This window comes from Netta rufina, assembly GCF_964035555.1.
Source record: "Netta rufina genome assembly, chromosome: 30".
Classification (NCBI taxonomy): domain Eukaryota; kingdom Metazoa; phylum Chordata; class Aves; order Anseriformes; family Anatidae; genus Netta; species Netta rufina.
Window position 1 is genome coordinate 631,200 of NC_140154.1, and position 63,446 is coordinate 694,645.

The 63,446-nt window shown below is 66.2% G+C and overlaps 7 protein-coding genes across 13 annotated transcripts in view; 4 read left to right on the forward strand and 3 right to left on the reverse strand.

Annotated features, from left to right (window-relative positions):
• The window catches only part of CCNT1 (cyclin T1), a 10,239-nt gene extending 678 nt beyond the window's left edge, over nt 1–9,561 (forward strand). Inside the window, 9 exon segments of the mRNA XM_084303627.1 lie at nt 543–624; nt 928–1,056; nt 1,682–1,742; nt 2,912–2,974; nt 3,269–3,314; nt 6,164–6,327; nt 6,673–6,743; nt 7,091–8,500; nt 8,502–9,561. Coding sequence (XP_084159753.1) covers nt 543–624; nt 928–1,056; nt 1,682–1,742; nt 2,912–2,974; nt 3,269–3,314; nt 6,164–6,327; nt 6,673–6,743; nt 7,091–8,500; nt 8,502–8,555 — 2,080 coding nt within the window. The 3' untranslated portion in view covers nt 8,556–9,561.
• Nucleotides 9,562–10,328: 767 nt separating this feature from the next.
• Nucleotides 10,329–20,679, forward strand: KANSL2 (KAT8 regulatory NSL complex subunit 2). Its single transcript, XM_084303520.1, has 10 exons — nt 10,329–10,356; nt 11,412–11,670; nt 12,524–12,702; nt 13,165–13,279; nt 13,680–13,847; nt 14,891–15,053; nt 15,724–15,820; nt 17,972–18,225; nt 19,545–19,739; nt 20,415–20,679. Exons 2-10 carry the CDS (start codon nt 11,420–11,422, stop codon nt 20,487–20,489), a joined length of 1,497 nt encoding a protein of 498 aa, XP_084159646.1. The 5' UTR covers nt 10,329–10,356; nt 11,412–11,419; the 3' UTR covers nt 20,490–20,679.
• Nucleotides 20,680–21,251: 572 nt separating this feature from the next.
• NCKAP5L (NCK associated protein 5 like) lies at nt 21,252–29,570 on the forward strand. The gene is given in 20 exon segments (XM_084303501.1): nt 21,252–21,328; nt 24,068–24,287; nt 24,601–24,669; nt 24,780–24,818; nt 24,923–25,042; nt 25,154–25,162; nt 25,165–25,215; nt 25,217–25,275; nt 25,652–25,851; nt 25,854–25,961; nt 25,964–26,013; nt 26,015–26,055; nt 26,057–26,197; nt 26,199–26,487; nt 26,489–27,525; nt 28,068–28,230; nt 28,318–28,396; nt 28,482–28,778; nt 28,942–29,075; nt 29,223–29,570. Coding segments are annotated over 19 exon segments (3,225 nt in total). The 5' UTR covers nt 21,252–21,328; nt 24,068–24,185; the 3' UTR covers nt 29,460–29,570.
• A 350-nt stretch (nt 29,571–29,920) lies between these two features.
• TMBIM6 (transmembrane BAX inhibitor motif containing 6) lies at nt 29,921–33,747 on the reverse strand. Its single transcript, XM_084303632.1, has 10 exons — nt 33,686–33,747; nt 32,252–32,350; nt 32,027–32,135; nt 31,806–31,926; nt 31,593–31,641; nt 31,411–31,508; nt 31,248–31,327; nt 31,032–31,132; nt 30,881–30,953; nt 29,921–30,738 (listed from the first exon to the last, which is right to left on the reverse strand). The coding sequence occupies exons 2-10, from the start codon at nt 32,305–32,307 to the stop codon at nt 30,715–30,717; spliced, it is 711 nt and encodes a 236-aa protein (XP_084159758.1). The 5' UTR covers nt 32,308–32,350; nt 33,686–33,747; the 3' UTR covers nt 29,921–30,714.
• Nucleotides 33,748–34,604: 857 nt separating this feature from the next.
• Nucleotides 34,605–47,663, forward strand: FMNL3 (formin like 3). 5 transcript variants are annotated; one of them, XM_084303516.1, is made up of 28 exons: nt 34,605–34,861; nt 37,647–37,730; nt 37,818–37,898; nt 37,983–38,059; nt 39,159–39,242; nt 39,526–39,678; nt 40,333–40,441; nt 40,519–40,595; nt 40,677–40,770; nt 40,967–41,041; nt 41,145–41,255; nt 41,347–41,496; nt 41,612–41,713; nt 41,814–42,060; nt 42,182–42,250; nt 42,699–42,823; nt 42,919–43,121; nt 43,249–43,483; nt 43,575–43,643; nt 43,763–43,843; nt 43,929–44,058; nt 44,143–44,303; nt 45,164–45,265; nt 45,348–45,437; nt 45,538–45,649; nt 45,760–45,858; nt 47,150–47,184; nt 47,277–47,663. In XM_084303516.1, the coding sequence occupies exons 1-26, from the start codon at nt 34,703–34,705 to the stop codon at nt 45,849–45,851; spliced, it is 3,072 nt and encodes a 1,023-aa protein (XP_084159642.1). In that variant the 5' UTR covers nt 34,605–34,702; the 3' UTR covers nt 45,852–45,858; nt 47,150–47,184; nt 47,277–47,663. The 5 variants fall into 5 exon arrangements, with proteins under 5 accessions (XP_084159642.1, XP_084159640.1, XP_084159641.1 ...); XM_084303514.1 differs by having other exon boundaries at nt 37,818–38,059; XM_084303515.1 differs by having other exon boundaries at nt 37,818–38,059; nt 41,350–41,496.
• A 1,323-nt stretch (nt 47,664–48,986) lies between these two features.
• On the reverse strand, nt 48,987–51,974 carry ATG101 (autophagy related 101). Of its 2 annotated transcripts, none has more exons than XM_084303500.1 (3): nt 51,861–51,974; nt 50,615–50,882; nt 48,987–49,703 (listed from the first exon to the last, which is right to left on the reverse strand). In XM_084303500.1, the coding sequence occupies exons 2-3, from the start codon at nt 50,864–50,866 to the stop codon at nt 49,299–49,301; spliced, it is 657 nt and encodes a 218-aa protein (XP_084159626.1). In that variant the 5' UTR covers nt 50,867–50,882; nt 51,861–51,974; the 3' UTR covers nt 48,987–49,298. The 2 variants fall into 2 exon arrangements, with proteins under 2 accessions (XP_084159626.1, XP_084159625.1); XM_084303499.1 differs by having other exon boundaries at nt 50,615–50,885; nt 51,861–51,969.
• Nucleotides 51,975–54,614: 2,640 nt separating this feature from the next.
• NR4A1 (nuclear receptor subfamily 4 group A member 1) lies at nt 54,615–59,789 on the reverse strand. Of its 2 annotated transcripts, XM_084303776.1 has the most exons (7): nt 59,674–59,789; nt 56,436–57,202; nt 56,048–56,177; nt 55,799–55,950; nt 55,500–55,702; nt 55,237–55,415; nt 54,615–55,143 (listed from the first exon to the last, which is right to left on the reverse strand). In XM_084303776.1, exons 2-7 carry the CDS (start codon nt 57,198–57,200, stop codon nt 54,893–54,895), a joined length of 1,680 nt encoding a protein of 559 aa, XP_084159902.1. In that variant the 5' UTR covers nt 57,201–57,202; nt 59,674–59,789; the 3' UTR covers nt 54,615–54,892. The 2 variants fall into 2 exon arrangements, with proteins under 2 accessions (XP_084159902.1, XP_084159901.1); XM_084303775.1 differs by having other exon boundaries at nt 54,615–55,415.
• Between the last annotated feature and the right edge of the window lie 3,657 nt (nt 59,790–63,446).

Sequence of the window (63,446 nt, forward strand, 5' to 3'; positions counted from 1 at the left end):
ATGGAGTGGGGAGGGTTGGGGGGAGCTGGGAGAGTCTGGGCCCAAAGGGAAAGGAGATGGGTTTGGAGTAGGGAGAGCCCGGCCACGGAGCAGGGAGAGGCTGAGGGGTGCAGGACCTGGAGTGGGGGGCGCTGGGGGGAGATGAAACCAGAGAGGGGAGAGCCGGGAGGAGAGAGCCAGGGGGAAGCTGGGTCCGGAGCAGGGAGAGCCAGGAGGGTCTGGGGGGAGCCGGTCCAGGAGTGGGGAGAGCTGGGGGGCACTGGGGAGAGACAGCAGCAGAGAGGGGAGAGCTGGGGGAAGCTGGGGAGAGCCTGGCCCCGGAGTGGGGGGAGCAAGGCCTGGTTCTGGGGTCAGCAGGAGCTTGGGAAGCCGGTTCCAGGCACGGGGGAACCAGGCTTGAGTTTGGGGGAACCAGACTTGGTTTTGGGGGCCCGGGTCCATCTTAGAGACAAGGCATGGGGGAGGGAGGTGGGCCCAGCCTGGCGTTTTGGGGCTGGAGGTGTTCCCCGCGGGGTCGTGCCTTTCCTTAGCCCCGCCACCAGCTCGCAGCTCACCATCAACACGGCCATCGTGTACATGCACCGCTTCTACATGGTGCAGTCCTTCACCCAGTTCCACAGGAACGTAAGTGCTGGGGGGGGGGGGGGGCTCCGGGAGTCCCTGGCTCTGCTCCTGCTGCCAGGAGGGGCTGGGGGGGGGTCACGGTGACGTGGTGGGACCTGCCCCAGGGAGGGGGCTTTGCAGCTGCTGTGAGACACCAGAGATCCTTCATCTTCCTGGTGGCGTTTAGCCTTGTGCAGGCTTTATTTACCAAAATTAAATCATTAATATTTATTTTTTAATTAAGATAAATATTCGTCTGATTTCATTTGCTCTGATTTAAGACTTTAGAACTTAAAAAGAGTCAATTTTTTTTTTCCCCCGCAGTCGGTGGCACCGGCGGCTCTGTTCCTGGCAGCCAAGGTGGAGGAGCAGCCCCATAAGCTGGAGCACGTCATCAAGGTGGCTCACGCCTGCCTGCACCCCCAGGAGCCTCCTCCGGACACCAGGAGCGAGGTGAGCGTTGGGGTCGGGGAAATACGCCCCGATGTGAGGAGCTGGGGCACGGGGAATGGGAACGGGCTGCCCCCCGAGCAGCTCCTCCTTAAATTTTGTTCCAAAGGAGCCGCTCTAGAAGCACGTGGCTTCATCCTGGGGTGGGCACTGAGGGCTTTCAGGTTCTCCTCTGAGCTGCTGAGAGCTTTTGGGCTGCTGCTGGGGCTGCGCCGTGCCTGGCAGGGCAGAGGATGGTGTGGGGCAGCTGGGGCTGCTCCATCCCCACACCTTCAGCAGTGGGTTTAGTAGAAATGTTGCCAAATTTCTTGAGACTTAACCCAAAACTGAGCAGCCAGCCCTGTGGGAAAGGGGAAGCTTTATCCGGGGAAGCTTTAGGACAAAAGCTGCCTCCTCTCCTGTGAGGGGCTGGGACTGAGAGGGTCTGGATCCTGTAGCTCGAGCTCTGGCAGTGCAGCGGGTCTGCCCTGCTCTGCTTTTTTCCCCTCTGGCAGGGAATCTGTGCCAGGTGGGCATAAAGATTTCCCCTGGCTGTTTTCACCTCCCTGAGAGAGAAGGGTTTTAGAAACGGGCAGGCTTCATGGGGAGTGCCTCGTGGCGAGTAACTTGCCTGTCCTCTCAACCCCAGGCTTACCTGCAACAAGCCCAGGACCTGGTCATCCTGGAGAGCATAATCCTGCAGACCCTGGGTAAGTTTTTCAAAGCGGGCGGGCTGCCACACGAATCCCAGAGCCAGGAGTGCTCCACGCAGCTCGGGGGCAGATGCCCAGCTGGCAGGACAAGAGCCCGAGCAACAAACTCTGCTCTCACCCCACCCTGCTCCTGTTTTCCTTTCTAACCTCAGCATTTCCAGGTGTAACTCGCATCTATTTCAATCCTCAGAGAAACCGAAGCGTGGAAGTGTGGCTCCTCTCTTTTTTTTCCCCCCACAGCAGGTTTTGTTCTGCTCAGACACTGGTTGGAGGTTAACGTGATCAGATTGCTCTTTTATTCCCCTCCCAGCCACTTCTTGGTTTTGAAAGCAGAAGCTGGGGCCTGAGCTCAGGGCTGTGGCTCCTGGATCCAGCATCCTGCTCCTTCCGAAAACGTTATTTTTTCCTAACATCTCTTCTGCTGCAGATGCAGTTTGTGTGTAGCCCCCCAAAATGCTCAGCTCTCTTATTTCTGACTCGGTTCGGAGTAAATCCCTGCTCATCCCCACCTTAGGAGGGGTTTGGAGGAGCCAGGGGTGTACAGGGTGCACGTGTTGGCCTCCTGAGCCGGGGGTGAAGCGTGATCCGAGCTATTCTCACTTCTCCCTGTCCCTTTTCGAACTTCCCAGCTCATCTGGAATATTCTGGGCTATTCTGCCTGGAAGGAACCGAGTCTGTTGCACAGATGGACCGACGGGATTTTTGTCTTTTCTTTAAAACCATAATGCACCAAGCGAATAGGAAACTGAAGCGGGGATTAAGTTCCATTGACTCTTAGGGCTGCAGCCTCCTTCAAAGGGAAAACGTCTGCTTCCTCTTAGCTCTTTGGGTGACAGAAATTCCTTTGAGCAGATGCCATTGTCTTCTCCTTCCTCCCAGCTGCTGGAAGAGGCTTTGTCTTGCTATTTTTAAATTGCTTCGTGGTTGTTTTGTTTCCAGCGAGGCCTTTCAAGGCGCAGGAGTCGTTGAGCTGCTTGGATGGAGGCCTGGCAGCAGCGGTGACCTTCGGGTTTTGTGGCTGGAGGTCCCGAGCCTTCGGGATAAAGGACAAGGGGTTCCTCTATCCCTGCCCTTGTCCCCCGGGAGCAGGAGACACGAGGTTCGTAGATCCGTTGGGCTCTGCTGCTCGTTACCTGACGGCCCTCTCTCTCTCTGTCTCCTTCCAGGCTTTGAGATCACCATCGACCACCCCCACACCCACGTGGTGAAGTGCACTCAGCTCGTGCGAGGTAAGAGGCGGCTCCTGCTCGCGACCCCCTGCTGCAGGAGAGCTTGCCCGCGGCCAAAAACCGTAGCCAGCATCAAAACAGAGCCATTTATGAGCACCTCTGGCTCTGCTGAGCCCCCCAGAGCTCTCTGTCTGCTTCTAAACGCCTTCCCTAGACGTGGCGTGAGCTGATCCAGCTGCTGGGGGCTCTTATTTTGCACGGGGTGGCCAAAAGCTGGTGGTTTTGGAAGTAAAACGTAGCAGTGTTTTGTCAGAAGGGCTAACTCCCTGCTTTTTTTTTCCTTTTCTCTTTCAGCCAGCAAGGACTTGGCGCAAACTTCCTATTTCATGGCTACCAACAGGTTATTATTTTCTGATTTAATTAATTCCTATTTGGCAAAGGGTCTTACCTGGAGGAGAGAAGCCCCCGGTGACCCCTGGGGCATTGCTTAGCCAGTGAGCAACCGGGGGCTGCTGGGTTTGGTTCGGAGACGGCAGGAAACCTTCCCCTTGCTGGCTTCTGACCCAAACCAGCTGCAAAATCAGCCGTGTAAGCGAGGCAGACGGGCTGCTGTAGAACCTCACTGCTTTATTTTCCCAGGGTTAGGCAGCTGTTGACAGTTCCAAAAAGAAAAACCAGGCGTAGGGTGGATTTGAAGCACGGTTTTGCTTGCTTAGTACCTAGGTGTCAGAGAGGGAGCTCTCGCTGCACCGGGTGCTGTGCAGATTCTGAAAACATGCAGTCTGTGTCCCCAAAGAAAGCTGATTTGGAGTGTAAAGGGAGAGAAACAGGAGCTGGACACCGGCAGGAGGGATTTCAGGAGAAAAGCACAGCCTTGCCTGGCCTGAATGGCTGCGCTGGCAGGCCAGGAAGCGCTGCCTGCAGGTGGAGTTTGGGAAATTAAATAAAAGTCTTATTTTTTTTCTCACCTTGAGAGGTCCGGGTAGTTCTGTCAGGTGCCACCTGGATTTTCTTGGTGAGGCCTGGAGTTGGGACGTCCATCTTTATTTTTTTGTAATTTTTGTGTTCTGGATTACCAGTTTCAGGCAAATTCCGAGTTGTGGCGACAGAAAACGTTGTGTTTCTGGGAGAGAGGTGGCAGAAATGAAAAGATGGGAGGAAAAAGCTGGGTTAGGAGTCGGGTCTGCCCCACGTGCTGCCTAGAGAGGGATGGAGCTTTGTTGTTCGTAAAACACCAAACGAGGAGGCTAAAACAGCAGAAATCTTTGCCTAACCCCAGAAAATAGTTTGGGGGAGGGTGGCAAAGCGTCGCCACATCCCCGTCGTGGTGGAGCAGCCCCCAGCAGCACGCCGCTAGCACAGGGAGGCAGCAGGACAGAGAACAACTCGGTGGCACGGCTCCAGAGGGCACCCTGTGGGTTTCCTTCCTACACTGGCGTGAAGTGTTAGTACTGCGTGGGGAAATAACCTCCCTGGGACGGGTTTTATCCCTGCAGCGGTAATTGCAGAACCAAGAAACGAGGAGGTCAGGTTAGACTTGAAAGGAATCCAAGCAGAAGGTGAGAAACGCGGCCAGGCAGCCCCGCTTTTGCCCTAACGTGATGCCTCGAAACGCCCGATTGAGGTGCTTGAGCAGTAAAGCCGACAAATTCAGGAGTAGCTACAAATATTTAACATTTTTATGCTTCCTGGCATCGTCGTAGGGCAGAGTTGAGGCTCTTGGGGCACCAGGACTTCACTTCTTAGCCATGCTGGATAAGGGGATAAGGTTTTTTTTTTTTTTTTTTTCTCGCTCTGAATTTCCCAGGTTTGACTTCTTGGTGTGTGGATAAATCCGATACCCACGAAATGATTTCGTGCCTTTTTTGCCCGTTGATGCCCAGCTCTGTGTCTCCACAGAGATAGAAAAATATGAAATATTTTATGAAATATGAAAAATATGAAATATTCTATCTCCACAGAGATAGAAAAATGCGTGGATAGGAAAAGGTTTTGAGTAACCCCCGCGTGGTGAAGAGATGGGGCTGCTGTTACCCCGGAGGGGCTCAGCAGCGTGCTTTGGAAGGGGCTTGTCCACAAGTGTGGCAGCTCTGCCGTGGCTTTTAGGGCCTGGTGGGGTGTTCCTGCAGCTGGAGAGGAAGCTTGTGGGGTGCTGCTGCATCCCAGTTCTCGAACGCGCTGTTGGCTCGAGCTCCCCGTTGGGATTTCCGAGGTTTTGGTGCTCCGTAGCCCTCCCGTCCCAGCTCTGCCATCTGAGCAAATCTCATTTACTGCTGGAAACGCTTGGCGTGTGGCCGGGGCTGCCTTTTAGACGCTCCTGAGTCGCTGCAGGAGGGGAGGGAGAGCAGGGCCTGGCGGTGGCAGGAGCTCCGTGAGCCCGTTCCCTTACGGCAGGCTTCGTGGCTGCAGCATCAGTGCTTTTTCTAAAGCTCCCTGGGGGAAGAACAAACCCTTCCTAAAAGCCCACGGTGGCCAGTTGGAGACGGCGCACGTCCAACGAGCAGGGAGGTGACTTTTAGCACTTTTAATAATTTTTTTTAATTATTATTTTTAATGGAGGAACGTCAGGTTGGGTCTGTGCAGAGCGCTGCAGTTCTCGTAGCCAACGGGCCCAATCCTGCTGTGGCTCAGATTCGGGGTAAAAGGGGCTCAGGGTGAGGTTTAATTTGAAACGCAACCGGTGCAGATCTCTGCAAATTCGGCTCCTAACTGCAAAACCAGGCGTGGGCCTTCAGGAATTCGGTGCTTCTGCTGTAAACTTCCCTGACACGAAGGCGAGAGCGCTCCCCTCGGAGAGACAGGAGGGGATGAGCGCAGATCCTAGGAGCTTCCTGCTCGACCTGTAGGTTCTCAGAGCGGTAACGACGCCCTTTGCCCGTGGTGTTGCCTTCCCAGGAGCTGCACTAGGACTTTTTTTTTTGTTTGTTTTGTTTTGTTGTTGTTTTTCTCAGGCTGAGCAGAGCCAGCAGCAGAGGTGGGGGCTGGCAGGTACCCCAGCTGCTCCCTCAGAGGAGGGCTTGAGCCTTGAGCTGCCAGAGGTGCCCGGAGCGCAGCGGGGAAGGCAGGAGCAGCCTGGCAGAGTGGGACGGAGACGCCTGTAGGGTTGTGCTGGGGGAGGAACGGCAGGGAACTTCCCCCCCCACCTCCACCTCTTCCGCAGCGTCTCTCCAGTTGGGCGATTGTGTGTGCTGAGGTTCAGGCTTGGGAGTTCATGGCTTTCTGTTTCTCTCTCCCTGCTGGTGACGTCAGCCTGCACCTGACCACCTTCAGCCTGCAGTACACCCCTCCCGTTGTGGCCTGCGTCTGTATCCACCTGGCTTGTAAATGGTCCAACTGGGAGATCCCAGTCTCCACGGACGGGAAGCACTGGTGGGAATACGTTGATGGCACTGTAACTCTGGAGCTCTTAGATGGTAAGTTTTGGAGCAAGGTCCCCCAAAAGGCTCTTGTATTATCTTGGCATCTCTGTTCCTGCCATTCCAACACGGCCACCGGCCGGTTCACGGACTCAAAGGGCTTCTGGTTTTGCCAAAGTTTCCAGTGCAGCAGCTGCTATGGTACAACAGAGATGGCAAAAGGCGCACAGTGAGATGAGTTAACCTGTGGTCAGTGGTTCTAGCTGTCAGTATTTCCCCTCCTGGAGTAGCTCCATCTCATCAGTAGCTCCATTCATCAGTAAGTAGGGGGTTGCCCTGATGGATTTAGGGCCGGCCTGCCCGCCTCTGACCATCCTGCCTGGCTTTGTGTCTCCTCTGCAGAACTGACTCACGAATTCCTGCAGATCCTCGAGAAAACTCCCAACCGGCTCAAACGCATCCGGAACTGGCGGGTAAGAGTCTGCTTCGTGGCTGCTTGCAGGAGAACGTGGGCCCTGAGGTTTTTTGTGTGGTGTCTCCAAGCATTACGAGGCCAGGCGGTGCCCGGAGGGCACGCGTGGGGCGGGAGCCGAACACCGTGGGTCTGCAAAATGTTCCCTTGGCACTCGAGTGCCTCGTTTTTGAATTAATTCTGTAGAAACTTTGGTCCTTAAACTGCTTTAGCAGCTCCGTGCCTGGTTGTTTGGCATGAGGAGAGAGAGAAAGGGGCAGTGGGTGTCCCGTCAGCCAGCAGGGAGGCTGCTCCCGCGTCCTTTCTGCGACAGCCCCAGGTCAGTAACCGCTCCCTGCTTTCCTTCAGGCCTCGCAGGCGGCCAGGAAGTCGAAGGCCGACGAGCACAGCGAAGACAAGAGCCTGTCGGAGCAGACCATCCTCAACATGATCTCCAGGAACAACAGCTCGGACATGAACATCGCCGGCCTGATGAGCATGTCCACGTCCTCCACCGCCGCCGGCGCGGGGCCGGCCCTGCCGCCTTCCACCGAATCCCCCCGCGAGCAGAGCGGCGCGGAAGGGGCGGCGGCGGCGGGGGCACAGCCGGAGCACTGGCTGGCCCAGCATCCTCCCCCCAAACTGGAAAGCTCCCAGGGCCACAGGACTAGCGACGGCTCGGCGGCCGAGCACCCTCTGCAGCAAGATGGCGCTGCTTATCAGAAGCAGGGCGGCAAGAACGCGCCGGCGGCCAAGGTGTCGCTGAAGGAATACCGAGCCAAGCACGCCGAGGAGCTGGCGGCGCAGAAAAGGCAGCTGGAGAACATGGAGGCCAACGTCAGGTCCCAGTACGCCTACGCCGCGCAGAATTTGCTGGTCCAGCAGCAGCGGGAGAGGGAAGTCCAGCAGGAGAGCAACCCCTCGCCCATCATCTTGAAAATCCCCATCGGTTCGGAGAACCCCGAGCGGCCTCCCGGCCCCGAAAAAGGTGACAAAGCCTCGGCTCTCAAGCTGAGGATCCCGGTGACGGGCGGAGGAGGAGGAGGAGGAGGAGGCGAGAGGCCTCTCCCCTCCAAGCAGGAGGAGATCAAAATGCGCATCAAGGTGCCGAGCGCCGCCGACAGGCCCGGCTCCCTGGACGAGAGCGGCGCCAAGAGCCGGGAACACAAGGAGAAACACAAGGGCCACTCTTCCAACCACCACCACCACCACCACAACCATCACTCGCACAAACACTTGCACCCCCAGCTCGCCGCCGGCCCCAGCGGGGTGCTCAACAAGCGCCCGGGAGACTCTAAACACCTCGCCCCCCCCAGCGCCGTGCCCCACAAAAGCTACGGCCTCTTCGGTTCTTCCCGCAAGAGGCCCCCGCCGGAGGAGGTGGCGGCGACGGCGGCGGCGGCGGCGAGCGCGGCGCCCCACGAGCACCAGCCCAAAGTCAGCAAAAGCTCCAAGGGTTCCGGGGCTCAGTTCCCGTATCCTCACCTCCCAGGTCACGGCTCGGAACCCGGCGGCCTCCCTTTACAAACCCCGACGTCCAAAAACCGGGGGCCCCACGGCAAATCGGACAAGGGGGGGCCAGCGGGGGCCAACGGGCACAACGCCAACCAGGCCAGTGACTACCAGGATACGGTCAACATGCTGCACTCGCTGCTGAGCGCCCAGGGCATGCAGCCCACCCAGCCCCCAGCCTTCGATTTCCACGCTTACGGCGAGCTTTTGAACCCCCCCTCCCGGGCAGGCGCCGCTTCCAGAGCCTCCAACACAGACAGACCCCGGCCCCCCCCCCCTGCCCTCAGAACCGCCCCCGCCGCTGCCTCCCCTCCCCAAATAATTCCTTTTTACTACTGAATCGGGACAAACCGGCCTGCCTGCCCCGTTTGTTTTGTTTTTTTTTTTTTTCCCCCCCCTCCCTCCCTCATCCCCTGCCCCTGCGGTGGAGGGGAAGGGCTGTTGGTGTTCCCCGCCGCCCCCCCCCCCCCCCCCCCCCCGAGAACTCTTTTATTAGAACTTTTCTTATTTCCTCGCGAGGAGCCCTCGAAGCTGTGAAAGGACAAAATCCCTTTCTCTTCCTCGCTTCCCTCCCTCGCCGACTTCCCAGTTAAGAGCAGGGTCCGGCCCTGCTGGAACTGAACCCCCCCACACCCCCCCCAATTTGGGGAACACGTCGGGGGCGGGGGGTCCGGGGAGGGGATTATTTAAAACATGTCGCAGAAAAAGAAAACAAAACCGAGATGTTTTACAAATAATTTAAGCAGTAACTTATATCTTTTAGCGTTTTTGTTCCTTTTTAAGTTTTGTGATGCTGGCAGGTGCTGCGGGGGCCCCCCCCACACCCCCCCCGGCAAGGCTCGGGGCTGCTCGCGTGGCTTCGCTCGAGCTGATGGCGACAGAAAGTGGGTCGAGGAGCTTTTTGGGGTCAGAACGGAGGAAAACGGTGCGTGGGGAGGGAAAGGGGCCGCCGGGCTGGGCAGGCGGCTTGCGCCGAAGGTTTTTGGGGTGCTCCCGGTTTTGGGGTGCTCCTGGTGGTGGTGGAGAGGGGGTGGCGTGCGAAGGGCCAGCAGGGTGCTGAGCCCTGGTGTCTGTAGGACGTGATGCGAAGCCCAGAACCCGCTCTGGGTACGGGTGCGAGGCACTGGTCAGACTGGGCAGGGCTGGAGGGGGCCGCGGGGCAGCTCTGGGGGGAGCCCTGCCTGCACCGCAGCTCCTCCCGCCACCAAAACCCGAAATTAAGCCCGAAATCTGTGGCCGAGGGCGCCCGCCTCGCGGGGGTGGGGGGGGGTCTGACGTTTTTTGGAAAAGCCAAACTTGTTTTGTTCTTCAGCCTCTCACTTTTCCAGACTTCAATAAACGTTATCGTCTCCACCCGGCTTCTGCCAGGCTCCTTCTCTACGCCGAGCTCCGCGTGTTCCTACGCTTGCTGCCACCCCTAGGGGTAAAACCCTGCAGTTTTTGGGGTCAGTTCCTACATTTTGGCCAACCTGGGGGTAAATCCCTCCAGTTTTTAGGGTAATTTCCCACATTTTGGCCAACCTGGGTGTAAATCCCTGGGGTTTTTGGGGTCTGTTCCCACATTTCGGCCAACCTGGGGTTAAATCCCTGGAGTTTTTGGGGTCTGTTCCCACGTTTTGGCCAACCTGGGTGTAAGTCCCTGCCATTTTGGGGTCGGTTCCCACATTTTAGCCAACCCAGGGATAAATCCCTGCATTTTTTGGGGCTGTTTCTGTGTTTTGGGCTCATTCTTCCTTTTCCCTTTCCCTCTTGGAGCCTGGGCTGGGAGCCCCCAGCTCCTAGGGGGTGGCTTTGGACATCTCTAGGAGGCTTTGGGGGCATCGAGGCTTTCCCTGGGGGGCTTTTGGGGCTCTGGCTTTTGCCCCAAAGCTTTTGGGACCGGCCCCGAGCCAGGCGCGCCCCCGGGGGGCTCTCCCCCAACCCCAGCCACGTGCAGGCGCGGCCACGTGGCGGCTGCCCCTCACGTGCCCACCCTCCCAAGGGCGTGGCTTCGCTGAGTGACATCGAGCTCAGCCAATCGCGCGCCGCGGGCCGGCGGCAGGGCGGGCCAATGAGGAGGGGCGGCTGAGGTGAAGGGGGCGGGCTGCGCGGGCAGGCGGCGGGGAGGCCGCGGCGGCAGCGAGGTAAGATGGCGGCGGCGGCGCCCGCCCGCTTAGGACCGGCGGGGCCCTTCCCTAACGGCCCCGCCGAGCTTCCCGGGAGGCTCCCCCGGGATCCTCGCGTTCCTCCGCCGCTCTCCTGCTCCGCCGCCGGCGCCGGGATGCGCTGGGGGAGGGAGCGCCCCTCACGCTCGCCGCCCGCGGACAAAATGGCGGCGGCCGGGGCCGGCCGGGCGGCGGCGCCAGGGCGCATGCGCGAGGGCCGGCGCGGGAGGAGGGCGGCGGAGCACGTGCGGGGAGGGGGGGGGGGGCGCTAGGACCCTGCGGGGGGGGGAGTTGGGGCCTATGGGGGGGGTCTTAGGGGGGTTTATGGGGGGTTTAAGAGGGTCTGGAGGGGGTCCAGGGGGTGCTGGGGGAGTTTAAGGGAGGGTTTAAGAGGGTCTCTGGGGTGTCCAGGGGGTGCTGGGAGGGGCAGGGGGTCTTAGGGGTGTTTAAGGGGGGTTTAAGAGGGTCTGGGGGGGTTTCCAGGGTGTCCTAGGGGGGTTTAAGGGGGTCTAGGGGGGAGTAGGGGGTCCTGGGGGGGGGTCGAGAGGTGCTGGGGGGGGGGTGCAGGGGGTCATAGGGGGGTTTAAGGGGGGTTTAAGAGGGTCTGGAGGGGTCCAGGGGGTGCTGGGGGGGCAGGGGGTCAGCAGGAGGCCCTAGGATTGTTTAAGGAGGGTTCCCCTCCACCCCTGGGACACCTCCGTGTCCCCCCCATCCTCTCGGGACCCCCGTTTCTCCCCCTGGAACCTGTTTCTTCCCCCTGGGGGCCCCCCTTTTTCCCTGGCTTCCCCCCATTTTTTCCCTAGGGACCCGTTTCACCCACCAGGGACCCCTGTTTCTGCACTGGCGACCCCCATTTCCTTCCCCAGGGACCCCTCTTCCCCCCCCAAAGGGACCCTTCACTTTAGGATCTTCTTCATCCCCCCCCCGTGTCCCAGCAGGACGAGGATTTGCACTGGGATGCCCTGGCAGGTGCGAGCCGTGGCCGCGTGGTTCATTTCCTTCCTCCTAATTCCTTTGCCCTGCTTTTTTTCCAGCTGTTGGCATGAACAGAATCCGCATCCACGTCTTGCCCTCGAGCCGAGGCCGCCTGACGCCGGTGCCGCGGCCCCAGGAGCCTCTGGCATGCGCCTTCAGCCACCGGCAGTGCTCGCAGCCGCGCCTGGAGGGCCAGGAGTTCTGCATCAAGCACATCCTGGAGGACAGGAGCGCCCCTTTCAAGCAGTGCAGCTACGTCTCGGCCAAGAACGGGAAACGCTGCCCCAATGCTGCCCCCAAACCGGAGAAGAAGGATGGGTGAGTCCCGCCGGTTCTCCGCTCCCCCATCAGAGCGAATTAAAACGGGCAGGGGAAGGATTTTCACATCTAGAAAGGTGTTGCAGGGCTTTTTCGTTCAGCTGCTGCGCTGAAGTTAACCTCAGGCAAGTTTTTGAAGCACTTCTGAGCTAGGAGAAGGCTCCACAAGCACTGGGGATTTGGCGTGGAGCCTTTCTGCTCCCCGTCTGCCCTCTGCCATCACGAGGTGGCTGCACCTTTGTCAGAGCTGGCCTTGCACCCACGTGCCCCTGGCTTCAGCCCAGCAAATTTGAGTTGGAGTCTGTTTTTATGGCTCATCCTCAGCGTGTTTGCTCTGGTTGTGTTTGATTTGGACTTGCTGTGGCTGGAAGGAGCTCAAACATCAGCACATCCAGCCAGCACGGCGGGGAGGGGGTTCAGTTTTGCTCCTGGGTGCATCTCAACCCGCGTCTCATCCTCGGAGCTTACCAAGAACAGTGCTAGTCTTGAGTCTGCCCTCGGCCCCTCTGCGATAAAAAAAATCTCCGTCGGCTTTGGCCAGCCTGAAAAGTCCAGTGTGGACGTTTGGAAGCAGAAGAGCTCGCCTCAGTGGCTTGAAGTAAAAAGCTCTTTTCTCTCTCTGCTCCTGCGCCGCATGGCTGCCAGCTCCGCAGCTCGGGGCGGTGTCGGAGCGGCGCTGTGCGGTCTGCGAGCCACCTGGGGCTCTCTGGCATTTCCCTGCCCTACCTGCAGCCAGGGGCGGGCGGTTTTGTTCCCTTTCGTTGAAGGTTGGGGCAGGCTGAACGTTTCTCAGTGTCTCGCTTGTTCGTTTTGCTGGCTGGAGGGGTGACGAGCGGGTGATTTATCCCTGCAGCGTGTCCTTCTGCGCCGAGCACGCCCGTCGGAACACGCTGGCGCTCCAGGCTCAGATGAAGAAATCCAACCCGGGGCCCGCGAGCGAGACGCTGCTCTGCCAGCTCAGTTCTTACGCCAAGAGCGAGCTGGGCTCCCAGGCCGCAGAGAGCAGCCGCAGCGAGGCCAGCCGCATCCTGGGTAAGCACAGAAAAAAAGCAAAAACCACGACCCGGTGCTCTCCTTGCCGCGGAGAAGTGAGGGTAGGGCTTGGTAAAGCCAGCGAGGGAAAGATCCGCGGGTACAGGACCGTGTTCTGCAGCCCCTGCTGCGTCTTGGTGCTGCTGACTGCAGGCAAATCACGCCACAAACCCCAAATCCTGCAGGTTCCCTTGCAGAAACCCTAGCTAGCTTCCCTCTGCGCTGCTTGGTGCCTGGCAAACCCCCGTGCTGAGCTCCTTGACCTGTGGGGTCGCTCGGTGGGCACCACCGTGGCCCTTAGCCAGGTGGGCGCAGTCAAAACAGCCCCCAGTTGGTGCATTTCTTCTCATTCCACGTCCCTGCTGGGGAGGAAGAGCCTCCTTTTGGCACGAAACAGAGCAAATTCACCTCCTGGGGGGCTGTGGGGCCCTGCCCCGTCTCTCAGTGCCCCTCGTTCCTCAGATGAGGACAGCTGGAGCGACGGCGAGCAGGATCCTATCACCGTGGAGCAGACGTGGCGAGGGGACCCGGACAGCGAGGCTGACAGCATCGATAGCGACCAGGAGGATCCCTTGAAGTGAGTGGGTGGCTCCTGCGGGTGACACAGAGCCTTAGCTCGGGGTGATAGCGGGAAGCAGCCCTTAACGAGGTGATTTTATTAACGATGCTGCGCTGGGACTCGGTTCCGGGGTGAGTTTTTGGGTGTGAATGCTTGCCAGGGCTTTGCCTGGTGGTTCTGGGAAGCCTTTGGTGCTGATCCTCCTTCAGCCTGGAGCCAGCCACGCGAGCTGCACTCTCAGGGTGCTCCCTTCATTAAAATTAGGACTAAAAATTGATATTTCTGCTTCTCACCCCCTGCTCTGTCTGCCTCGGCCCCTCTCCAGCAGCATTTCTGCCAACGCCTGCGTCACCCAGCAAGGGGAACGGCCCCGAGGGCCCTCCCCAAACCATCCCCTGCTTCTGTGGGTGTTTTCCAGGCACGCCGGCGTGTACACGGCCGAGGAGGTGGCCCTGATCATGCGAGAGAAGCTGATCCGCCTGCAGTCCCTCTACATCGACCAGTTCAAGCGGCTCCAGCACCTCCTGAAGGAGAAGAAGCGGCGATTCCTGCACAGCCGCAAGGGCGAGCACGAAGCCATAGGCAAGTACCGGTGCAGGCAGCCTCTGGTGCGTATCCTTCCATCCGAGGGCACCGTCTTCTCTAAAACACACAGAAATCTACATTTAAAACATGTTTTTCTTTAAAAAAAAAGGGGTAGCCAGGGTGTTTCTGTGGCTGGCCCCGCGCCTGCAGATCGGTATCGTTCGGGTTAGAGGGGTTGCCGGATTTCTTTGCTCTTCAAAGTTTGCTCTCTTGCCAGGAAATGAGACTACAAAGTTAATTCGGAGACAAAAGTGCTTTTTTTGTAGGGGATTTCCTGTTTTTGGTCTTACAAACAACACACAAATTTATTCATCTGCAGGCTTCTGTCTGCATGGGCAGAGGTTTGTTTCGGTAGCTGCACCGGTGCTGCTGTAATGACGTCGTCCTTAGCACGGATGCAGCTTTTTTTTTTTACAAAATCACTGCTGCCTGGCTTGGATTTCTCCCTAAAAATGCTGTCGGAGGCCGGAGCTGGTGGCTGAGCAGAGGCAGGCCCAGGTTACAGAACGGGCTGAGAGGTTACAGAGCAAGGAACGCTTCCCCAGCGTGCTCTTATAATAGCTCGTCTCGGAAAGTAAAAATAACTGGAAGTTTGGTACATAACAATTTGGGAGGACTCGTTTTAGCAAAGCAGAGCTGCAGATCCTGCCCGCTGCCCTGTAATTACAGCTGGGAGGGCTTACGGGAAGCTTCCAGAACACGGGAGCGAGCTGAAATTTGAAAAAAAAAATTGATATTCTGCCTCTAGAAATCACACTCAACTTCGGCCAAATTATTTTTAAAAGAGGGTTAAAAATAGGTCAGCCTGAGAACTCCTTGCGGGCACGGGGCAATCGGGATAAGTTTTGGGATGAAGTTTGCTTTGTCATCCTCTGGTGGAACCCCAAGATGAGCTCCCTGTGTCAGCTCCTGTCACCAGCCAGCTGCCGGAGCTCCCCAGGGCTGATTTTGACTCTCGGAAACCCAAAAAAAACGAAATGGGAACAGCGTGGCAGGTGGGTGCGTGCTGTTTTCACTGATCCCTCCCTCATTTCTCACAGGCAGCAGCCTCCTGACGGGCCCCGAGGGGCTCATGGCCAAGGAACGCGAGAACCTGAAGCGCCTCAAGTGCCTGCGGCGCTACCGGCAGCGCTACGGCGTCGAGGCCCTGCTGCACCGGCAGCTGAAGGAGCGCAGGATGCTGGCGACCGACGGCGCTGCCCAGCAGGTACGTCGCCAGCTCAGGGCCTGCTTGGGGGTTTTGGCATCCCCCTGGAGGGCTGCGTCTCTCCTCCTGGTCCCCTCTGCCCTTCGTGAGGCGCTCGGAGGGAAGAGCCGGTCCTGGATGACGCCCTCCAGCATCCCCAGGTGGGCTGAAACGTTGTGGGTTCGCAGGGGGGGGTTAAACAGGCAGCAAAAACACAGAAATGGTGGTGTGGGGGTGCAGGATTTTCCCTTTTGAAAGGGGGAGCTCTGACTTTCACGTGGAAAATGTTCCTGGGCGCGGCGGTGACACGCAGACTCCTCCCAGACCTGTGGGGACTCGAATTCGGGCCCTTGCAGTGTACACAAAACTAAATTTGGAGCTGTTTCAACCAAAACTTAAAGCCTTCCCTTAACTGGCTCCTGAAAGTTAGGAGATAAGTCGGAGAAAACCCATTCTCTGCGACAAACTGATGAGGTGAGGCTCTTTCGATGGGAGCCCAGACTTTCCGTGTTATCTCAGCCCTGTCCCAACAAAAGCATGAATGGGAAGGAGATAACGAGGGCGAGGATGCGCTGTAGTGCAGGAGACTTTAATCTTGGCGCGTGTTGAAAGCAGAATCCGGGCGTTGTGTGGCCGGGGGGGGGGTTTTGGAAAGCTCACAGAGCTCTGAGCTGTTCTCCTGGCCTTGCAGGCGCACACCACCCGCTCCAGCCAGCGGTGCCTGGCCTTTGTGGATGACGTCCGATGCTCCAACCCGTCCCTGCCGATGACCAGGCACTGCCTTACTCGTATCCTTTCATCTCAGGCCCAACTTCCAGGGGTTTGATCCTCTTTTTTTCCTTTTTTTTTTTTTCCCTTTTTGGCCCTGAATCAAGGCCGTCGGTTTGCCGTAGCCGTTGGTTTCAAACAGGAGCCCAAAGGAATTTTCTTCCTGTGGTCCGCTGGCCGAGCCAGAGCATCCCCGGGGTGCGGCCAGGTCACTTGGAAGTGACAAGGGGACCTCGTGGAGCCCGAGCTGGCTGCCAGCTGTGGTAAGGGAGGACGAAAACAAATCCACGCTGCCTAAATCGCTGCTCCTGCCTTGGCTGTGGGTGCCAACAGCCATCAGAGCGGGGTCTGCCGAGCTCCTGGTGCAGGAGGTGGGTGTAGGAAGGGATGTATGAGCCCTGCAGCGCTGCTTTGGGGCAGGAATTGAAGAAAGGGGTAAATTTTGGCCTGGCTGGGGCTCCCCGGGCCGGTTGTGCCCCTCGTGTGGCATTGGGACAGGGCGGATCCGGCCAGGAGCAGCTCGGGGCCGTGCTTGCAGCTGCTGTGAGTCAGGAGCAGCCCCGGATCCCGGAGCAGAGCTGGCAGGCAGGGGAGGATGAGCTTTGGGTTTGTTTTCTTACTGGAGCTGGCAGATCTTCCTCCAGCTCTGCGCGGGGAGCAGGAAGCTGCCATTGTTTCTCTCCAGCGGCCGTACACTTGAAAATAAAGGCAGGATAAATACCTACAAAGCACTTCGAGCCAGTTGCTGTTTGCAGCTGGCTGGGAGCAGGGGCAGGGAGTGGAAAAAAGTTTTTTTTTTTCCTCGTGGCTGAGCCCTCAGCTCACTTTGGCTGCCACAAACAAGATCTTTGCTTCGGGTAGCCCCGGCGAGCCGCTAACGTCTGCAGCCTGCCGCGTTTTGCGCCTCGTGGGGAGGCTCTGGGGCTTTGTTTGGTTTTCCAGGAGCTCGATTGTTTGCCCCGGGGCGTTACGGGGAGCTCAGCAGCTGGGCTGTCGGGCTCCAGGTGGAGCTGGGGCTTTCGTCGTCTTGGCAGCCGCTGCTTTTTGGCTACCAGGAGAGCGAGCGCTTGGGCTGGAGTCATCGGGAGAGATGAAAATCTGGCATCCCCGCCCTGCCGCTCCTGCAGAGACGCTTTCCTCACCCCCGAGTGCCTGCTCGGTCTGGCTTCTTGGGGCTGAGCTCCGCACCGTTAGGGCCAGCGCTAATTAGGGGCTCTGCCAGGAGGCTTTGAGAGCCCGTGGACGGTTCCTCGGGGCACGGAGGTGAGGGGGGAGAGGACAAATCTGAAGGAAACCTCATCAGCTCGGGGGATGGGGTTAAACTCAGCGCCTCTGGCCACCACGTGTGGGTTTGGAGGTTTGTTTTTCCTCTCCCACCCCGCGTTGTGTGCAGGGAGCTTGTCAGACGTTGAGGACATCGGCCTGCCGGGTGTTTGGGTGGGTTTGTCGGTGAGAAATCCATCCTGAAAGCCTTGCTTCACGCTCGAGACCTGCTGTGGCACCCAGCGGGGGTTGTCACAGGGTGGAGAGACCCCGGGACGCGACCCCAGGGGTGTGGGGAACGCCGCCGCGTGCATCTGCTGCTGGACGAGGACGGGATTCGGGCTCCTGCTGCTGCTGCTGGGGGATCGCTCTGCCGAGCGCAAATGCGATCGGAGCGAAGCCCTCTGGTTGTGATTAAAGGCAGGAAATCCCATTTACACCTCTGGCAGGAACAGGTTTTCCACTGGGAAGGAAAATGCAGTGGGAAGCTGGAAATAACCGGAACCCAACTCCTGGCGGTGGAAGCAGCATTGTGCGCGCTGCCGTCCCCGCTGCCTGCTGGACCTGGAAAGCGGTGCAGACGCCTCCGAAATGGACGTCTGCAAATCAAAGTGAGCCCGGGCATGTGTAATATCTTCCAGCTGAGGATCTGTGAGTGCTTTACGGGATCCAGCTAAGCCTTCCAGCCCCCCCCCGGGGGGCTGTAGCTGTTGTCCCCGTTTTCCATCACGTGAGCACCGTGGCTCAGGGCGCAGCTCCGGAGCCTGGGCTGAAAAAACCTACAATTGTAGGGTTTTTCACCTTAATCTGGAGGGCGGGAGGATGCGTGGGGAGCCCGGCAAGCCTCGTAGTCCTCCTCTAGCTCGCCCGCTGCAAGGCGCAGGTTTCCCTTGACCGCATCTTGCCAGACATCTGTCAGGACACTAACCAGACCCTGTTCAAGCCGTGTCAAGGCTCGGAGGAGGTGCCTTGCAACAAACCCGTTCCCGTCAGCCTCTCCGAGGAGCCCTGCTGCCCTCTCCACCTCCGCCTGCCCCCGCAGCTCTACGTCCCCGAGCAGGTGCTCTCTGTCCCCGAGGAGCTGGAAGCGGCCCCCACGGACCTGTACCTGAGCGCTGCCGAGCTCCAGCCCACGGAGAGTTTGCCCCTGGAGTTCAGCGACGTAAGTGGGAGCGGTGGCCCAAAAAAAAAAAAAAAAAAAAAGGGTCCTGCAGGAAAACTTGCCCAAAATTCACTGCTTTCAGCACATCTGTGAAGCCAGGCTGAGCTGGGGGGCGCAGAAAGCCACCGCTGCCTCCCCAGCGCCGATAACAGAATGGTTTTTACTCTTTGCTGGCTCGGAGAAGAACAAACAGCCCCTTGAAAAAAACGAGCAGGAACCCAAAGGGTTTGGGAGATGCTTCCTTCAGCAGGGTTTGGAACAGCACAGCTTGTGGCTGCTCCTTTCGAAGGGCCCTGCTCTTATTTAAATCAACATTCAGCTTTTTTATATATATATAAAAAAAAAGCAGATTTCTGCCCGCCTTCCTCTCCCAGGAGGGTTTTAATCCCCAGATTATTCCCGTGTCCTGCCTGGGCGTTAAGCCTCCGCGCTTCAAATCCTTTGAAATTTGCTTGAGCAAAAAAAATCCCGCCGACGTCGGGGGCTTTTGGTTTTCTATTCGGGTGTCCCCGAGACCTCGAGAGCTTCCATCGGAGAGCAGAAATCTGACAACTGCTGACAGCGAGGGCTCGCTCGGGGGCCGGGGGCTGCCGTGGGGCCGAGCTGGACCTGGCAGCACCGAGGTCGGCGGCGTTGGAGCTGCTCCAGGCTCCTTCCTGTGGGGCTGAGCGGTTGCGAGGCAGAGCCAAAGGGCAGCGGCGTCAACGCGGCCTTTGTGGGAGAGATTTTTTTTCCAGGGCAGAAAGGAGAAACAGAGCCACTCTTCTCCCCCCCAGCCTGTCCCCCCAGAGGACTTTTTAACTCTGTAGGATTTCGGGTGCTGTGGGCAGGAACCCCAAAAACCCTGCCCAGTCCCTTCAGGATGTGTTTGCCCTCTCTTGGAGGCAGCCCCGTGGGTGCGGGTGCCCCCTGTGTGCTGCTGTGGGGCTGCCTGCTGTGGGGCTGCCCCGAGGCCTTTCCCCCAGAGCTGGGATGCCCCTGGAGAGCCCCACATCCTCGGCTCGTGCTGGGAGCTGTGGGGGCATCCCGCATCGTGGCAGCTTTGGGAAGTTCCACCCGGAGTCGTGGGCGTCCCACCTCGGTGTCAGACACCCCCTGAAACCCCCCCAGCCTCTAAAAAGAGCCTTGTAGGGCCCCCTGCCTCCCGCAGGAGGGCGTGGGCGGCGGAGAGGAGCTGGAAACCCCAAAAAATATTGGGGGAAGCAAAATTTTGCTGAGTTCTGCTGAGTTTTGGGGAGGGGGACGAAGGCGAGGGGCTGCCGGGAGGGCTGCGGGGGCTCCTCCGTTGACGGGGCCGCTCTCCCTGTCCTCTCTCCTAGGACCTGGACGTGGTGGGGGACGGCATGCAGTGTCCCCCGTCCCCTCTGCTCTTCGATCCCTCCGTGGCCCTCGACCAGTCCCTCAGAGACGTGGCCGAGGCCCCCGTGGACATCCTGGCCCTGGAGGAGCCGTCCCCTCCCGGAGGAGCCGACCGAGGGGGCTCTGCCCACGGCTTCCCCGAGCCTCCTGCGCAGGTACGGATGGAGCAGCGCCCTTAGGGGGGGCTCCAGACCCAGCACGGCCCCTGCTGCGGGCAAAATTTTGTCCCCAAAGCTGTGCCCGAGCCCGGGCGGTGCCACCACGGTCCCTGCGTGCCCGCAGGTGGCTGCTGTGTCCCCACGGCTCCGGGTTGGGGACCAGCGCCCAGCCCTGGGGAACTCCCCCTGGCTGTGATGGGGTAAGGATGTCTCAGCTGCAGGCTGGGGATGGGATTTGGGGCTTTTTTCTCCCCATTTTGGGATTTGGAGGGCAGCAGTTGCCTTCTGTGCAAAAGGCTTGGATTTTCATTCCCTTCACCCTGCTCTCAGCGGGGTGGTTTTATCCCTTGGGTGCTCACCGTGGGGGGTTTTGGGGTTTCCCTCAGCTGCCCCATCCCTTCTGCTGTCCCCCCCTTTGGCTGATGGCCCCTACAGCTGGGTTTAGGGACGGGGATCCCCCCCCAGGCCCTGAATGAAGGCCGCCGGTTTGCCGTAGCCGCTGGTTTCAAGCAGGAGCCCAGAGGAAAAACCTCCCGGTCTGTTGGCGTTCCCGACCCCGTGGAACGACCAATTCGTGTGGGAGCGACACGGGGCCGAGCCCCCCAACCCCTATAACCCCCCCCAAACCCCCCCTGCACCCATCCCACTCTTTTCTTTTTCTCTCCTGGCCAGAACCTCCTGCGCCCGGGGCCCCCCGAGGAGACGGCGGCCGCCAACGGGAACCCGGAGCTGGCAGCCGGGAGCTGAACTGGGAGCGAGCGAGGGGCTTCCCTGAGGCACAGAGCCCCCCCCAGTAACACCAGTACCACCAGTAGCACCTCTGGAGGAACAGAAAGAGGCTGCGGACCCCCCCCCCGTGTAGGGTCCTGCCCTGTGCTGGTGGTGGGGTGGGGGGCGAGGACCCACCCGCGGCGATGAGGAATCCGGAGGGGTCCTGGGGGGGATTTTTGGGGGAAAGGGGGGGACACGGAGCTGTGTGGGGGCAGCGGGGGTGGTGCTGGGCTGTCCCCATGTCCCCCCCTGTCCCTGTAGGGTCGTGGGGGTGGCTCCCCCCTGCAGGTGACCCCCCCCCCCTCAATAAAGATCTTGGACCTGGACCCCAAAAGCGTCCCCGGGTCGTGCTGCGAGGGTGGGGGGGGGATAAATGGGGGGGGGGGGGGCAAGCCGGTGCCCAGGGGGGGCTCCCGTTATACCGGGGGGGTGGGTACGGGGGTGGGCGACCCCCCCAGGGTCCTTCCAAAGCCCCGGTGCCCCCCCCGGTGCCTCCCCCAGCCCCGGTACCGTGCCCGGTGCCAACCCCGGGGGGCGTCGGGGAAGGGTGCGGGTGGGGGGGGGGGGGGGGGGGCGCACCGGGACGTGCTCGGGGCGACCCCGATCGTGACCGGGGGATGCGGCGGCGGCCCCGGGACCCCCCCCCCCAAACCCCCCCCCCCGCCCCCGGGCTGGGATTGGCGGCGGCGGGGGCGCAGGGCGGGGCCGGCCCGGTGCAGCCATGACATCACCGCCGGTCCCAGCCCCGGGCCCCGTCCCGAGCCCGGTCCCGGCCATGCCGGCCCGTGCCGCCGCCGCCCCTCCGTAACCCCCCGGTGAGTCCGCGGGGGGGTTTTTTTTGGGGGTGGGGGCAGGAGGAAGAGGAGGAGGAGGAGGAGGAAGGAGGAGGAAGGAGGGGGGGGGGGAGTGGAACGGAACGGAGCCGCCGCCGCCGTTACCGGAGGGTCCCCGGGGAAGTTGGGCCGCAGCTCGGGGGGAACCGGGAACGGGGGAGTCGCCGCCGGGAAGGGCTCTGAGAGCAGCCCCCGGGGCTACCGGGCACCGGGAGGAGGAAGAGGAGGAGGAGGAGGAGGAGGAGGAGGAGGAGGAGGAGGAGGAGGCCCCCCCGGGATGTCCCCGCAGCGTCCCGGCCGCCCCGGTGGCGTGCCCGGTGTCCCCCGGTGCCCCCCGGTGCGTCCCCGGTGTCCCCCGGTGCATCCCGGCTGTCCCCTGTGCCTGCCTCCTCCATCCCCGGTGTGTCCCCGCTGTCCCCGGTGTGTCCCCAGTGCATCCTGGCTGTCCCCAGTGTGTCCCCGGTGCATCCCCGCTGTCCCCTCCCCGTTGTTCCCAGGTGTCCCCGAGGTGTCCCCCCCCTGTCCCCTGCCACATCCCGGCTGTCCCCGGTGTCCCCTCGTCCCCGGTGTCCCCCCGCTGTCCTCCATCCCACCCGCGTGTCCCTTCTCCATCCTGGCTGTCCCCTCCGTGTCCCCGCTGTCCCCAGGGCATCCTGGCTCTCCCTGCCGTGTCCCCACCGTGTCCCCAAGGTGTCCCCAACGTGTCCCCAAGGTGTCCCCACCGTGTCCCCGCTCCCCTCAGGCTGCTCCTCCAGCACATCCCGCTTGTCCCCAGAGCATCCCGGCTGTCTCCGGGGTGTCCTCGCTGTCCCCGCCGCCTCCCAGCTGTCCCCAGTGTCCCCAGTGCATCCCGGCTGCCCCAAAGGGACCCCAGCTGCAGCACGGCGGGGCTGGGGGCGCTCAGGGCTGTCCCCCCGTGTCCCCAAATTTGTGGCGGTGACGTGGGGCAGGCCGAGGCCACCCTAGGGGACAGCAGGGCGGCTGGGGACACTTCCCCGCCGTGCTGGTGTCCCTGCAGCCGGGCGGTTTGGGCACGTGCTGCGTCCCCGGTGGCCACTGTCCCTTGGATCGGGGTGACAACGGGGCCCTGCTGGGACCGGGGAGGGCGAGCGGGGCTCCGAGCACCCCCGGCCCTACTGCGGCCACGTCCCTGTCCCCTCCTGCTGCCCCAACACCGTCCCCGCTCCATGTCCCCGTGCCAAGGAGGGGAACGGCTGCGGTGGCGAGGCCTTGGGGGGGCTGCGGGCGGCTCTTCCCCTCCAGACAGAGCCTCACTTCCCCCCCGTGACGCAGCCGGAGCCGCTGGCCCCGGGGCCGCTTCCTGCGCTGGGGGGCTGAGAAGGGGCCGGGGGGGACACCACGTGCAGCCCGGGGGTGCAGAGGGGACACGCGGGGACAGCACGGGGACGGCACGGGGATGGCACGTGCGAGGTGCGGCTGCGCGGTGGGGCGCGGGGCCGAGGTCCCGCAGTGCCTCGTGGTGGGGAGGGGGCTCGGGAGAAACCCCCCAGGCCCTGCTGTGGGACACAGGAACGCTTCGGGCACCGGTGCCACCCTCGTGGTGCCAGAAAGGTGGCGGAGGTGGCACCGGGGGACTCGGCTGCTCCCAGCCTCGGCCTGGATGGTGACGGCGGGGTCCGGGGTGGCCTCGTGGGGTCCCTGGGGGGGGCTGAGGTGCTGCGAGAGCTGCACCCCGAGCTCTGCCCTTCCCCTAGCAGCTGGTGGCGAGCCCCTGCTTGAATCCCTCCTTTGTGGGGTGGCCGCACGGCCCCTCACCCGCCAGCACCCCAAAAGCCTCCCTGTAACCCTCTGCGCTCATCCCGGTGCCGGCCCCGCAGCCAAACGGCACCGAGGCCCCGGCTGAGCCCCGGGGGAGCCCCGGTCCCCGCCTGGCTCGTGGGTTATGGGGGTCCCGACCCCCCCAATCATCCCACAACCCAGCCGAGGGTCCTGCCCCCCAAAAAACGGAGCCGGGTGCCCAGCACCGTGGGGTGCTGGGGGGCTCCGAGCCCCCTTTTTTGGGGGGATTCCCTGTTCCCTCGGGTGCTCGGTGCCCCGGGGAGGGGGACGGGGACCCTGGGGCGGTGCTGCCCGGTTCGTGGCCGGTTCCCCGGGGCTCCCCGCCGGGGGCTGCGGGGCCGGAGCTGGCGGAGCCGCGCACCGGGGGCGGCGGCGGCGGCGGCACCCCGGCTCCTCCCCGGCCGCGGTGGGAAGGCGGAGCTGTGGCGCCGCCGCCTCCCAACAATAGCGCGGCCGGGCCGGGCCGGGATGCAACCGGGAACGCCGCCGGGACCGGCCCCGGGGCTGCGGGGAACGGAGCCGGGAGAAGCCGCCGGGAGCTGCGGGCTGTGAGTGCGCGGGGCTCGGTTCTCGGGTCCCGGTTCCCGTTTTTCGGGTCCCGGTTCCCGGTTCCCGGGGCCCGGCCGCGTTCCGGCGCGCACGGAGCGGCCCCGGGGCGAGCAGCGCGGGGAGGCACCGGCACCACCTTGAAGGGGGGGGGTGGGGGAAAACCCCCGGTGTAACCGGGCTGCCCAGCCCCCGGGGGGGGCCCCTCTGCACCCTGGGGCTCCGTGAACCCCCCCGGTGCCAGCCCCGGGCTCCGCACCCACCGTGGCCACCCGGTGCGCGGCGACGCCGGTGCCAACCCCGGTGTTCCCCAAAAGCACCAGGACCCCCGGTGTGTCCCCCCCCCCGACATTTCATCCCCAGTGTCCCCCACAGGTGACGTCTGCGCTGTCCTGGCCGGACCCCAGCGAGGTGAGGGGGGGGGTCCTGGGCCTGGCAGCGCCCCAGGAGGGGGGGACACGGCGGCCTCGGCTGCGTCCCCTGGCAGGCAGCGATGTCGGAGAGCGCGGCCGAGGCGCAGGGAGATGAGAGCCCCGCGGCACGCGGCGAGACGGGCAGCAGCCAGGAGCTCCTGCAGCGGCTGCGGGAGCTGGAGGTACAGAGGGGAAAGGGAATCGGGGCCACCGGGCAGCCCCCGACGGTGCCACCACGCAGCCGGTGTCACCACGCAGCCGGTGTCACCAAGCAGCCGGTGCCGTGGTGCCAGCGCCCTGGGGACACGGTGGGGACAGCTCCCACCTTCTCATGGTGCCCCCATTCCCGGGGTGGAGCAGCTGGGGACAGCCCCCGTCCCCCAGTGTGCAGCCCCCAGCAGGCAGAGGAGGGTTCCCTTGGTGCCACGGGGGGGGGTCACCAAGCGCCCGGGCCCCTCGGCAGCGTCCCCTGAATTGTCCCCTCTCTGTCCCCAGGCAGAGAACTCGGCCTTGGCTCAGGCCAACGAGAACCAGAGGGAGACCTACGAGCGCTGCCTGGATGAGGTACTGGGGGCACTGGGGCTTGCTGGGGGGGGGTCACACGCGGTGTGCCAGGGCACGGGGCTGCGTGTGCCCTCCGCAGCCCCCCCCCCAAGATCCTCTCTTTTCCCCAGGTCGCCAACCACGTGGTGCAGGCGCTGCTCAACCAGAAGGTGGGTGGCTGGGGGGTGTCCGTAGGGCTAAGGGGGGGGGGGGGTCCCGGAGGAGCCGGGGTGACGCTGCCATCGTTGTGTGTGTCCCCCCCCCATCATTCCAGGACCTGCGTGAGGAGTGCATCAAGCTGAAGAAGCGCGTCTTCGACCTGGAGCGCCAGAACCAGGCGCTGAGCGACCTCTTCCAGCAGAAGCTGCAGCTCTCGGCCGGATCCCTGCCCCAGGTGCCGTGGGGGGGGGGGGGCTGTGTTAATGCTGGGGGTGGGCTGCGGGGGGTGGGTGTGAGGCAGAGCCCCCCCCCTCAGCCATTTAACCTGGTGCTGCCTCCCCTCCAGCTGCCGCTGCACACCCGGTGCCGGTGTCCCTGGATGCTCCGGGCAGCCCCCAGCTGGGCTCCCACCGAGCAGCCCCCCGCCTCGCTGCCCCCCGGCTGCTGTGCCCCCCCCGGCAGAGGTGGGTACCGGTGCCTCCGCCCCCCCCCCTGCATGCACTGTCCCATTTCCATGCCCGTAGCATTGCCCTTTCCAGGCTTGGGGTGTCCCCAGGGCCGTGGTGAGCCCTCTGCGCGCCCCCGACGTCCCATCCCTGAGCCCCCTGCCGTGGGGTGGGGGCTGCCCGTGGTGTCCCCGTCCCCATGCCCATGGTGTCCCCTTCTCCAGCATCCTCTGCTCCACCTGTAATGTCCCCAGTCCCCAACCCTTTTATCCGTGGTGTCCCTGCCCCTGGTTCTGTCCCATCCTTGTCCCCCACCCCTGGGTGTCCCCAAGCCCGTGGCACCCCCCCTAGCCCACCCCCACCACTCCCATGAGGTGGACAGCGCCCTGTCCCCACAGGCCACCCCGCTGGGGACCATCGGGCAGCCCCGTGCTTAGCCCTGGCGCCCCCTCCCTGGACGCCCTCTCCCCCTTCTTCAAGAAGAAAGCGCAGATCCTGGAGGTGCTGCGCAAGCTGGAGGAGACGGACCCACTGCTGGGAACCCCCCCGGGACCCCCCCACACCCAGGGACCCCCCGATTCCCCCTGCTCCCCCGAACCCGGGCTGGAGCCGACGCACCGGGCTGGACCCCCTGCCCTCTGCGGGGTCTGGGGGCAGCTTCAGGGTGGCGGGGGGCCGAGGGGAGCCCCTGCTCGTCGCCGGAGGAGGCCGTCCCCCGCGGGGGGCTCTGCTCAGCGCCTTGGCCGAGCGGCTGCTGCGGGGGGGACGGGGGGTGCTGCCGCCTCAACGGCGAGCCCCCGGCCCCCCCCCCGGCAGCGTGGCGGCGGCCCCGAGCACCCCGCGTTCCTGGGGCTCTACGCGCCCTGCGAGGAGAGCCCCGAGGGCGGCTTCGCCCCTCTTTCCCCCCGCCTGGGGCTTCCTTCGCCCGGGGGGGGGGGGGGCACCCCCTTTGCCTTCCCCTTCCAAGGTGCTCAAGGCGCTGAAGCTGCCGGGCCCCCCCGGGGCGCTGCGCCTCAGCCCCCAGCTCGCCCGCGCCTCCAAAATCCCCTGCCGCAGCACCAACCCCGAGGCCTCGCCGGTGCTCAGCCGCCGCGCGTCCCCCGACGCCCCCCCCGAGCCGGGCTCCCCGGAGCCCCCCGTTTTCCCCCCTCCTCACCCTTACGAGGCGGCCGAGCAGCCCCTGGGGTCCCTGCCCGTGGGCCCCCCCGCCGGTGGCGAGCGAGCAGCCGCGTCCCCCCCCGAGCCCCCGGCGTGGTGCCGGGGGCTCGGCCCCCTCCCGCCGCCCCGGGAAGAAGCCCCCCGAGCCGGGCTACTTGCCCTTCAAGGAGCGCCTGGCTGCCCTGGGCAAGCTGAGGGGTGCTGACGGCCGGGAGCCCCCCCCCGGGCCCGGGAGGCCTGAAAGGGGTCACGGGGCTGAGCCGCGACCCCCGGCGCGGGGGTGTTTGGGGGGCAGCCTGAAGCACCCGGAGCCGGCGCACGGCGCGGAGCCCCTGGCGCGCTGCTACTCCTCCGGCTCCATGGGCGAGCACGGCAAAGCGGGGGGCAAGGGGCGCCCCCCCGGGGGCAGGACCCCTCCGCGAGCCCCCCCTCCGCCCCCCGCCAAGGCTGCCCGCAGCCCCCACGGCAGCCCCACCAAGCTGCCCACCAAGGCGGCCGGCAAAACCGGGGGGTCCTCCCGGGGCGAGGAGCCCAAAGCAGCTCCGACGGTGACGGCGGTGACAACGGGGGGGGCCACCAAAACAGCCGGGGGTCCCCGCAAAGCGCCGGCCGGTCCCGAAACCCTCGGCGCGGGGTCTTCGGCGGGGGCCGCCGGGCATTCGGCCATCGAGGAGAAGGTGATGAAGGGCATCGAGGAGAACGTGCTGAGGCTGCAGGGGCAGGAGCGGGCGCCGGCGGCGGAGGTGAAGGTCAAACCGGCCGGGGGCTTGGCCAGTTGGTTCGGGCTGCGGCGCAGCAAGCTGCCGGCGCTCAGCCGCCGCGCCGAGGGCGCTCGGGGTCGGGAATGGTCGGGGGCTCCGGCACCCCTGCGGAGGGAGGTGAAGTTGGCAGCCCGCAAGCTGGAAGCCGAGAGCCTCAACATCTCCAAGCTGATGGAGAAGGCGGAGGACCTGCGCAAGGCGCTGCAGGAGGAGCAGGCTTTCCTCCACGGGTTGGCTTTGGAGAAAGGACGGCCCCGGGCACGCGGTGCCGGTCCCGAGCGCAGCCCCGGGCAGCTGCAGGTGATGTACCAGGAGGTGACGGCCGAGAACTTCATGCAGCAGCTGCTCAACAGGTCAGGGGTGGCCCTGAGGCCAACGGGGGTTTGGGGACACCGGGGGTTTGGGGACACCGGGGGCTTGGGGACACTGGGGGCTTTGGGAAAACTGCAGGCTTGGGGACACCGTGGGGTTGGGGACACCATGGAGGGAAGGAGAGGGAGGTGACAGGGTTGGGGATGCAATTGGGTCGGGCTTGGGGACACCGCGGGCTTGGGGACACCAGGGACTTTGGGAAAACCTTTGGCTTGGGGACACCATGGGCTTGGGGACACCATGGAGGGAGGGAGATGGAGGCGATGGGTTTGGGGATGCGATTGGGTTGGGAACAGGGACAGCGTGGGCACAGGGGTTGGGGACACCACGGGAGGAGTGGGGGATGCCCCACAGACAGAGCTGGGGCCACCGTGGGCTTGGGGACACTGCGGGGCCCTTCCGTGATGCTGCCGGGGGGGCAGCTGCTTGGGTGCCCCCAGCACTGGCTGGGTGCTGAGCGTGGGGGTGCTGGGTGCTGGGGGGGGGGTCCCCAATGTCCCTCCCGCTGCCCCCTTGTCCCCAGGGTGGACGGGAAGGACGTGTCCTACGAGAGCCGCCTGGAGCACAAGCGGGACCTGTGCGACTTCCAGCGGGTCTCCCCCGACGCCAAAGACCCCCGGCTCTGCCGGCCGCCCCGCAACGGGATCGTGGGCCACCTGCGGGGCTGCCAGGACCCCCCGGAGAAGGTTGGGACCCCCCCCTCAGCCCCCACCCCTCACCTCTCCATCCATCCCATCTCCTTGGGGGGGTTCACCCTCTCTTTTTCGCCTCAGGTGCCCGACATGGGGCTGCGGGACGAGCTGCCGTCGGACGAGAGCCTGTCCGAATCGGGGACGGCGCAGCACTTCGCAGGCGAGTTGCCATCACCCGGCGGGGATCCCTTGGGCATTTTTGGGGGGCTTCTCCTCATCCCTCACACCTTTTTGCGTCCCCACAGCGTGCGGCTCGCTGACGCGGACGCTGGACAGCGGCATCGGGACCTTCCCACCCCCGGATTACGGAGGGGTCCCCGCAAAGAGCACCCCAAAACCCCGCGGGCGCCCGGAGCCGCTGCCCGGTGCGGTGCCGGGGAGGCCGGCAGCCCTCACCAAAGTGCCCCGCAAAGCTCGGACCCTGGAACGGGAGGTGCCCAGCGTGGAGGAGCTGCTGGTGCCCGGCAAACACCGCGGCACCGGGGCCCCCTGCCGCGCCGCCGGCCCCCCCGGCGCTCACAGCCACCGGGGCTGTCCCCAAGGTGCGTGTCCCAGCGGGGTCACCCGGGGACGGGGTGGCTGTTTGAGACCCCCCCTGATGCTGCAAGGTGCTCACCGGTGCAGCAGGGAGGGTCTTATAATTTGAGGGGGGGGGGTGGTTTTGTTGGGATTGACCCCCCCCTCCCCGGTCTCTTTTCGCCGCAGACGCCGATGCGGAGAAGCCGCGGCGCGTCCAGCAGAGCAAGAACTGGACCTTCCCCAACGCCAAAGCCTGCGGCAACACCGACCCCTTCCTCTGCCCCCCCGGGGGGCTGGAGGGGCTGCACCGGCCTGCGCTGGTGAGTTGGGGGGGGGCACCGAAATTGGGGTCCCATTGGGGTGGGGGCGGCCGTGGTTGTAAGGATGTAAATAGCGCGGTGCTGGGGGGTGCGCGGTGAGCCCCGCTCGTTATTTTGCTCATTTTTTCCCCCCCCCAAACCCCTCAGGCACCCGCGTGCAGCCCGGCCGGGCACCGAGGGGCGTCCCCGGAGGCCCCCCCGCCGCTGCCCCCCGCCCTGAGCGCCTGCAGCAGCCGCACCCCCAGCGCCTCGGACGTGGGGGACGAGGGCAGCACCGAGGCGCGGTCGCGGGACGCCGGCTGCGGCCCCCCCGGGATGGAGCACTCGGAGTCGCTCAGCGATTCGCTCTACGACAGCCTCTCCTCCTGCGGCAGCCAGGGCTGAGCCCCCCCCCCCCCCCTCCCCAAAAATCCCCCCCCCCCCTCCCTCACCCCTTCCACGGGTCCATCCTGTTCTCCCCCATCCCCAAATCCCGGGTCGGACTCGCACGGCTTCCACCCCTCGCCCCCCCCCACCCCCCCGTGCAACGTTGCACAATTTGGGGGTAGTGGGAGGGGGGAAGCAGGGCCCGATTTAGGGGTGCTGCCCCCTTTGGGGGGGGGTCCCAGTGCCCCGTGTCCCCCCCCCCCCACGCTCTCTCTGATGGTGCTATTGCAGTGTACAGCCCCCGCTGCCGGGTTTTTAACTCAATAAAGCCGCCCCCCCTGGTTTATTTATATAAATTCTCGTCAAGCCGCTGTCGTCTCTCAACTTTGAGCCCCCCCCGGATTCACAGTGCCCCCCCCCAGCCCTGTAGGGTTGAAACTCGAGCGTTTTATGGAATTATCTGGGTGTACAAAGCCAAATCAGGGCCATTTCTTTAATTTTTTTAATAGAGCTCTGAATCCAAACACCGTCGTCTTCACAGTCCGAGCGTGCGGCAGCGGGGCTGCGCACGGGAGGGGGGGGGGTTAAAAGGAAAAGGAGGGGGGGGGGGGGGGGAAAAGGAATTACAGTCAGCGCTGGGGCAGACCTGCTGGAGGCTGAGTTCTTTTCCATCGTGGTTCTTGGCACTGGTGCTGAAGGAGAGGCTCCTCCGGCCCGGCAGGCAGAGGGGGGGGGGATTTTGGCTTCAGGTGCTCAGCCCCGTAGGGCAGCTGGGGGGGTGGTGGTGGCCCTTTGCCCCCCCCCCCCCGATGGCACAAGGAGGGGCCCGCAGCCACCGTTTGGGGCGTAACGCCCTGGGTCTATGCACGAGGGGTCGGCAGGGAGGTGCCCGCAGGGTTGGGGAAGGGGAGAAACCCCCCCCCCCAAAAAAAAAACGAAAGCTCCCGGCTGTGGGATCACCCTGACGGAACCCGGGCTGCGGAGCCAGCAGCTGCTGGCCGCCAGCCCGGGCTGTGGGGGAGCCAAAAACTCCAGCAGGATCTGCAAAATCAGCTGGTTCAGTAATCAAAGGAAAGCTAAACGAGAGGAAAAAAAAAAAAAAAAAAAGAAACAAACAAAAAAAAACCAAAAAAACCCACAAGGTGCGAAAGCTTCTGGGCTGCTTTTCATCGGCAGCAAGCACTAAACCCCTTTAATGAACCGGAGAAGGGACGGGGACGGGGTGGGAACGGGGAGCGGGGCGGGGGCAGCTCCACCTGGACGCGGGGCAGCTTCATTTCTTCTCCTTCTTCTTGTTCTGCGAGAGGAGCAGAGGCAGCCGTCACCGCTGGGAACGCTGTCCCTGTCCCCATTGTGCTGCCCCACCCCGCTCAGCCCCCTAAAATCAGCTTGGGGATCCCGAGTGTCCCCCCAAAACGGGCTTGGGGCCCCGCACCCACCTCGTTCATGCCCAGGATCATCAGGAGCTCGCGGAAGATGTTGACGAAGTCGAGGAAGAGATCCACGCAGTGCCTGTGGGGACGGAGCGGGGGTGTTTAGGGGGGGTCCTGGCTCATCCCCTCCCCTCCCAAATCCGGCCCCGGCCCCCACCAGATGTAATCCTTGTCGCCGCTCTCCGCCTTCTCGATGATGAGCTGCGTGTCGAAGAGCACGAAGCCGCACATGAGCATCAGCCCCAGGTAGAGGTTGGCCTGGCGGGGAGGGAAAAAAGGTGTTAAATGGGGGGATCCCGTCCTGGGGGGGGCTCCGGGGGGGTCTGGAGATGGCTTCTGGCTTCGGGGGAGGTCGCTGTGAGGCCGGACTCACCGTGAAGAGCCAGGTGGAGCCCACGAACGCGTTAACCAGGGAGGAGAGGAGCATCAGGGTGAGGCCAGAGAGCAGGAAACCTGCCGAGAACGGGCAGCAAAGTCAGGCCCCGTTTGGGGAGCCCCCCCAGCCCCAAATGAGGCCCCCCCCCGGCCCCTCTCACCTCCCAGGTAGAGGAAGCTGCGGCGCCGGGCGTAGAGGGCACTGAGCGAGAAGCAGGCGAAGATGGTGGCGGTGCCCAGGAAGGCGGTGGGGATGATGCTAGGAGAGAGCCGAGGGGGTGAGCAGGGCCCTGGGGACATTTTTGGGGGGGGTTTAGGGACATTCTGGGGGGGCTGCGCCTACCTGGGGTTGATGGCGATGCACATTTGCAGGAGGGGCCCCAGGTTGATGCCTGGAAGGGCAGAGCAGGGCGTTAGGATTTAGGGTCTGTCCTCCCCCCGCCTTGGTTTCCGACCCCAGGGAGAGGCAGCGGAGCGATTTTGGGGTCACCCAGTCCCCCTGTCGTCCCCCCCCATAAATTTCTCAGATTTGGGGTGCTGCCAGGCCCCCACGTACCCGTCAGGAAGGCGAAGCCAGCCAGCATCCCCAGCCTCTTCTGCTCCGTCTCCCTGCTGTGGGGGGTGGCCGTCAGCCAGATCATCAGCCCCAGGGAGCCCAGGCCGGTCAGCAGGCTGAACTGCGGGGCAAAACAGACCCCGGGGGGGCCTGGTGTCACCCCCTGGGGACACCCCGTGCCCTCCCGGGGGGGCTGCCCCCCATTATTCCCCCCCCCTCACCTGGAAGAGGTGGGTGACCACGTTGATGTACGCCCCCAGCGCTGCCACGAGCATGCAGAGGGCGAAGCTGGCGTAGACCCTCTTCAGGTGCTCCTGGGTGGAGGCCGAGCTGCGGACGAAAAGATCACGAGTGAGGCTGTTTTTTGTTTTTTTTTTGGGGGGGAGGGGGGGACGACGACGACACAGGATTTGCGTGGCCCCCAGCCCGGCCCGCCTGCTGCTCACATGTGGGAGAACTTGAAGAGGGCATCGAAATTGATGTTGCGCTCGAAGACGTTCATGGTGCCGGCTGGGAGCAGGCTCACCGCTTCGCACAGGTGCAGGCTGCAAGAAAAGAGGCGAATTTTAGGACCCCCCCCCAAAAAAAAAACCCACACTTTGCCCTCCGTAGCCCCCCCCCCCCGGTGCCGGAGGAGCTGCGTGGCCGCCGTGCTCTCTTATGGGGCGGGTTGGGGAGCGCGTAGGGCTGCCCCCCCCCAGCTGGTGCAAGCCTTGCGGGCTGTTGCGAGACCGGGGGCGGCCCCGGGAGAGGCCCCGAGCCCCGGGGGGAGCTCAGGAGGCAGCTGGAAAGCGGCTTTGTGCCAGGCCCCCATTAGCGGCCCTAATGCCGTCCCCAGCAGCCACCCCGTTCCCCCCCCGGGGGGGGCCTCCGGCTCGGCGGCTCCCATCCGGGTCCTGTTTACACGGGTGAAAGCGAAACCGGGCCCCGGAACCGGGTGGGGGACTCGTGGGGGGGGCTCCCGGTTGGGTCTGGGGGCTTTTTCCCACTCCCGGTGCTTTTCTCCGGGGCTCCCCCCGAGGTCCCGGTGCTCTCGGTGCCACCAGCCCGGGCTGGGCGCTGCCGGGCGACCTTTACCCGGTGCCCGCCCCGGCCCCGCCGCTGCCCCCCCCACACCAAAAGGAGCGGCCCCGGGGGGGGTCCCCTGGGTACGGGGCTGGGTCTGAGCAGCCCGGGCCCGGTGCCCGGTTCCCGGTCCCGGTTTGTGGCCCCGGTCCAGGTCCCGGTCCCGGTCCAGGGCCACGGTTTCGGTTCCCGGCCCTGGCCCACGATCCCCGGTCCCCGTCCACGATCTCCCGGTCCCGGTCCAGGTTCACGATCCCGGTTCCCGTTCCCCGGGATCGGTCCCGGATCCCGGTACCGATCCCGGTCCCAGTCCCAGTCCCCAGCCCCGGTCCCGGTCCAGGTCCAGGATCCCAGCCCCGCCCCCGGTCCCGGTCCACGGCCCGGGTCCCCTCCCCGGTCCCGGTTCCCGGTCCCAATCCCGGGCCCTGATCCCCGCCCCCGGTCCCGGTCCCGGTTCCCGGTCCCGATCCTGGTCCCCGTTAACGACCCCGGCCCCGATCCCGACCCCGGCCCCAGCCCCGGCCCTGATCCCGGTCCCGGTCCCCGATCCCAGCCCCGTTCCCGTTCCCGTTCCCTGATCCCCGCCCCCGGTCCCGGTCCCGGCCCCGCCGCCCTGGGCCTGGCTGCGAGGGGGCGGCCCCGGCCCCCCGGTAAGGCCCCGGGGGGGTTCAGCTCTGCCCAGCCCCGGCCCCTCCGATCCTATGGGGGGGGCTCCGGGACCCCCCCCCGAGTCCCAAAACCGCCTCGGGGGCTCCGGGGCCGTTAACGGGGCCCGGTCCCGGTCCCTGCCCCCCCCCCCCCCCCCCGGCCCTCACCTGCGCCGCGCTCCGCCGTCCGTGCCAGGCCTCGAACGCTCCCCACTGCGCCCCGCCCCCCGCCTCCCATTGGTTGCCTCCACCCCAAATCCCGCCCTCCGCCTCTCCTCATTGGTCCGCCGCCCGCCGCTCAAGGAGGGGCGGGGCGGGGGGAGGTGGGAGAGACGCTGCCGAAGCCTATTGGTCAGCGGCCGCGCCCGAGCGCTGCTATTGGATGGGCTTCGTCCCGCCCCCCCCTCGCGCGGAGCCGCGGGGCTCGTTGGGTGAGGCCGGGCCAATGGGCGCCGGCCGCTTGCTCAATGCTCTTGGGCGCCCCCTGGCGGCGAGACGGGGAACTGCGGGCGGGGCGAGAAGGGGGGCGAGGCCTGACGGAGAGGAGGCGTGGCCTAGTACAAGAGGGGCGTGGCCTGATATGAGTGGGCGTGGCCTGGTGGGGCGTGGGCGCGGCATGAGTGTGGTTTGGCGGAGGGGGCGTGGCCGGGCGGAGAGGGGCGTGGCCTGTCAGGGCGTGGGTGTGGTTTGGCGGAGATGGGCGTGGCTTGACGAAGCTGGGCGTGGCCTGGCGGGGCGTGGGTGAGTCCTGACGGCGTGGGCGTGGCCTGGCGGAGAGGGGCGTGGCCTGGTGGGGCACTGGCGTGGTTTGGCGGGGATGGGTGTGGCTTGGAAGAGAGGGGCGTGGCCCTACAGGGCGTGGGCGTGACCTGGAGAAGTGGGCGTGGCTTTCCGGAGAGGGGCGCGCCCTGGCTGGGCACGGGTGTGGTTGGGCGGAGTGGGCGTGGCTTGGATGAGAAGGGCGTGGCCTGACAGGGCGTGGGTGTGTCCCGACGGAGTGGGCGTGTCCGGTCGGAGATGGGCGTGGCCTAGCAGCGAGGGGGCGTGGCCTGGCGGCCGGGGCGGGCACGGGAGGCGGCGGCGGCGGCGGCGGGCGGACGGCACGGGCCGGGCCGGGCCGAGCCGAGCCGGGCAGGGCCGGGCTAGGGCCGGGCTGAGCCTCCCGGAGCCGCCCCGGGGCCGGGGATGGGGAACGTGGAGAGCGCGGACGGGGAGCCGCTGCCCCGGGGCCCGGGAGTGGCGGTCGCCGCCGCCTCCCCCGCCTCCCCCGGGGGGCTGCTGGCCCCCGGGAAGATGCCGATGCCGGAGCCGTGCGAGCTGGAGGAGCGCTTCGCCATGGTGCTGGTGAGCCCCACATCCCCGACACCCCCTCCCCAACCCCATCCCGGTGCCCCCCCGCCGCTCCCGGTGCCCCCCCCCGCCGCCTCCGGTGACCCCCCCACCGCCTCCGGTACCGGAGACCCCCCCCCCCGGTCCCGGTAATCCCCCCCCGGTCCTGCTGTTCCCTCCCGGTGCCCCCCTCACCCCCCTCCTGCCCCCGGTTCTCCCCGCATGGACGCGCCCCGGGCAGCCGCGGGGGGGACGGAGCCACCGGGGAGCCCCCCCCCGCCGCCACCGGAGCCGGGGGTGGGCAGCGGCTGCGGCACCGAAGGGGACAGCCCCGGGGGAACCCCGGCCCGGGACGGCCCCTCGGGGGTGCCGCCTCTCCCGGGGCACCGGGGAGGGGTGGGGGGGGCTCTGCTGCCCACGCCCCGTGCCGGGAATTTCTCCGGGAAAGCCCCGTGGGGACGGTGGAACCCCGGGGGTTTGGGGTCCCCGTGGGTTTGGGGTCCCCAAATGTTGGGGTCCCCAAGGGTGCGGGGTCCCCAGGGGTGCGGGGTTCCCGTGGGCACGGTGGTGCCATGCCCTACGTGGTCCCCCCCAGCCTTAAAAGCCCCCCGGTGGCCACCGGGGCCGTGCCGGTGACGGGGACCCCATCAAGGTGTGGTGTCCCCCCCCGGCTCCCTGCTGTCCCCTGTCCTGGCACCGTGCCGTGGCCGTGCCGTATCCCCGTGGTGTGGCCCCGGTTTGGTGATGCCAGCGGATAACGGGGGGTGTGGGCCACCACGGGCCACCGTGGGCCACCAGTGGCCACCAGTGCCACCGTCCTGCGCAGTGGGGTGGCCCCACACTTGGGGGTTTGGGGTTACCTGTGCCAAGGTGTCCCCGGAGACAGTACCGGGGAGCGGGCGGCTTTGGGGACACCGCGCCCGTGTGACAACCGGGGCGCGTGTCCCCGGTGCCTGGCTCTGTCCCCGTGTCCCCAAAAGCCATCGCAGCCCCGGGCCCGGTGGTGGCCGCGGCGAACGGAAGCCGTGGCGGGCAGGAAATGCCGAGCGCGGCCCCGTGGGGCTCTGGGCTGCGGCAGCCAGGACTGGGGGACACTGGGGGGGGGGGGGGACGACACACAACGGGTAACGGGGCCGTGCCCCCAGCTCCCGGTGGCACACGGGGCCGTGGCTCAGCCCAGCACCCTTGGGGCTGGTCCCTATGGGGCTGGGGGGGGCGCATCCTGCTGGGCGCATGGGGACGGCACCGGGGTCCCTGTTGGCACCGGGGTGGGGGCACGGCCGTGGGGGCTTCACCCGTGGGTTCTGCGGTGCCGCCCCGTCTGTGCCACCCTCGACGTCCTCCTGCTGCTTTTGGGAGGAGAATATTTCCCCGTGGGATGGGGCGGCAGCACCGGGACCAGCACCGGGCAGGATCCAGCCCTGTCCCCATCCCCAGGTGTCCCCCCGCCCGCCCCCGGCTGGGCTCTGTCCCCACGCAACCCCTGTCCCCGCTTCATCCCCATATTGGGGGGGCTCCGTCCCCATCCCGGGGGGCTCCATCCCGGCTCAGCCGTGTTTGGGGGGAGACTTTTAGGGGGGGTGGGGGTGAAGGAAGTGCCCCGGCCGGGAGCGGCCCCGCTCCCACCACAAAGGCAGGAAGCGGAGCAGCGGGAACGGGCGGCGAAGGCGCTCGAGCTTCAAAGCCCCCGCAGCCCCCAGCCGGGCCCCCGGCCCCTCCTCGGCTCTGTCCCTGGGGGTCCCTTTGCCCGGGGAGGGCTCGGAGCATTGAGGGGGGGGGGAGCAGGGGAGAGGCGCTGCGGGGGCGTCGGGCTGGGCCCTACAATTTTGCAGGCGGCGGCGGGAGCGAAACGAGAGTGGCCCCGTGGGGAGGGAGGCACCGGCCCCGTTCCCGTCCCGGCTCGCCAAGGGCACGTTTGGTGGAGGCGCCGGGGTCCCCGTCCCCGTCCCCATCCCCGTGGGGTTGTCCCCGGGGGGTGCTGAGCCTCGCCCAGGCTCTGCCCCTGTTTCCTGCAGCTCCTCGGGGCCGGGAAGGGATAATTTTAGCTGCCACGGGGCGGGTGGAGCGCTGGCACCTCCCCGCTGCGGTGGCGGCTGGATTCGGCTAACGGCCCTGCCCGCCAGCCACCTTGGCTCGGTGGCAGCACCCGAGGGGGGTGACAGCACCCAGATGGGTGGCAGCACCCAAGGGAGGGGGTGACAGCACCCAAAAGGGTGGCAGCGCCCAACAGAACGGCACCCGTGTCCCCCTGGCACCCCCGGCACCCATCGTTTCCACCGTGGCACCTCGTTTTTCCCAGCTCATCCTTGCCAACACCGTCACCGTGGGCCATGTCCTTGTGCCAGCGGGTCCCCAGGTCCCTCTCGGCACCCGGGAGAGCCCCGGCCCGGCCGTGCCGGCGCCGCGGTCGGCGTGCCGGAGGCTGCGGTTTGCCGGCGCGGAAGCAGACGCAGCCAGGAAGCTTGGTTGGTGGTGGCGCTGGGGAAATTTGGGGCTGTGGGGCACGTGTCCCCATGGCCCCGTGTCACCGTGCCCCCGTGTCACTGTGTCCCCGTGCCCCGGCGCTACCCGCGGTGCGCCCTGGCCGTGCCATGGGGCTGGGTGCCATGGGGTCGCTGCGGGAACGCCGTGGGCTCGTGGGTGGCACGAGGCTGTCACCAACAAAAGCCACATCCTGGGGCTGGTGGCCCTGGGTGCCACAGGTCCCGCGTGGCTCAGGCTGGGGGCAACGGCCCCGTCTTGCCCCCTTTGTCCCCACCGTGGGACGCGGTGGCCTGAGCAGCCCCCGCTGTGTCCCCAGAGCTCCATGAACCTGCCCCCGGACAAAGCCCGGCTCCTGCGGCAGTACGACAACGAGAAGAAGTGGGACCTCATCTGTGACCAGGTGCGGGGCCTTGGGGGGGGACTACGGGGCCGGGGGGGGGTCTACGGGGCCGTGCCAGCGTCCCCATCTCCCCCCGTCCCTCCCCAGGAGCGGTTCCAGGTGAAGAGCCCCCCCCACGCCTACATCCAGAAGCTGCAGAGCTTCCTGGACCCCGGGGTCACGAGGAAGGTGAGGGGCTGGGGGGCTGCGGGGGGGGCGGCGGGGGGGCCAAAATTTGGGGGCGGCACGGCTCAGGGCTTGCTCTGCCCGCAGAAATTCAGGAGGAGGGTGCAGGAGTCGACCAAGGTCCTGCGCGAGCTGGAGATCAGCCTGAGGACGAACCACATCGGGTGAGCGCGGGGTGCAAGGAAGGGATTTATTTTTTTTTTGGGGGGTGGGGGTGAGAGCGCAGGGTGCCGGGGAAAGGGGGGGAGCATGGCACGGGGGTGCTGCAGCTGCAGGGGAAGTCGGAGCCGGTGCAGGAACTGGGCTGGTTCCTGCTGGGCCGTGCCGAGGGCAGGTCCCGGGGGCGGATGCCGGGACGGATGGGACGCGGCGCTGACGCCCTGCGCCAAGCAGCACGGCCAAATCCTGCCCGGCTCCTCCCCGGCACCGGGGGGCTCGGCGCCCACCCTACAGCCCCCCAACCCTGTGGGGGAGCCCCGAGGATGGATGGAAATGGGGTTGACCAAAGAGCCGGGGACCGGAGGGCGGTGGGGACCTCCCCGTCCGTGCCCGCGTGCTCGGGGGGGTTGGCGCACGTGCCGGGTTGCGCCCCCGCGGCGGCCCCCGAGCGGCTGCGGGATTCGGCTCTCCCCCAGCCGCGCGGCCCGAAAATAGCAGCAAGCCTCAGACAGGAAACGAGCTGGGGCGAGGGGCTGGGGCCGGCAGGAAATAGGCGGCCGCGCGGCCCCGGCTGCTCCAGCTGCGGCCTGACTCACCGCCCAGCGGCACGCGGCGTTGGGGACGCACGGGGACGCACGGGGACGCACGGGGACGCACGGGGACGTGGGGCCGGGCACCGACACCCCCCCGACCCCAACCGACACGTCCTGGTCCTCTGTGCTGCTCTGCGTCCTCGTGCACCTCCATCCACGCACACCCCGTGCACGCCCGAGCCCCCGGCACGTGCCCCCCGCACACACACACGCGTGCCCCCGGTGCTCTCCGTGCCCCCCACCGGGCTCCCGGTGCTGAGCACCAGGTTATGGGGTTGGTTTTTCCCGCCCGGTGCTGAGCCCTCCCCGCCCTGCAACCAGCAGATAACGCCCCAAGGGTGCTGCCGTGGGTGATAGCACGGGGGCTGCGCCCGCCGTCGGTGCCGGGGAGCCCTCGGGACCCTCTCTGTGTTTTTGGGGGGTCCCCGTTGGTTCAGGGCATGGTTTCGGGGCATGGTTTCGGGGCGTCCCCAGCTCCCCCCGGGGCTCTGACCGCTGCGTGCGGCCGCAGGTGGGTGCGTGAGTTCCTCAACGATGAGAACAAGGGGCTGGACGTGCTGGTGAACTACCTGTCCTTCGCTCAGTGCGCCGTCATGTGAGTAGGGGGCTCGGTGTCACCCCGGGGGGGGGCGGTGCGGAGGGACCGGGTGCCCGCTGAGACGGATCCTGGCCGCGGGCCGGCGCTTTAGCCCTGTCCCCTGGGGGGGCGCGGGGTGCTCAGCCCCCTCCTCGCCCCGCTGCTGCCGCGCTGCCTCCGCTTCAGCGCTTGCTCCGGTGGCTGTGCCGCTCCCGCGCCAAAGCCGCCCCCCTCCCCACCTTTTCCCTCCCTCCCCCCCTCCCCCCCTCCCCGTTCCCCTTCTCGCGCGTGTCCCACCCAGGTTTGATTTTGAGGGCCTGGAAGGCGGCGAGGACGGCGCGCTGGAGAAGCTGAGAGCCTGGAGCAGATCCATTGAGGATCTGCAGCACCCCAGTGCCCTGCCTGCCCCCTTTGCCAGCAGCCTGGCCCGCTCCGCCCGCCAGACTGCCCTACGGTACGTACCCACCGGGGGCTGCCGGCACCCCGTGCCGTGCACCATCCTGCCCACGGTGCCCGCTGCCCGCTCGGCGCCCCCCGTGCCACGTGCCGTGGCCACGGTGCCCACGGTGCCCGCACCCTGCGCTCTGCACCGCGCTGCGACCCCTCGTGCCGCAGCGTGTGCCGTGCCCGCAGCAGCACGGCGCCGCCTGTCCCCCCCTGTCCCCGTGTCCCCATCACACCTGAGGTCCATCCGTGGTCCCCCCCTCGTCCCCCTGCTCTGCTGCGGCCGTGCTGTCTCTCCTCTCCTCTCGCTCTCGCCCCCGGGTAACGTGCCCGTGTCTCTGCCCGCAGGGCCGGGCCCGCTCGCCTCTCTGGCTGCGCTCTCTCTCTCTGTCCTCTGCGCCCGCCTCGCCGCTCGCCGGGTAAGTACGGGCAGCACTTTTTGCTCCGTGCCTCTGTCCCTCTCGCGCTCCAGCCACTTCTCTCTGCCTCTGCCCCATCCCAAAAAGCCCCGCGGTCCCCTCGCCGTCCCCACCGTGGTCCCGTCCTCATCTCCTGCGCGTGGCCCCGGGCACCGCCGGGTGCTCCGGGACGCGGCGCGGCACCGACAGCGCCGGGGTCCCCCCCGCTCACCGTCACCGTGTGTGTGTGTGTGTCCCCCCCCCAGCTACGGGACGCTGCCGAGCCGCAAGGCGCTGAAGAACTCGCGCCTGGTGAGCCAGAAGGACGACGTCCACCTCTGCATCATGTGCCTGCGTGCCATCATGAACTACCAGGTACGGCTGGGTGCCCCCGGGGGTGCCGCCGCTGCCTGCACCGCTGCTGCTGCCTCATCCCCGCTCCCTCCCCGCAGTACGGCTTCAACCTGGTCATGTCCCACCCCCACGCCGTCAACGAGATCGCCCTGAGCCTCAACAACAAGAATCCCAGGTAAGGGTTGGGGGTGCCCCGGGGCAGGCGCGGGGTTCCCCTCCGCCGCCGGCTGGGGACGATGGCTCTGCCGTGCCCCAGGACCAAGGCGCTGGTGCTGGAGCTGCTGGCGGCCGTGTGCCTGGTGAGGGGCGGCCACGAGATCATCCTGTCGGCCTTCGACAACTTCAAGGAGGTGAGGACGGAGCCGGGAAACGTCAAGCTGGGTTGGGGACGAGGAGGGAGAGCGGGGATGTCGGCACGGAGCTGGGATGGGAGAGCCAGGATCAGGGGGAATGGGAAAAACGAGGATTGGGCTGGGTTTGGGAGGCTGGAAGCAGCCGGGCTGGGGGGTGGTGGGCGTGCAAATTCCTCCATCCACCTCCTCCCAGGTGTGCAAGGAGAAGCACCGCTTCGAGCGACTCATGGACTACTTCCGCAACGAGGACAGCAGCATCGACTTCATGGTACCCTGCCCGTCCCCGGGGCTGGGTTGGGGGTTAAAAGGGGGGGGCCAGGAGGATGGGTCGGGGGCTCGCAGCCCCCCCCTGACGCAGCCCTGCCTTGCAGGTGGCCTGCATGCAGTTCATCAACATCGTGGTGCACTCGGTGGAGGACATGAACTTCCGCGTGCACCTCCAGTACGAGTTCACCAAGCTGGGGCTCGAGGAGTTCCTACAGGTACCTGGGGGTGGATTTAGGGTCCTGGGGGTGCCCCCTCGCCCCTCCGTGAGGAGTCCCCCCAGCCCCCGACGCCGCCCCCTGCCCGCAGAAGTCGAGGCACACGGAGAGCGAGAAGCTGCAGGTGCAGATCCAGGCGTACCTGGACAACGTCTTCGATGTCGGGGGGCTGCTGGAGGACGCCGAGACCAAGAACGTGGCCCTGGAGAAGGTGGAGGAGCTGGAGGAGCACCTGTCCCACGTACGTCAGCCACACGGGGTGCCCCGAAGGGCCCGGCTTTTGTGCCTGGGGGGGTGTTGGAGATGGCCAGGGGGGTGATCCCGTGGTCCACGGCTGCGTGTCCCCCCCCCGGCAGCTGACGGAGAAGCTGCTGGACCTGGAGAACGAGAACATGATGCGGGTGGCGGAGCTGGAGAAGCAGCTGCTGCAGCGGGAGAAGGAGCTGGAGGCGGTCAAGGTGCGAGGGGGGGGGAAAAAGGGGGAAGGGTCCCGATCTTCTGCCCCCTCCCTGACCCCGACTGACGTTGTGGTGTCCCCCCCCCCCCCGTCCTCCCCAGGAGACCTACGAGCACACGAGCCACCAGGTGCACACGCTGCGGCGGATGATCAAGGAGAAGGACGAGGCTTTCCGGCGGCGCTACGGCTCCGAGCCCCCCCCCGTGCTGGGCGTCGAGCCCCCACCCCAATCCGAGCCCCAAACTCTGGATGAGGCCCCGAGGGTCCCCATCCTGCCTCCCCCGGAGGCTGCGCCCCCCCCGCCGCCCCCTCCACCCCCTCTGCCGCCCCCTGCGCCCCCGCTGCCAGGTGAGGATGGGAAGAGGGGGGGAGGTGGGATAGCCCCAAAATTGGGGTGTCCCTGGGGCTGGGGACCCCAAATGGGGCCAGCCACCCTCGGGTATGGTGTCACCCCCTCGTCCCACTGCAGGCAAGTGCCCGCCGGCCCCCCCGCTGCCCGGGGCTTCGCCCTCCATCGCCCTCACCGTTGGGCTCTCGGGTAGGTGGGGAGGGACTGGGGGTTGTGGGGTCGGGGACAGGGAGGGTGCAGGGACTGTGGGGACAAGGAAGGTTCAGGGGCCATGGAAATGGGGACAGGGAGGGTGCAGGGACCATAGGGACAAGGACAAGGAGGGTTTAGGGACCGTGGAGATGGGGACAGGGAGGGTTCAGGGACCATAGGGACAAGGATAAGGGAGGTTCAAGGACCATGGAAATGGGGACAAGGAGGGTGCAGGGGCTGTGGGGACAAGGAGGGTTCAGGGACTATGGAAATGGGGACAGGGAAGGTGCAGGGACCATGGGGACAAGGACAATAGGGTCGGGTGGCCCAGGGCAAGGGGACAGCGTGGGGACTGCTTCTGCAGGGCTGGGTGGCTGAGGGTGGGCTCGGGATGCGTCCCCCTGCCCCGGGGGAGGCTGAGCCGGCTCCTGCGTGCCCCCGGCAGCCATCCGGATCAAGAAGCCCATCAAGACCAAATTCCGGCTGCCCGTCTTCAACTGGACGGCGCTGAAGCCCAACCAGATCAGCGGGACGGTGTTCAGCGAGCTGGACGACGAGCGGGTGCTGGAGGTGAGCACGGGGCCGCAGCGGCTCGGAGAGGATCGAGGTGGTGGCGGGGGGACGCCGGTGGCACCGCTGAGTCCCCAAAATCCCCCCCCTCCAAGGACCTGGACCTGGAGCGTTTCGAGGAGCTCTTCAAGACCAAGGCGCAGGGCCCGGCGCTCGACCTGGTGTGCGCCAAGAACAAGGCGTCGCACAAAGCCGCCAGCAAGGTGACGCTGCTGGAGGCCAACAGGGCCAAAAATTTGGCCATCACCCTGCGCAAAGCCGGCCGAGGCACCGAGGAGATCTGCAGGGCCATCCACACGTACGGGCAGCGGGGTTGGGACGGGGGCTGAGGGGTCCGGTTTTGGCACCGTGGTGCCAAACGCATGCGGGGCGGTGGCTCCGGGAAGGGGGCGTCCGGGTCCCGATGGCAAATTTTTTGGGGGCAGGTTCGACCTGGCCACGCTGCCGGTGGATTTCGTGGAGTGCCTGATGAGGTTCCTGCCCACCGAGGCGGAGGTGAAGGCGCTGCGGCAGTACGAGCGGGAGCGCAAGCCGCTGGAGGAGCTGGCGGACGAGGACCGCTTCATGCTGCAGTTCAGCAAGGTGGAGAGGCTGCCCCAGCGCATGGCCATCATGGCCTTCCTGGGCAACTTCGCCGAGAACCTGCAGATGCTGACGCCGGTAATGAGCCGGGGAGGGCGCCCCGAGGGGTCCCACCGCGGCCCCGCACCCCGCTGAGCCCCTTCTCCCTTATCCTGCGCCCCCCCTGCAGCAGCTCAATGCCATCATCGCGGCATCGGCCTCCGTTAAATCCTCCCAGAAGCTGAAGCACATGTTGGAGGTGGGCACGGGGGGGGGTCCTCGCCCTTCAGCCTCGCCATAGCTGGATGCAAAAGTCCCGTTTGGGGGCTGGGGGGGCTCCTCCCTGACCCCCCCATCCCCTGTGCTTCACCCCTGCAGATCATCCTGGCTTTGGGCAACTACATGAACAGCAGCAAGCGCGGCGCCGTCTACGGCTTCAAGCTGCAGAGCCTGGACTTGGTGAGGGGCCCCCTCCCCTGGGGCTATGCAGGGGGTGTTTGGGGGTCCCGTCTCACACCCCGTAACCCCTTGTGTGGCCCCGCAGCTCCTGGACACCAAATCCACGGACAGGAAGATGACGCTGCTGCACTTCATCGCGCTGACGGTGCGGGAGAAGTACCCCGAGCTGGCCACCTTCTGGCAGGAGCTGCACTTCGTGGAGAAGGCAGCCGCAGGTACCCCCCCAGCTCATCATGTCTCCCCCCAAAAAAAAACAAAACACCCCTCGGGACCACCCTGAGCCCTCCCTGTCCCCGCAGTGTCCCTGGAGAACGTGCTGCTGGACGTCAAGGAGCTGGGCCGGGGCATGGAGCTGCTGCGCCGCGAGTGTGGGCTGCACGAGAACGGCGTCCTGCGAGCCTTCCTGGCCGCCAGCGAGGGCAAGCTGGAGCGGCTGCAGAAGGACGCGCGGACAGCCGAGGTGGGGGCGCTCAGCCCCTCTGCACAACCCCCCCGAGCACGCGTGTGCCATGCCTCGTGTGTGCGCCGCTTTGCCTGCCCCTGGTGTGCTTGGATTTGTGTCCCCTGCTCTGAAATGCGCTCCCGCAGCCCTCGGTGTGCTCGCCTTGCTTTGCACGCCCACATGTGTGCCATGCTCTGCACGCCTCGCTCTGCTTTGCACGCATGCGTGCCCCTCGTGCACGCCTCGCCTTGCACGTGCCTTGCTTGGTGTGCTCCCCATGGACTTCTTGCTGTGCACACACCTTGCCTTGCACGCCCACTGTGCACGCCTGGCTTTGCACAACCCTCATGCACACCTGGCTTTGCACGACCCTTATGTGCACCTGGCTTTGCATGCCCATTGTGCACACCTGTTTTTGCACGCCTGTTGTGCACACCTGGCTTTGCACGCCCCTCGTGCAAGTCTGGCTTTGCATGCCCCTCATGCACACCTGGTTTTGCACGCCCCTCATGCACACCTGGCTTTGCATGCTCCTTGTGCAAGTCTGGCTTTGCATGCCTGCTGTGCACACCTGGCTTTGCACACCCCTCGTGCAAGTCTGGCTTTGCACACCTGTTGTGCACACCTGCCTTTGCACACCCCTTTGTGCACACCTGGCTTTGCACACCTCTTTGTGCACACATGGCTTTGCACACCTCTTTGTGCACACATGGCTTTGCACACTCCTTGTGTACTCCTGGTTTTGCACACCCCTTGTGCATGCCTGGCTTTGCACACCCCTTGTGCACAATTGGCTTTGCACGCCCGTTGCACACCTCTGGGGAGCCGGGGGGGTGCACACACAGCAGCCCCTCCCTCACCACCCATCCCCGTGCCAGGACGCCTACAACACGGTGGTGCGGTATTTCGGCGAGAGCCCCAAGACCACCCCCCCGTCCGTGTTCTTCCCCGTCTTTGTCCGCTTCATCCGCTCCTACAAGGTACGGAAGAGGGTCGGGGGGGGGTTGAGGGGGGGTCTCTCGAGGAGGGCTGTCCCCTGGTGCCACCCCCTCGCTGCGGCAGGACGCAGAGCAGGAGAATGAGACGAGGAAGAAGCAGGAGGAGGTGATGCGGGAGAAGATGCTGGCGCAGGAGGCGAAGAAGCAGGAGAAGGTGAGTGAGGGCCAGAGGCTTTTTTTTTTTTTTTTGGGGGGGGGGGGGTCTCTGACGTGTTTTGGGGGTCTCTGATGTTGGGGGGGGGGCCCTCTCGCAGCGCAACAAGTGGCAGCAGCAGGAGCTGATCGCGGAGCTGCGGCGGCGCCAGGCCAAGGATCACCGCCCCGTCTACGAGGGCAAGGACGGCACCATCGAGGACATCATCACCGGTACGACCCCTCCCCCAAAAAAAACCCCTCTGGCATTCCCACGAGAGAGGCTGACGTTGTCTCTATGCCCCCGGCCCCGTGCCCCCCCCCCCCCCTTCCCCAAAATACAGCTCTGAAGAGCGTCCCCTTCACCGCCCGCACCGCCAAGCGGGGCTCGCGCTTCTTCTGCGACCCGTCCCACCACGACGAGTCCAGCTGTTAGCCCCCAGGTACGGCCGTGCATGCCCGGCCCCCACCCCAAAAAAAGAAAAAAAAAGCCCTGCATGACCCCCCCAGAGCCCTGCATGACCCCCCCAGAGCCCTGCATGCCCCCTTCCCCAAGCCCTCCCTGCATGTGGTCACCCCGGGGCGCTCCGGCAGAGCGGGGCTGGGCACAACGCTGGGGTCTGGTACAGGGCACGGCACCAGATCCCGGCACTGGATCCCTGTGGGATACTGGATCCCAGTACTGGGTCCCGGTAGAACACTGGATCCCAGCACTGTGTCCTGGTGTGAAGCTGGATCCCGGCACAGGGTCCCTGTGGGACACCAAATCCTGGCACAGGATCCCAGTGGGACACTGGATCCCGGCACAGGGTCCCCATGGGACACTAGATCCTGGCACAGGATCCCAGTAGAACACCAGATCCCAGCACCATGTCCCGGTGCAAAGCTGGATCCCAGCACAGGGTCCTGGTCAAACACCGGATCCCAGCACAGGGTCCCAGTGGGACACCAGATCCCGGCACGGGGGCCCCAGTGCAAAGCTGGGCACTGGCAGCAGGGCCTGGCACAGGATCCCAGAGCAGTGCTGGATCCCAGTGTGGAAACCTGGTTATAGGATCGGGGTGTGATGCCAGATCCCAGCACAGGATCCCTGCTTGCAGAGGAGCTGCTGCAGGACTGGGGTGCAGCAGGGGATCCCGGCATGCTGCCAGGTCCAAGCAGTGGATCCCATGGCAGTAGGGGATCCCAGCACCATGTCGGGTCCCAGTAGCAGATCCTAAGGCAGTACAGGATCCCAGCAGTGGATCCTAGTATAGTATGGGATCCCAGCATGATACCGGATCCCAGCACAATGCCAGGTCCCAGCAGTGGATCCCAGAGTGGTGCAGGATCCCAGCAGTGGATCCCAGCACAGTATGGGATCCCAGCATGATACCGGATCCCAGACCAGTATGGGATCCCAGCAGTAGATCCCAGTGCAGTACGGGATCCCAGCACGATGCCAGCTCCCAGTAGCAGATCCCAGTGCAGTACGGGATCCCAGCAGCAGATCCCAGTACAGCACCGGATCCCAGTTCAAGGCTGGGCTCCCAGCATGGGGGGGGGGGGGGGGGGATCCCAGTGCCGTACCGGATCCCTGGGGGGGGTCCCACTGCAGCGCCGGGTCCTGGCACTTGCCCATGGGGCAGCCCCATGCCCTGGGGGTGCTTTGGGGTGTCCCCCCCCCAGGACCCTGGGGCTGCCCCCCCCCACCGGGGCTGCCCCTGATGCTGTTTTTTCTCTCCCCCCCCCCAGCCCAGAGGCGCCGGATCCGCCTGTAACACACCAGGGTAAGGCCCTGGCACTATTTGGGGGGGGGGGGCACAGCGACCCTATTGCCCCCATCACCCCCCCCAAAATCACCTCATTCTGCCCCCCCCAGGTCCCGCCGGACGCCTCCATCCCCTGGAACCCCTTGGGGTTTGGGGGGGGGACACCCCGGTGCCACCGTCCTCATCCTCGAGGGCAGCATCCCCCCTCCTTGTCCCCCCCCCCCAAAAAAAAAAATAATCTGGGGGCTCCAACCCCCCCCCCAAAGCCAAGCAGGGGCCAAATCCTGCTCCTGGTGCTGGGGGGGGGGTGGAAAGGGGACATGGGGGGGGGGCTGCGGGGTTGGGGGGTCCCCATCCCTGGGCTCTCATCTCCCTGGAGCCACCGGGACCACGGTGGGGGGGGGGGACAGGGGATGATTCTGCCCCCCCCCACGCTCGTCACTTTGACCACTGATGAACACTAATTGCTAAAAATTAAAAAAAAACGCCAAAAAAAAAAACACAAAAAGGGACCAAAGCCAGGCTGGGGGGGGGGGGTGGAGGGGGGGGCAGGATGATGCCCCCTCCCCCGCCCTGTTGCCCCCCCCCCCATCCCCATCCCCCTCCCCGTGACTTTTTGTACATGTGAAATATACCCAGGAGTCTTTTACGCTGACGGTGTCTTAATTTTTTTTTAGGGTTGGGGGGGTCCTGGGTATGTGCCCCCCCCCCCAAACCCCCCCATTTCCCTGCTGCAGGGGTCCCGTGTCCTCATTTGGGGGGTGGGGGGGGGGCGTTAATATAAAGTCTCATCCACCCAGAGCTTATCCCTAAAACAGGGCAAAATAATAAAAAAAAACAAATTTTCCCTTAATCCTCTTGCTGGGATTACCAACCCCACCCGCGGCTGGCCCCAGACACACCCAGGACCCCCCCCCATTTCCCCCCAACCCCCCCCCCTCCCCCAAATACCCCCCCCCGTTGCCTTTTAATCCCTACAAACCCCAAAGCCGCGGCCCCTGGTGCTGTCCGTCCGTCCGTCCGTCCGTCCATCGGGTTTTTTTGGGGGGGGGGGGGGGTCCCACTCTCTATACCCCCCCCGCGGTGCCTTCGGCCTCGCGGGACGGGCGCCGCTCGCGGGCCGGGGGGGCCGCCAAGCTCTCGGCCTGCAGCAGGAGGTGGCGGCCCAAAAAAAAGACCCCGAAGGCGACGGCGAGGCAGAGGACGAGGGCGACGGCGATTTGGGCCCCCTCGGCCCCCCGGCTGCTGGGTTGAGCCCTCGTGGCGTTCATCTCCTCTTCCTCCTCCTCCTCCTCTTCCTCCCTCTTCTTCCTCCTCCTCCTCCTCTTCCTCGCGGGGCGGTGGCGGCAGCCGGGGAGGGTTTAAATGATGTCAGGGCCCATCCGAGCCGCCTGCACCAGCTCCCCGAGCAGTGCCCGGTAGGTAAAAACCCACAAGGACCCTTCTGTGGGGTGGGGGGACGTGGGTTTGTCCCCCCCCCCGTGAGGCTGGGGGGGCTACAAAACGGGGGGCAGCCCGGCCTCGCTGCTGGAAGAGGCCTCGGTTTGGTTTTAGGGTGTAAGGGGGGTTTAGGGCATCCTGGGGGGGGGGCTCGAGGGAACTGGGGGGCACTGGGAGGCTTTCTGGGGGAACTGGAGGGCACTGGGGGATCCCTGGGAGACCTGTGGGGGGGCTCAGCACCCACCCCACAGAGAGTCTGCCCCATTTTAGGACCCCCCTCCCCACGGGGGCACACACAGGGGGTCTCCCAGCTCCTCCTCGGCACCCGTTCCCTCCCCACCCTGCGGATGGTGACCCCAAAACACGATGGGACTCCCCAGGAAGGGAAAACATTTTATTTTTCCACCCCTGGAGGAAGGCAGGAGTCAGAGCAGGATCCCAGCGCCCAGGCGGCGCCGCGCCGAGCAGCAGCCACCCGGCTGGTTCTCCGAGCCGGGCCAGCTTTGGTGGCCAGCACCCCACAAAACGCTCACCCCAAAACCAGCAGCAACCCCCAATTAAAGGCTGGGCCGAGCCCAGCTCCTCGCAGAAGCTTTTCAAGAGGCTGAGAGAGGAGGGAGACGCCTTCCCCCAGAGCCTGAGGCTGCGCTCCGGGGTGTGTGTGGGGGAAAAAGCTGCCCCAAAAGCTGGCCCTACAGAGCCAGCGTGTCTTTGATGAGCCGCCGCATGGTGGTGGTGACCGAGGTGCCCAGGGAGTCCGTGATCTGGTAGGAGATCTTGTAGAGGTAGGGCTGCACGTCCTTCAGGCTGGTGTCGAAGACGTTGTCCACCTCGGACTGGGTGGGCATTTTGGGCAGGTACTCGTGGCGGTTCATCACCTCCACGATGTTGATGATCTTCTCGCACAGCTTCTCGCCCACCTTCTCGCGGCAGATCTGCCGCTCCTGCTCGTTGGCCAGGTTCACCACGTTCACCTTGATGGTCCACAGCTCCCAGGGGATGCACTCGTCCGAAAAGGGCCAGCGGGATTTCTTCTTCTGGTAGAACTCCAGCGAGATCTGCCCCATCCCGTCGCTGCCCGAGCTGCGCAGCGCGTCCTGGAGGCACAGCACCCTCCTTAGAAGGGGACACACACACACACAAAAATCCCGTCTGCCCCCCCCCCAAGTCCCAAAGGGGTTGTGCTCGGGGTGGGCACCGCAGCCGGGCTCCCCCTGACCCCGCTAAGGGGTGGGCAAAAAAAAAAATTGAGGAAGAAACGGCCCCTGAGCTACCCCAACCCATCCCAGGGGGTGCTCCGTGCCGCCTGAGGTCACGTTCATGCAATAAAAGGTGGAAAAAGGAATCGGGGGGGGGCTCTCGTTGCCCAAAATGTCCGTCCCCCGCCCCACCGACCACCGGCTGCAAGGATTTGCTCAATTTGCTCAATTAAATAATTAATTAATTAATCTTTCCTTAATAATTAGTATTTTTTCCCCTTTATTTAAATCATCCTCATCTCAACCTGCGAGCTGTTCTTTCCGTCCCTTCTCCCCCTCCTCTTCTAAGGAGGGGGAGCAAGAAAGTAGTTAAATTCTTTAATTAATAACCCTCTTTCCTTAATAATTATTATTTTTCCCCCTTAAATAAATCATCCTCATCTCAACCCGTGAATCGCTTTTTCCTTTTCCCCCTCCTCTTCTAAACAGGGGGAGAGGGGTGGTGGGGGTGCCCAGCTCCCCAGCAGGGCAAAACCACCGCACCCATGGGTGCCAGGAGGCTCTGAGCACTCCCCCCCACCTGCAGCCGGGGCTCAGCATTAATAAATCTCAGTCCCACCTGCAGCCAGGGCATTTATTCATTAATTATTCATTAATAAATCTCCCCCCACCTACAGCTGAGCTGCCCAGGAGAGGGATGGAGCCAACCTTGACCTTCCTTTCGCTTCTGACCCCACAGCAGGAGCCGGGAGGGTTTTTTTCACCCCCTTTTTTCACCCCTTCTACCTCATCCCCGCCGGGTTCCTTGCCTTGAACTCCCCGACGGCCTTGCGGAGGGCTCGGTCGAGCTCCTCGGACGAGACGCGGACGTAGGCGAAGTCGATGAAGTCGCAGTCGACGTCCTGGGTGCCGACGGTGCCGATGGAGTAGGTGCCCTCCTTCTTGTAGTGGAACTTGCCGGTGCTGCGGTGCAGCAGCACGGTGTGCAGCACGGCCAGAGCCGCCTCCTCCACCTGCCGGCCCTCCACCGACACCTCCAGCACCTCGGCCCGGCAGTTCATGGCTGGGGGGCGGCCGCTGCTGCCGGGAACGGCGTCGTTATGGGGTTGGGGGGGGGCTCAGATCCCCTCCCGTAGCCCCCTTGTACCCCCGGAGGGCCCCGGTCTCGCCCTCAAGGCTTCGTTCCTGACCCCTGGTTCCCTGTTCCCTGTTTCTGAGCTTGGTCCCTGGTCCTGGTCCTGGTTCTTGTTCCTGACCCAGCTCCCGGTTCCCGATCCCTGATCCCAATCCCCCACCCCGGTCCTGGTCCCTGACTGCAGTTCCCGACCCCCGGTTCCCTGTCCCCAGTTCCTGACCCTGGTTCCTGGTCCTGGTCCCGGTTCCCGTTCCCAACCCAGCCCCTGGCTCCTGATCCCTGACCTCGATCCCCCACCCTGGTCCCGGTCCCTGCTCCGGTTCCCGATCCCCAATTGTGGTTCCTGACTCTGGTTCCCTGTCCCCAATTCCTGACCCCGGTCCTGGTCCTGGTCCCGGTCCCAGTTCCCGTTCCCGTCCCTGGTCCTGGTCCTGGTCCCAAACCCGGTTCCCGACCCCGATCCCCCACCCCAGTCCCGGTACCTGCTCCGGTTCCTGGTCCCCGACTGTGGTTCGTGACCCCGGTTCCCTGTCCCTGGTTCCTGCCCCCGGTCCTGGTCCTGGTCCCGGTTCCCGTTCCCAACTCAGCTCCCGGTTCCCGATCCCCGACCCCGATCCCCGGTCCTGGGCCCTGCTCCGGTTCCCGGTCCCCAACCCTGGTCCTCGGCCCCGACCCCAATCCCCCACCCCGGTCCTAGTCCCTGCTCCGGTTCCTGACGCCGGTTCCCGACCCCGGTTCCCAGGCCCGGTCCCCGGACCCCAGCCCTGACCCCGATCCCCGGTCCCGGTCCCTGCTCCGATTCCCGGTTCCCGACTCCGGTTCCTGGTCCCCGGTTCCCAGCCCCGACTCCGGTTCCCGTTCCCGGCCCTGACCCCGATCCCGGTTCCCGGTATCGACTCCGGTTCCCGGCCCGTACTCACCCCCTGGCCCCGGCCCCGGCCTCGGTTCTCGACCCCGATTCCCGGTCCCGGTTCCCGGCCCCGCTCCCCGCTGGGCCCCGGTCCCGGCCCCGGTCCCCGAGCACCTGACGGGGCGGGGGGGGGGGCAGGGGGCGGGGGGCGGAGCGGGCCAGCCCATCCTCTTTTAGGGGAGACCCAGGACGTCACCTCCCGATGCTCGGCTCTTTTCTCATCCAAGCCGCCTTTACCGACCCCGAGGCTTTATTTCGGTTTTTTCTGCCTCTTCCCCGGCCGTTCCCGGCCGCGGGGCACAGCACGAGCACAGCCCCCGGGTGAGGATTGCCGCCGCCTCCCCCCCCCCAAGCCCCTTTGGTTCGTTCCGAGGCAGGGTACCATCGAGTTGGCCTCCCGCAGCGCAGAGCGGCTCGCTACTTCCTAGGGGCGCTGCCCAGCCCACAGCGCCCCCTGGTGGGGAGGCCCCCGCGGGAGGACCGCACCGCGCCGGTGACCCCTGGTGACCTGAGGTGACCCCCAGTGACCTGAGGTGACCCCCAGTGACCCGAGGTGACCCTGAGGTGTCGCACCCCTGGGTGCAGGGACACGAGAATGGGGTGCGAGGAGACAAAGGGGGTGGGGTGTGGAGGGGGACACTGGGCATGTGATGGGGGATATGGGGACATGGGGACACAAGGATATGGGGACAGCTGGACACAGGTGATGGGGACAGGGGGACGTGGAGACATGGGGACGGATGGATAGGAAGGACAGGGGGACATGGGGACAAGGGACAGGTGGATCCAAAGGACGGGGGACATGGGGATGGATGGATATGAAGGACAGGAGGACATGGGGACAGATGGACCCAAAGGACAGGAGGACATGGGGACAGAAGGACCTGAAGGACAGGGGGACATGGGGACAAATGGACCCAAAGGACAGGGGGACACAGGGACAAATGGACCCAAAGAACATGGGGAACAGGGACACGGCAGACAGGTGGGTGGGGATGCGGGGTGCTGGCCTGCCACCACACTGTGCCCCCTGCCCCGTCCCACCAGCAGGACGCCCACACCCCCGGGGGACACAGCAGGGAGCCACGTGGCCATGGCCCGGCCCTGGGCGCACGTCCCCACACGCGTGTCCTTGCCACGTGGGGCTGGGCACACGCCAGGACACGCGTGTATGCACCGTGCAGCCCGAGCCAGCCCCGGGGTTATTTTTACCCAGCCCCGTTGGCACCGGTGTCCCCAACCCTCCCGCAGCAGCTCCTACGAGGGAGATGGGGAACGCAACGAGGTGGGCAACGGCCTCGCTGCCAGCTCCATGGCACGGCACGGCCGTCCCTGCCCCATAACACGGTCATCCCAGCCCCACAGCATGGTCATTTCTGCCCCACAGCGTGGTCATCCCAGCCCCATGGCACCGTCATCCCTGCCCTACAACACATCAATTCTGTCCCAAGGAAAAGCTGGAGCCCCAGAGCCGTGCCGTGCCGTGCCATACGGTGCCAGCAGCCCTTGCCGTGCCCACCCTGGCCCCCCGTTCCCGTTGCCTGCAGCTTTCCCGTCTCCCCCCCCAGCCACCCCCCCCACCCCGCCCGCGGCCCCACCGCTGGGCTCAGCGCTGCCCATTGTGTGCGGGGTGGGTGCTGTGGGCGTGGGGGGACAGAGGGCGCCTTGTTGTGCGCCGCCGCGGCCCCCCCCGGCCCCGCCGCCTCAATGCGCCCCTTGTTCTGCGCTGGCCCTTGGTGGCCCCAGGAACACTGCTGCGGGGGCGGGCTGTCCCCGGCAGGAGGAAGGGGACAGTGCCAACCTGGTGTGTGTCCCCCCCCCCGCTGTCCCCATGCACCAGGACTCCCACCCTATTCCTGTCTCCACTGTCCCCATGCACTGGGACACCCACCCCATCCCTGTCCCTACTGTCCCCATGCACCAGGACACCCCCCCTATCCTGTCCCCACTGTCCCCATGCACCCCTGTCCCCATGCAATGGGACACCCACCCCATCCTGACCCCACTGTCCCCGTGCACCAGGACTCCCCCCTCCCCATTCCTGTCCCCCTGCAATGGGACACCCCCCCTATCCCTGTCCCCGTGCACTGGGACACCCCCTATCCTGTCCCCATGCACCAGTACACCCCCCATCCTGTCCCCATTATCCCCCCACACCAGGACACCCCCATCCCCAACCCCAAACACCCTCCTCCCTCCATAACCCCCCTCGATGCGTGGCTGCAAGACCCAGGCTGGGAGCGAGCCCCCCCCCTTTGGTGCCCTGCCCCTTGAACGTCCCCTCCTGGCACCGTCCCCGGAGCCTCGTCCCTGCACCCCGGCGGGCTGGGGGGTGGCGGTCACGCTTCCCGGGTTATTTTGGGGAGGATAAATCAGGCGGGCGACAGGTGCGGGGCCGCTGCAGCCGCCGCCACGGGGGTGAGCGAGGGTTCAAGGGCAGCGGGGCCGCGGCGTGGGCAACGTGTGGCCGCGGTGCCCCGGCTGTCCCCGTCACCGACACCGGAGCCACCGCCGCCCGCACCCCGTCCCGGCTCAGAGAGGGGGGCAGCGGGCAGCACTCGTCCAAATTTCAATATATTAAATATAGAATATATTACCTGGGGGGGGGGTTGGGGAGAGAGGGTGAAAGAGCCCTGGGGGCGGGGGGGGGTGCACAAATATAAATGTGGGGTGGTGGTGCTGAGATTGTACGTACAAGTTTATATACAGAAAAAGGCCAAAAGAAACGAGAAAAAAAAAAAAAAAAAAGGGGGAGCAGGCGGAGGCTGGGGGGGGTCCGGTGCAAGCCCCCCCCCCTCCCTGCACCCCCTGCTCTGTACAGGATCCGGCCTCTCGGTATTTACAACGCGGGCGTTTGTACAGGGAGGAGGGAGCACCGCGCCGGCTGGCCTCACGCTGCCGGCGCCGTGAAGGCACAAGGGGGGGACCCGGGTGTCCCCAAGGGGGGACCTGGACATCCCCAGGGGGACCTGGACATCCTCGGGGGGACCTGGACATCCTCGGGGGGGGGGGGGACCCGGGCAATCCCCGGGGTGAGGACGCTCAGAAGGGCAGCGTGTCCATGAAGATCTTGTCGACGATGGGCGGCGGCGGCACCAGGTCCTCCAGCTTCAGGTAGAAGATGCGCTGCAGCCCCTGGGTGCAGAGGGTGCGCAGCTCGGGCAGTTTGCCCAGCAGCTTGGAGAGGCAGCCGGGGCGACCCGGTTCGCCCGCCGCCACGTGGTCCTTGAGGCAGCCCACGATGCGGTTCTGCAGCTCCTCCACCCGTTTCGGCTCCTTCAGCCCGTGGCGATCTGCGCAGGGACGAGGTGTGAGGACCGCGGGGCCAGGGGAGGGGACACCCGGTGCTGGAGGGACAGGGGGATCCCATCCCGTCCCCACCTCACCTGTGATGATGACGAGGGCGGCGAGGCAGGAGAAGGAGGGCACGTCCACGCTCATGCGGTGCAGGCTCTGGGAGAACTCGAGGATGGCGTCGATCCACTCGCCGAAGCCCCGCACGCACTGCAGCCGGTGCAGCACCACGCCGTTGCAGAAGATGAGTTTGCCTTCCTCCGGCCTGGAGCTGCGGGCACAGCCTGATTGTCACCCCCCCCCTCCTGGCACGGCCCCAAACGTCCCCGCCACCCCGCACCGTGCCGCGGCTCACCGGTACGCCAGGCGCAGGATGAAGAGCTCCAGGAAAGCCGACTCCAGCAGCAGGTCCTGGTCCTCCTTGGGCAGCTCGGCGAAGCCCTGGATCTTCTCAGCCCACTTGCGGATGACGTCCATGGAGCCGGTGAGGAGGTCGTAGAACTGCTGCACGTCCACCGAGTCCTCCTTCTCGAACTGGCACGGCGCCGCCTCCTGGAACTGCCGGGACGGGATGGGGACGGGGTGGTGAGGATCAGAGCCCCGGGGAGAGCTCCAGGTGGCACGGGGGTGGCACCGGGGTGGCACCGGCCCTACCTTGGAGTAGTCGAGCTTGGTGGCGCTGGGGACGGAGTCGATGTGTGCCCGCACCAGGGAGGTGATGAGGCTGACGGGGGACGCGTCCGGAGGCTGCTTGGGCTTGGAGGGCAGGCGGCCACGGCGACCCTTCAGGCTGTCGGTCCGGACCACTGCGGGCAGCAGGACGTGCAATGAGCTCGGGCGTCCTCAGCCGGGCACCGGGGGTGCCCCCAAGCTGTGCCCAACCCCCCAAATCAACCCTGGTACCTTCTTTGACCATGCCCACGGCCAGGCACTTCTGGAAGCGGCAGAACTGGCAGCGGTTCCTCCGCCTCTTGTCCACGGGGCAGTCCTTGTTGGCCAGGCAGATGTACTTGGCGTTCTTCTGCACCGTGCGCTGCGGGCGGGGAAGGAGCGAGCGAGCTCAGCCCCGGGGCGCGGAGCCACCGAACAAAAGCCCTTCTGTCCTCCGCCGCCCGCTCCGGCCCCGCATCCGGCTCCAAAGCTGCTTAGGGGGGGCCCCCGCTGTGCCACCGGGACGTTGGGGCTGGGGACACCGGGGCTAGGGCCGCTCTCCCTGCCCCCGTCCCTCTCGGGGTGACCCATGGCTGGGGAGGCAAGGCAGGAATTCTCTCTCCCTCGTGGCGTTTCTTACCTTGAAGAAACCCTTGCAGCCCTCGCAGGTGCGCACGCCGTAGTGCTGGCAGGAGGCGTTGTCCCCGCAGACGGCGCAGCGTCCCTCGCCCGCCCCGGGGCTGCGCGTCTTGGCGGGGGCCAGCGTGGGCCCCTCCAGCAGCGGCGAGGCGGGGGCCAGAGGCAACCCGGAGAAAGCCCCCGGGGAGCCCTGGGGCAGCGCGAAGGCGTCCGTGTCCAGCAGGCGCGGGTCCTTCAGGGGCCCGGGGGAGCCACCGGGGCTGGGGGCCGGGGGCCCGAAGGCGAAGAAGGGGGGCTGCGCCGCGCCCCCCTTTGCTGGCTCAGCCCAGGGCCGCCCTCCCTCGTAGCTCGGCGGCGGCGAGTACGCCCCGAAGGAGCCCTCCCAGCCTGGCATTTGGGGCGCCTGGAAGCCCGGCGTGGCCGGCGAGGGGACGGAACAGGGGCTGCCGTAACAGTCCGACCCGCTGGAGGAGAGGGTCTCCTCGGGCTGCCCGAAGGCGCCGGGGTAGCAGCCGTACACCTGGAAGTCCTCCAGCTTGAAGGCGGCGGGCTGGCTGCTGGCCGGCAGCTGGTAGAGGAAGGCGTCGAACTCCCCGGCGTAGCTCTCCATGAAGGTGCTGAAGCTGGGCAGGGCGGGAGCGGCCGCCAGGTCGGCACCGGCCACCTCCATGGGGAAGCGGCCGCCGTCGGGGCTCAGCAGCTCGCTGGGGCAGCGCTCGCAGGGGCCAGCGCCGGCTGTGCCATACTGCGCCTGGATGCAGGGCATCTCTGCGGGGAGAGCGGGGTGTCAGTGGGGACCCTGCTGCTCCTGCGCCCACCCCGCCTGCCCCACGGAGCCTGCGCCGAGGGATGGAGAGGGGTGAGAGCCACGGCGCGGGGCTTGGCGCGTGCCAAGGCATCCCCCTCGCAAGCCCAGGGCCCTGTGGCAGCCGCTGTTGTCCCCAAGAAAGGTCACGGCGCAGCCAATGGGAGCAAAGGACATTCCCCAAAACGCTGGGTTAGCAAAGCCGACGAAAGGGAAGGAGGGAGGAATGCGGCCGGCGGATTCCCGAGCTCCGGTCTGGCTGAGGGAAGCCGGTCTTTGGGCCGGGGGGGGGCGGGGGGCTGAAGCTGGCCCTGAGACCAGGCTAAACTGGGGCGCTCGGCTCCCCAAGGAGCCTTTTTGGAGCTCGGTGGAACAGCAAAAGCAGCCCAGGGCAGGCTGCAGCCGGAGCCGCTGCATGGGGGCAAGGAGCCCCCAGCACGGGAGGCACAGGTGGCCGGATCCAGCCCCGCGGCCGCGGAGACGCGTAACAGGAGTCTCAGGTCCAGCTGAAAGCCAAGACAGTGGTGACCCTCATGGCAAGACGATAATGTAATTCATCTCGCAGACCTTTAAAGGTCACCCCGCGCCTGGCACCGAGGCCGCGGGCCGGAGCCCCCGGCACAGCGCGGTGCCAGTTTGCCCCACGGGCCACCCCTCAGCCAAGTTCCTGCAGCTCTCGCGCTGCGCCCTCCAGAAAGCTGACACCCACCCCGGGGAGCCGGGTAAAAATACCCTGCGTGGGCCCAGCCCCGCTACCCCCTCGGTGCCACCGACCCCAGCCTGCTCCCGGTGTCCCTGTGCCACCGTGGGGTTTGTCCCCATCTGTCGGGGCTGAGGGGGATCGTGGCTGGCGTGCCACACAGACACGAAGTGTCCCCCCGCCGAGTGCCACCTCCCCCTGGGGGCTGGCTGTCCCGTGCTCCCAAAATAGAGCCTTCGGCCTCCTGGGACCGAGCCACACTGGGATTTACCGGGCAGACATGCGCGCCCCCCCTCTCCCTTCACCCCCCCCCTCGTGGCACCTTTCCATCAGCGGGACCAGGCCAGCACGGGGAAGCGCAAAGAGCTCCCACGGTGCAGATTTTTCCGAGGGGCTGGGGAACGCCGGCTGCCTCCTGCCACGCAGCAGCAGGGCACGATGCCGGGGACACGGCGGGGGCTGCAGCGGCTCTGCCCCATGCAAATCCCGGCTGCAAATTGCTGCCCGGCCGCTGCTCCATGCAAACCTGCAGCCCGTTCCTACAAACCCCGCGGGGGCTGTGTCCACCGGCAGCAGGCAGCGCTCGGCTCAGTTGCTGCTTCCTCTCCTTTTGCCTATTCAAATGCCGGTGGCGTTTGGGGGTCCCCAGCACGAAATCCCCCAGGGACGAGGCGCAGCGGGCGCCCAAATTTCTGCAGCAGCCCCCGCAGCTCGAGGCGGGCATTAATTGCAGGATCCTCGTCGGGGAGTGCGGGAAGCTGCCCAGAGCCCTGCCCGGAGCCCGCTGCCAACGCAGGCTGGTGGCAGCCCCTGGCACCAAGCCCTGGGCTGCGGGCGGGCGAGAGCAGCTGGCGGCGCAGGGGGGAGCGCTGCCCACCTCCCCCCGGCACCTGCTGCCTTCTGCCACGGTGCAGCCGCTGCCAGGCCCCTCACGGTGCTGCCTGCACCGTGCCACCGGGAAGGCAGCACCGGGAATGGGGCTTTGCCACCCCCGTTCCCCCCCCCCCCCCGGCTGCAGGCGGAGGTTTTGGGCGCAGGGAGCAGCCGTGCCCTGGCCCGGTGCAGCTGGGGGAAAACCCAAAAAACGCGGTCCCGCCGCTGCCCGGTTCCCCCCGCGGAGCCGCACGGAGCGCCCCGGGGCCGCTCAGCCCCGGCTCTCCCCGGTGCCACCGGAGCTCCCCAACCCCGCGCACCGTGCACGGAGCCCGGCTGCCCCGGTCCCGGCGGGACCCCTCTCTCCGTCTGGCCGCGGCACCGCTGGCTCCCGGCGCCCCCCGGTGCTGCCGGGGCAGCCTCCGTCGCGGCTCTCCCCGCTGCCACCGGGACTGCCCGTGCCGGGGATCCCGCACGCCTCCCGGTCCCTTTCCCCGACTCCCCCCGGTGTCACCACCGGGCCGCCCGCTCTCCACGCTCCTTGCTCGGCGCTGCCCTGACCCCGTTACCGGCGGTGCTAGCGGGGCGCTCCGGTGCCCCTGGCACCCCCGGCAACCCCGGCACCCCACTCCCGGCGCACCTTACCGGGAGCGCACCGCCCGACCCGGCGCCCCCCTCGCCCCCCACCCCACCGGGACGCCCCATCCCGACCCCCCCGGTGCTCCCGGACCACCCCAAACCCACACACCTTGCAGAGCGCGCACCGCCCCCTCCCTCTCCCCCGTTTCCACCGGGGACTCTCCATCCCGGTCCCTCCACCCCTACTCCGGGGCATCCTCCCGGTGCCTCCCCAAGCCGTACCCGGGGTGCCGGGGCGCGGCGCTCCGGTCCCGTTCTGCCGCCGCTGCCGGTTGCTCCGCCGGGCTCGGGCCCCGCCACTACTTTCTCTTAAGCGCTCGGTGACGCGCGGGGCGGTGCGCGGGCCCGTGACGCACGGCGGCACCGTAGAAGGAGCGGGGGGGCGGTTCCGGCGGGGGCGCGGCCGTGACGCACGCGGGGTTCCATTGACGCAACCTCGGCGCCCGCGCTAAAAATACCCCTGCGCGGCCCCGGCTAAAAATAGCGCGGGCGCCCCCCGCTTCCCTCCCCTCCTCCTCCCCCCCCTTTCCCTCTCCGGGGCTCCCGGGACCGCCGCCCGGGTGCCCGGTGCCGGTATTCCCCGTGCCGTCCCGGTGCGGTAGCCCCGGTGCCGGTGCGCCCCGTGCCCTCCCGGTGGCAGCGGCCCCGGTGCCTCCCGCTGTCGGTAGCTCCGGTGCCGGTGTCCCCTGTGCCCTCCTGGTGTCGGTATCCGCTGTGCCGGTGGGAACCGGAGCCGGTGTTTTCGGTGCCATCCCGGTGCCAACTTTCCCGTGCCCTCCCGGTGCCAGCGCCCCTGGTTCCCTCCCGGTGCCGGTACCCCCGGTGTCCTCCCCAGAGCCCCAGCACCCAGAGAAGCTCCCGGGGCCGCGGGCACCGGGAGGACCCCGGGGCAGCTCCGGCCGTGCGGGACCCGGTTACCGGCCGGGACAGCGAGGCAACAGCGAGCTCTCTCCCGGTGCCACCGGGGCATCCCAGGTCCGGTCATCTCCCTCCGCCCGCCTCTGGAAGCCAGAAGCGGGGCTTTCAGCGCCGCCGATCCCCGTTCCTGGACGCACCGGTGCCGGTTCCGATCGTTCCCGTGTTTTTATCGCGGGTCCCGGTGCTCGCAGGTGGCCGAGAGCCGCGCAACCGGGACGGGCTCGGAGGCGCCTCGGTGCCGAGCTGCTGGCGGCCGGCCCGGGCCGAGCGGGGCCGCGGGGGGCCCGGGACAACCGGGGCGGAACAAACCGGAGTGTGGAGAGGGAGGGGGGCACCCTACAACCGGGGGGGCTGCGGGTCCCACTCCCACCAGGGCTGGGTTTAGGGTTAGGATTAGGGTTAGGATTAGGTTTAGGGTTAGCGGCTGCCCCCGTGCCCCGAACCACTGAGGGGTGCCACCCCGAGGGCTCTGCGGGAGCCCCCCCAGGGCCCCCCCTTCTCGGCTGTGCCCCCCCCGGGGCCGCCCTGCCCGCGGGGAGACCCTGGCCGGGCCGATGGAAACAGCGGCGGCTGCTGGCGGCCGCCCAGCACCGCCCGGCCGGGGGAACCGCTTCGGGCCGGGGAGATGAGCTCAGCCCCCGCGGGACCGGGGGGGGGGGACGAGGGTGGGGGCCCGGGGCTGGGCGGGGCTGGGCGAGACCCCCGGTGCCCCCCGGTTGCTGCCCCCCGCCAGCCCTGGCAATGCGCCCCCTCGGTAGCGCCCTCGGCAATGCCGCCTGCTGCAGTGCCGCCCGGTAGTGCCCCCCCCCGCCCCGAGTCCGAGCCCCCCCGGTAGTGCTCCTCCCCCCTCCCCCGCCCAGTCCGAGCCCCCCCCGTTAGTGCCCACCCCCCCAATTCAATACCCCCTCCACTCAACGCCAGCCTTCTGTCCGGTGGCACTACCGGTGCCCCCCGGTAGTGCCCCCCCCCAGCACGAAGGGACCCCCTTGGGGGGGCGCCGTCGGGACCCCACCTCCGGCTCTGGGCCCCCCCCCCGGGCCTCTCAAGGAACGGCGAGGGGCGAAACCCAGGACCGGAGGGGCCCGGGGACACCGGCAGGGGGGTGCTGGGGGGGGGGGCGCAGAGCTCCCGGGGGGCTCGGAGGGAACGGGGGGGGAACGGGGCCGGGGGTCGGGCGCTGCCGCCGCCCCCTCCGCGCCCCCCGTTACCTCGCCCCGTCCCGGTGCCGGTCCCGGCTCCCGGCGCCGCCGCCGCCGCTCGCCACCCGCCCCGAGCTGGGGCCCCGTGACGTCATGCCCGCCGCTGACGTCACGGAATCCCGGCGGCAGCCCCGGGGCCGCCCCCGCGGGGATTCCCTCGGGCAGGGTCGGCCCCGGAGCTCGGCTGAACCCACCGGGGCCCCGCACCCCGGGGCTGGAACCGGGGCAAAACCGGGGCCGGGCCGGGGATCGTGGCCAGGTCCCGGGGAACCGGAGCCGTCGGGGGGGGGCGCCCCGGGGCAGCGCGGTTGCTGCAGCCCCTCGGTGCCCACGGAGCCGGCCCGGGAGGCTCGGCCGGCGGCCCCCGCACCGGGATTAGCTGTACCTGCAGCACCCGCCGCCCTACGCCGGGGGAGGACACGCTCACCCCGTAATCCCGTAATCCCGTAATCCCGGCGGCACGGCGAGGCACGGCTGAGGGGCCCTGGGGGACAACAGGGAAGCCGTGGGGATGGGGTGGCCACCCCGTGTCATCGGGTACCCCGTGCCATCAGCCACCATGTGCCATCAGCCACCCCATGCCATAAGACACCCCGTGCCATCGGGCACCCCATGCAATCCATCCCCCTGTGCCATCACCCTGTGCTGTCACCCCAAGCCATCTGTCACCCCATGCCATCGGGCACCCTGTGCAATCTGTCTCCCTGTGCCACCACCCCGTGCCATCACCCTGTGCCATCCGTCACCCTGTGCCATCTGTCACCCCATGCCATCGGGCACCCTATACAATCCATCTCCCTGTGCCATCCGTCACCCCGAGCCATCCGTCACCCTGAGCCATCCATCACCCCGTGCCATCCGTCACCCCGCACTGCTGCACCCACAGCCTGGCTGCCACGCTTGGGGCAGGAGCAGGGGGTGGGGGATTTTCAGGCTGCCCACGGGCTCCCTGCCACCGGCCTCGATTTGCCCGTAACGAGAGGCTGCAGCGGGGGTGTTCCCACCCTGCACCCCGTCACGTCTGGGTGCCACGCGTGACCCTGCAGCCCACGGGGCCGGTGCCCAGCTCGTGCCCAACCCGGGCACGTGGAGCTCCAGGTTGGGGCTAAAAAAAGCCCCCGCGTGGCGCGGCAGCTGCTGGGGAAGGTCCCGTGACGGGGACGGGGTGCCCTGACCCTGGCAAACGCGCGCGCGGGCGGCCCCGGGAGCAGCACCATAAATGTCCACGCACGAAGTCCTCCTGGAACTGGGACAAGGCAGGAGAGAGGTGGGGAGCCGGGGGGGGCCCAGGCACACACCCACCCCCCCCGGGCACGGGGTGTGCAGCACACGCACACACACACACACGCGTGTGCACGGGCATCAGGCGTGCACGCGCACACGCACCAGGCATGCACATGCAGCCCCCCCCCCCCCCAAATCCCTTTCATCCCCCAAAGCCCCCAGGCAGCGAGGTTGTGCCCGGGTGCTGAGCCCCCGCTGCACCCCCTCGTGCCCCCCCCCAGCTGTGGGTGCAGTGGGACACGGTGTGGGGCCACCCTCGGGACCCCCAAGACCTAATTTTAAGGGGTACAAGGCAATGGGGAAACTGAGGCACGGAGTGGGACCCCCCCCCCATTCACCTGTACCACAATGGGGGGCTCTCGGTGCACACAGGGCAGTCAAGACCCCCCCCATGCAAAGAATCCCACGGCTGCACCCCAAAAAACCACCCCATTTTTTTGATGCCCTTTGTGGGCTGGTGCTGGGCACCCAGGGCACGCCGGCAGCAGGTCCCAGGGCACCCATGGGTGCTGCTGGAACAGCCCAGGGGGGCTCGGGGCACAGCACCCGAGGGCTTGGGGTGCAACAGGGCAGGGATATGATGTGGGGGACCCC

What these genes read in the sequence shown, in the direction of transcription:
- NR4A1 (XM_084303775.1), bottom strand. Translation starts at nt 57,200, where the DNA reads ATGCCCTGCATCCAGGCGCAGTATGGCACAGCCGGCGCTGGCCCCTGC. An exon ending in CCAAGCTCGACTACTCCAAG is followed by an intron (nt 55,703 to 55,798) that starts GTAGGGCCGGTG and finishes CCGTCCCGGCAG; the next exon opens with TTCCAGGAGGCGGCGCCGTG. An exon ending in ATCCTGCGCCTGGCGTACCG is followed by an intron (nt 55,416 to 55,499) that starts GTGAGCCGCGGC and finishes CTGTGCCCGCAG; the next exon opens with CTCCAGGCCGGAGGAAGGCA.
- FMNL3 (XM_084303514.1), top strand. Translation starts at nt 34,703, where the DNA reads ATGGGGAACGTGGAGAGCGCGGACGGGGAGCCGCTGCCCCGGGGCCCG. An exon ending in AGCTGAAGCACATGTTGGAG is followed by an intron (nt 43,644 to 43,762) that starts GTGGGCACGGGG and finishes TCACCCCTGCAG; the next exon opens with ATCATCCTGGCTTTGGGCAA. An exon ending in GCTTCATCCGCTCCTACAAG is followed by an intron (nt 45,266 to 45,347) that starts GTACGGAAGAGG and finishes TCGCTGCGGCAG; the next exon opens with GACGCAGAGCAGGAGAATGA.
- ATG101 (XM_084303500.1), bottom strand. Translation starts at nt 50,866, where the DNA reads ATGAACTGCCGGGCCGAGGTGCTGGAGGTGTCGGTGGAGGGCCGGCAG. An exon ending in AGGCCGTCGGGGAGTTCAAG is followed by an intron (nt 49,704 to 50,614) that starts GCAAGGAACCCG and finishes CTGTGCCTCCAG; the next exon opens with GACGCGCTGCGCAGCTCGGG.
- KANSL2 (XM_084303520.1), top strand. Translation starts at nt 11,420, where the DNA reads ATGAACAGAATCCGCATCCACGTCTTGCCCTCGAGCCGAGGCCGCCTG. An exon ending in TGCCCCTGGAGTTCAGCGAC is followed by an intron (nt 18,226 to 19,544) that starts GTAAGTGGGAGC and finishes CCTCTCTCCTAG; the next exon opens with GACCTGGACGTGGTGGGGGA. An exon ending in TCCCCGAGCCTCCTGCGCAG is followed by an intron (nt 19,740 to 20,414) that starts GTACGGATGGAG and finishes TCTCCTGGCCAG; the next exon opens with AACCTCCTGCGCCCGGGGCC.
- TMBIM6 (XM_084303632.1), bottom strand. Translation starts at nt 32,307, where the DNA reads ATGAACGTCTTCGAGCGCAACATCAATTTCGATGCCCTCTTCAAGTTC. An exon ending in GCTCCACCTGGCTCTTCACG is followed by an intron (nt 31,133 to 31,247) that starts GTGAGTCCGGCC and finishes CCTCCCCGCCAG; the next exon opens with GCCAACCTCTACCTGGGGCT. An exon ending in TGATCCTGGGCATGAACGAG is followed by an intron (nt 30,739 to 30,880) that starts GTGGGTGCGGGG and finishes CTCCTCTCGCAG; the next exon opens with AACAAGAAGAAGGAGAAGAA.